This window comes from Cydia amplana, chromosome 10 (assembly GCF_948474715.1).
Source record: "Cydia amplana chromosome 10, ilCydAmpl1.1, whole genome shotgun sequence".
Taxonomy (NCBI): Eukaryota; Metazoa; Arthropoda; class Insecta; order Lepidoptera; family Tortricidae; genus Cydia; species Cydia amplana.
In genome coordinates this window covers 15,709,138-15,770,922 of record NC_086078.1, presented here as the reverse complement: position 1 = coordinate 15,770,922, position 61,785 = coordinate 15,709,138, and the positions used below count along the sequence as shown (strand labels likewise).

General features: G+C 38.4%; 1 protein-coding gene and 1 non-coding gene across 2 annotated transcripts; both read right to left on the bottom strand.

Annotated features, from left to right (window-relative positions):
* Positions 1-5,392: 5,392 nt before the first annotated feature.
* On the bottom strand, positions 5,393-40,477 carry LOC134651861 (sodium-dependent transporter bedraggled). The gene is made up of 14 exons (XM_063506982.1): positions 40,242-40,477; positions 38,617-39,643; positions 32,928-33,100; positions 30,377-30,616; positions 27,843-28,033; positions 25,661-25,798; positions 23,593-23,827; positions 22,396-22,616; positions 16,068-16,262; positions 13,870-14,094; positions 12,181-12,248; positions 10,768-10,894; positions 6,986-7,173; positions 5,393-5,790 (listed from the first exon to the last, which is right to left on the bottom strand). Exons 1-14 carry the CDS (start codon positions 40,276-40,278, stop codon positions 5,418-5,420), a joined length of 3,438 nt encoding a protein of 1,145 aa, XP_063363052.1. The 5' UTR covers positions 40,279-40,477; the 3' UTR covers positions 5,393-5,417.
* On the bottom strand, positions 16,800-16,879 carry Trnal-uag (transfer RNA leucine (anticodon UAG)). Its single transcript has one exon. It is a non-coding gene; the product is annotated as a tRNA-Leu (tRNA).
* Positions 40,478-61,785: the final 21,308 nt, after the last annotated feature.

The window sequence follows — 61,785 nt, the reverse complement described above, 5'->3', positions numbered from 1 at the left end:
TGTAAAATGGATATCTTTAAAATAACTACGTGGTCCATTAAAAAACAATCGTACTACATTTTGACACTATCATTGACACTAAAACTTTTCACTAATCATACAGTCAGGACAAATAACCTTAATAAAAACAATACTGTTCAATTCATAACTTATCAATCATATAATTTAGAATTCGATTACCAAAGATTCTATCACTTCAGATCTTACAATCAACTATCTATTCATTCGTTATACATTTCGTTAGGACACTTTAGTTTATTCTAATGCCTCTTTAGACCTAATTCGCTAATCCATACTAATACACTGGGCAGTCTATCGATCCTAAGCGCCCATCTAACCAACATCAAACCTTGGTCCTGACTACGCTAAAATCACGCTTATCTATATGTTGTCACACATATGTAGGTATACAATTCTCAACCTTAATTCATTAAAATAAGGTATAAAGAGTATATTTATGACCTTTACTTTACTTTACAATGCACGGTTCAGAAGTATGAATGTGTCTTTGACGTCAACTCTACACCGTTGCCATATTACTAATTATTTGTGAAGTTTCATGCAAAAGTTGCTGTTATTGATGAGAATTCCCAAGTAATATTTACGGCAGACACCTATAATTTATGATCAACATAATTTATCTTTTGTTTGAGAATTTCAACTTTTGCAAATGAAGATTTCGAGTCGGGCACAGCCAAAGTTATCTTTGCTATTCGATATAATGTGTTCTACCTTTTAAAGCATGTTCTTAGTTGTCAAGTTCACTTTGTCGATTGCTATTTGAGATTAAAGAGAGGTTATTTCTTCTCACAACAGAAATGTTCTTAACTTATATGGATGAGTATGAATCAATTACTCATTCCGAAAGTTCATTGGGCGTTTTGGTAATTAACCATAATTTTTTGCCTATACATACAGGGTGGCCAACTTAGAGGTATACAACTTTTTTTTGCCGCCATTTTATTTTGGCGGTAAATATGACAGTTATTGCATGAAAATTAGTTTGTGTAGATACGGCAAATTTATTATGGAGCGTTTTACGACGGAACAACGTGTTTTAATCATTAAAAACAATATAAACATTAAAAATAACGTTTCCCGGTCGATTAATTTCGAGAAACGGTGACATTGACTGGCCCCCAAGATCGCCTGATTTAACAGCTCCTGACTTTTTTCTGTGGAGCTATCTACAGGGACGTGTCTATGCTAATAGGCCAACGAACCTTCAGCAACTAAAACAAAATATTCGAAACACTGTCGCTGAGATAACGCCAGAAATGTGTGAAAAAGTGATGAAAAACGCGATGAAAAGGGTTCGCATCTGCCATGCTGCTAGAGGTGGACATTTGTCTGACATTATTTTCCATGTGTAATTGCTGACCCTACATATTATATTTAACAAGGAATACTTAATATTTTTTATGTTTTATAGAATAAAATTTCAAAAATAAAGTGTATACCTCTTATTTGGCCACCCTGTATAACAGAAGCCAAACTTTATATATTTTATATATATTGGTCATGTCGATTTTATCATAAATTGTATTAATTACCAGTTTGCTGGAACTTGAGGCATTTTAAGTTACATAGACATACGTGTGTTTTTATATAACGGGTCATTCCAGGTGATTTCAACAAATCGAGTGTGCCGTATGATTTTTGATTTGAATAAAAAAAAATTGAGGATATACTTCATGGTGGCAGAAGTGCTGAACCACCACCAGTTTTTTTTTTATCTTTTAATTTCCAAGTTTTGCCCGTTCGAAGTTAACAGTGGGGTTAAATTCCTGCTTGTACAAAATCAGACCTAACTTTTTTTCTATAAAAGGTAACGAAATAATTATTACTTTTTTTGATTAGGTAAGAAATGTGGATATTATACTGTATGACAAAATTTATCTGAATTAACTACAAAAAAAATGGTGACCACCCGAAGTGTATACCTAATTGGTCAATTATTGCAATTTTAAATTGGTTCTTGTGCCAACCCTGGTGCATATCAAATATTACTTTTTTCTGAAATATAAAGTACTTGCCGTGTTCATCTTGTAAAATAAATATAATTGTGTTAGATCAATTACTTCTAATAGAAAAATATAAGTTTAAATTGAGAAATTCGAAAAATGCTCATGTTTGACTCTAAAAAAATCCATGTGGAAGATAAAATAAAAAATTGATTTTAGTCAGCAAATATAGCTGATATCTTCGTTAATTAGATTTAGAAAAAAAAAATTTGTTATTTTGCCTATTTTTTGAAATATGATTTTTTAAACTGCTCATCTCATACATTTTCGCTCTTGTTGTATTTATGCAGATTAAAATACATATGACCTTAAACTTATAAATATGAATGAATTCGATGGAAAAATATAAATAAAATCCGGACGATTGAAATTTACTTTATATATTTATACAAAAAAAAATCATTTGCAAACCTTTGCTACTTCAAAATTTTCTGAAGTTGAATAACGTCGCACTTTTAATTCATTTTGAAAAATGGGAACGAAGCTATGATAAGAACGTGTATTTTTTATGGTCCTTATATTTTTAAATCGCTCTGATAGATATACCTCAGCTTCTTCGACATCTGATTATGAGATGAAAAAGAACTTGATCCCATGAATTTTATTCACACAAAACTCGTACATAGCTTCAGGTGATAAAATGTTATCACTACCTGTGATGCGTTGCAGACTAGCTTTTCTAATCAACCGCTTAATCGTGCCGCCAGCACCATCACAGGGGGATTTGCCGTGAGAGGTGGCAAAAAAGTTCCACCCTGCTTTTAGTCCGAAGTCATCGTAATGATGACACAAGTTTACAAAATTCTTTTTGTTCTTATATTGTGCAGCTGCACCATCACTAAAATAATGTATCATTTCCAATTTGTCATATTCTTGTTTTAGGCATTCAAGCAAAACCTTTTGGAAAGCGAAAAATGATACGGTGTTGTGAGTTAAACAACAAGTTCCACCATGCTTTTAGTCCGAAGTCATCGTAATGATGACACAAGTTTACAAAATTCTTTTTGTTCTTATATTGTGCAGCTGCACCATCACTAAAATAATGTATCATTTCCAATTTGTCATATTCTTGTTTTAGGCATTCAAGCAAAACCTTTTGGAAAGCGAAAAATGATACGGTGTTGTGAGTTAAACAATCGCTGATAATACGATTTCCTATAGAACTTCGATAAGGATTATTGGGCCGTTTACTTATGTTCGTAATTTAGCCATGTAACATGCAAATAAAGCTTGTGAACAAGTCAGGAGGCGTCGGTTATTCACTACACGGCTAAATTAAGAAACATTCGCAAGTGATTCACAATCCTTGTCAGGTAACAGTGCATTGTCGAATTTCTACCCTCATTAAATTTACAAATGAAATTATTGCCATGTCAAAAAAATGATTTGAACATAAAAAACGTAAATAATATCCGTATGACCAATTACCGTCCCATTTTTATTAATTTATAACATAAAACATTTTGTATCGATAGTTGTAAAAAGTAGCATGTTAAAAAAATCATATTTCAAAAAATAGGCAAAATAACAAAACTTTTTTTTCTAAATCTAATTAACGAAGATATCAGCTATATTTGCTGACTAAAATCAAATTTTTATTTTATCTTCCACATGGATTTTTTTAGAGTCAAACATGAGCATTTTTCGAATTTCTCAATGTTCACTTATATTTTTCTATTAGAAGTAATTGATCTAACACAATTATATTTATTTTACAAGATGAACACGGCAAGTACTTTATATTTCAGAAAAAAGTAATATTTGATATGCACCAGGGTTGGCACAAGAACCAATTTAAAATTGCAATAATTGACCAATTAGGTATACACTTCGGGTGGTCACCATTGTTTTTGTAGTTAATTCAGATAAATTTTGTCATACAGTATAATATCCACATTTCTTACCTAATCAAAAAAAGTAATAATTATTTCGTTACCTTTTATAGAAAAAAAGTTAGGTCTGATTTTGTACAAGCAAGAATTTAACCCCACTGCTAACTTCGAATGGGCAAAACTTGGAAATTAAAAGATAAAAAAAAAACTGGTGGTGGTTCAGCACTTCTGCCACCATGAAATATATCCTCAATTTTTTTTATGCAAATCAAAAATCATGCGGCGCACTTTTTAATTCAAATTTGTTGAAATCACATGGAATGACCCTAACAGGTTAAACTGCGCGTAACATTCGGCGGATCGTCGGCCTCCAACATGGCGGACATAGCCACAGTAGATATCGGCTCCGCGTCACTTACCAAATGCTCATGACTCGTCGATTTCATTATAAATTGTATTAATTACCAGTTTGCTAGAACTTGAGGCATTGTAACATACATTGACATACGTGTTCTTATATAACAGAAGCCAAACTGCGCGTAACATTCGGCGGATCGTCTGCCTCCAACATGGCGGACATAGCCACAGTAGATATCGGCTCCGAGTCACTTACCAAATGCTCATGACTCGTCGATTTCATCATAAATTGTATTAGTTACCAGTTAGAACTTGAGCTATTTTAACATACATAGACATACGTGTGTTTTTATATAACAGGTTAAACTGCGCGTAACATTCGGCGGATCGTCGGCCTCCAACATGGCGAACAAAGCCATAGTATTAGATATAGGCTCCGTATCTCTTACCAAATGCTCATGACTCGTCGATTTCATCATAAATTGTATTAATTACCAGTTTGCTAGAACTTGAGGCATTGTAACATACATTGACATACGTGTTCTTATATAACAGAAGCCAAACTGCGCGTAACATTCGGCGGATCGTCTGCCTCCAACATGGCGGACATAGCCACAGTATTAGATATTGGCTCCGTATCTCTCACCAAATGCTCATGACTCGTTGAATTCATCATAAATTGTATTAATTACCAGTTGCTCCGTATCTCTTACCAAATGCTCATGACTCGTCGATTTCATCATAAATTGTATTAGTTACCAGTTTGTTAGAACTTGAGCTATTTTAACATACATAGACATACGTGTGTTTTTATATAACAGGTTAAACTGCGCGTAACATTCGGCGGATCGTCGGCCTCCAACATGGCGAACATAGCCATAGTATTAGATATCGGCTCCGTATCTCTTATCAAATGCTCATGACTCGTCGATTTCATTATAAATTGTATTAATTACCAGTTTGTTAGAACTTGAGCTATTTTAACATACATAGACATACGTGTTCTTATATAACAGAAGCCAAACTGCGCGTAACATTCGGCGGATCGTCTGTCTCCAACATGGCGGACATAGCCACAGTATTAGATATAGGCTCCGTATCTCTTACCAAATGCTCATGACTCGTCGATTTCATCATAAATTGTATTAATTACCAGTTTGCTAGAACTTGAGGCATTTTAAGTTACATAGACATACGCGTGTTTTTATATAACAGAAGCCAAACTGCGCGTAACATTAGGCGGATCGTCTGCCTCCAACATGGCGGACATAGCCACAGTATTAGATATAGGCTCCGCATCCCTTACCAAATGTTCATGACTCGTCGTCAATCCGCCGCCATACTTGAAACTCCTTCTTAAACTCGATCGTATACTTTTGGCTGAATCACTTTTACGTACGAAGGATCGTCGGAGGTAGTCTCTGGTTAGAGAGAGCGAGGTAGACGAGTGGGCTTCGTGTGAGACGGAGATGGTAGGCGGGGTGTAGTGCGGGGGGGAGGCGCGGTCGACCGTCTCGCTCAGCGTGATGGGGGCGCTCGCGTCGTGCGAGGGGGATGGCGCGCGGGCGGACGTTATTCTGTAACAAATAGAAAGGTTTACTCAGTTCGTTCCTATCGGATAAGGTTTTCGGAAAATATTTAGTATAGCCTGACCAGTAATATATGATAATTGTCAAGAGGGCGCTGTTATTCTCATGTATAGGGTGACAATTCAGTGTAGTATGAAAAAATTAGTTCCAGTGAAATTCCGCAACATGGCGCACCCTCAATAGATCCTGGTTCACCTATATCTCAGATGTAAGTTTTTAAATGCAACCAATTTGATAATTAATAAAATTAATCTTTGAAAAAAGTTAAATAAAATAAAAATAAAAATCATTTATTTCAGACCACAAAAAATCCATAATATGTTAGTCGAACATGTACATATGCAGGAGCTTGTAAATTAGACTATGTTAGTACTTAAAATTTAAAAGTTAAACCGACTTCAAAAAGGATAAAATAAAATATTGTCTCGTTTTATATGCGCTAGCAACTGAAACGTTTGAAGCCGGGGTCGAGTCAATAGTTACAATACTGGTTGTAATATAAACTAGGTTTTTCTTTCTTATAAAGCTACAGGTCGGCATTCAATTTGACGGAGTGTCGACGTTTTTAAAATTTGGCTGGGCACCGACTTCAAACGTTTCAGGTGCCAGGGCATATAAAACGGGATAATTTTGGGGTCAGTTAAAAATAAGTCGTTTAATATAATAAAGATTCCAGAGACAGTTACGTCATAGAGAAAAAAATACATAGATTGCTCACTCCATACGTCAATTTTAGTATCAAAAAAACTATTAGCATGTAGCGTCGAGTAGCGGAACTATCAGTACTGTTCTATTGTCAAGTAGCAGTACCGATAGTTCCGCTGCCCGATGCTAGATGTAGACACTGAAATTAATAGTTTGGATGATGCATGGAGTGAGCACTCTCGTCTTACTATATTTCTCTATGGTTATACGTATTGTTTTGTTTGTCATTCATCGTTACTTCTGTTTTGTTTTATTCGTTTCCTCAAAGGTTAACTGGAAGAGATCCCATACAGGGATAAGTTCGCCTTTGTTGTATTTAATTTACTCTGTAACTATGTTTCTCGTGTTTTTATTTCTATGTGCAATAAAAAAAAAAATATGACTACGTATTAACAGTATTTAGGGTCTCGGCATATGTACATAGCCGTAAACTTGTTTGTTTAAATAAAGAATAATGATCGGGAGTACATGTTTATACCTTCGGAGCGTGCGGAAACTGCGTCGTATGGTGTTGAGCAACCTCGCGCCAGTGGCTGTAGAATACGATGGCGGCGGCGTGTACTTGGGGGGCGGGTCGGGGGCGGGGGCGGGGGCGCGGGGCGGGGGCGGCGGGGAGGGGGAGACCCCGCCCCCGCCCAGCGCCGGACGGTACAGGTTCTGGATACGCTGCGGAAACAATACATACTCGATAAGACCATACCACTTGCACCTCAGATCATAGAAGGTACTAGATATCTGACGGAGGCGTGGCGCGTGTCGCCGCAACATGGTCAGGCGGACCATTTTTCTTTCCGCCGTAAGACCGGTAAGACAGTCGCAATTTAGCTGTCGTAGAAAAATGTGCTCGTCAATTTACGTAAAATGCCGGTTTGTAGCGTTGTTTCGTGTAGAAATAGGAGTGCTAGCAAAAACTATAGGGATCATGGAGTTACATACCACATGTGAGTACATTTTTTTTACGTATTAGTCAATAAAACAACACATTTTAACAAATAAATCCAGTGACGTATGATTTTACTCAGTCGGACCATTTTGCCAAACAAACGCGTGGCAATTTGAATATGCATTCTACATTGACGGCTTAGCATGGAAAACTATTTGTAGTGTGCTAGGCAACGGCGCAATGCATTAAGCCGCTAACGATATCCACAACGGCATTATTGTTTCTTGGTACGGCCGCTAGCCGGTTCCCTTCTTTCCGCAAGGAACTAGAGTGGCGCTCGTGCATAATTGAGGTTTAAGCGTTATCGATAAAAATATCTGGATATAGTGTGTATGGAAGTAATTATGTTTCAATTAAAATTTTACTATTATTTTGTAGTAGTATACCTATTAATTGTTAATAAAAATTCAGTAGGTAGGTACGTCAAAGAAAAAAACTGTTTTAAATATTATTTATTACATTGTAGTTTATACCTATAAGTAGGGTTTGCAATCCGGATCCGAAATGTAAGTATGAAATTATCCGGATCTGGATCCCGATCCGCAGATCTTCTCATACATATCGGATCCGTCGTGAAAATCCTACTCGCGTCTAACGACAATCCCAAAGTAAACAATATTAAACAAACAGTAAATAAAATCGTTACTAAATTTTATACCAATTATGTTAGGTACGTTTTGATAAACATATAACAAGCTTTCGAATCATTGCTATTTTTTTATTAAAAGCTTCAGTAGAAACCTTTGTGACAGAACTTTATGGATTGAATAATATAGGTACTTACCTTAATCGTACCTTAAAAATCTTAGCTCGCAAATAAGGTCAAATGTTTAAAGGTAGGTATATAAATTAAGTCAATGGCAATTATTACTTACTTAAAACATTTTAATGCCAAAACAATAAAGTCATGTTTAGAACATAATACAAAATATCGATAGCTGTTGTAAATTTATCGACTTGTCCTACTCTCTAGCGTCGCCGCTCTTGTCCTTTACCCCGCGCGGTTCGGCCAATCACAGCGCGTGAGTTGGTTGTCTGGCCACGCCCTCAGTGATGTGGTGGGGCACAGTTGGAGACACCGAGTCTCGTTGAAATTATGCTTCGTTATAAATCTCCTTACTTCTATGATCTGAGACTTGCACCAAACACTTGCACTTGCTTGGAAGCGCTGGTGGCCTAGAGGTAAGAGCATGCGACTTGCAATCCGGAGGTCGCGGGTTCGAACCCCGGCTCGTACTAATGAGTTTTTCGGAACTTATGTACGAAATATCATTTGATATTTACCAGTCGCTTTTCGGTGAAGGAAAACATCGTGAGGAAACCGGACTAATCCCAATACGGGCCTAGTTTACCCTCTGGGTTGGAAGGTCAGATGGCAGTCGCTTTCGTAAAAACTAGTGCCCACGCCAATTACTGGGATTAGTTGCCAAGCGGACCCCAGGCTCCCATGAGCCGTGGCAAAATGCCGGGACAACGCGAAGAAGATGATGAAGACCCACTTGCACCTTGCACCATTCCCACTAACCCGCGGTTAAGTGGTTAAACCGTTAACCTAGTGTCAAATTGTACTGGTAAACATAGTAACTCCAAGTTTAACGGTTAACCCCGGGTTAGTGGAACGGTGCAAGTGGGCTTAAGAGTCTAAATACACAACAAAACTTGACGAAATTGCAAAGGTTTCGTTTTTGGCTGCGAAACCCTAAAAAACCAGAAACGCTCCTGCACTAAACCATGTTAAACAAATTGAGCACAATAAACGGTGTCGAATCTCGACCCTGCAACCGTACACAAAAGCGCACCATTCTTAAACGCCTGAACCTCCAATCGTATCCACGACCCGACTTTTAACTTTTGACCACGATCGAACAGTTATTTTCTCAATCCTACGCCCAGCGTAGCTTTCAGGCTTCACGATTTCACTACAATAACATTCGATTCGATTATAAATTGTATAAATTTCTGTATATATAAACATTAGCAATAGAGATATCCTTACCAACTCCTCCAAACATTCACTATTCGCACTCCTATACTCTTCATATTCCTAGCAGCATGAAATCGAATTATAGTTGGTCAAGCAAATCTTGTCAGTAGAAAAAGGCGCGAAATTCATATTTTCTATGGGACGATATCCCTTCGCGCCTACATTTTTCAAATTTGCCGCCTTTTTCTACTGACAAAATCTGCTTGACAAAATATACTTATTCGTTTTAGTAACCCTTTAAACAACTTAACACTATAAATATAAATTAATTGTTTACACAATCCACAAAATCGTTTCACTTACAAACGCTAACAAAACTTTCTAATACTTCTGAAAAGATACGTAGCCAATTTAGGAGCTATTTAATAACATTCTACGTCGAATGATGGCTGAAACCAAAACTCGGCTTTTTAGCATTATTAAATAAGTCAAAGGAATAGCGTTCATAAACGACACTAGTAGGAAACTTCTACAACAAAATACATATACGAATTCTAACCATATTTCCCACATTCTTTCATTATCAGTGTTTTTAAGGTACAAGTTATTTTCATAATATATTGACAATACATAAGAGTGTAGAGTGATTTCTAAGGGTTCGACAACATGCACAATTGCATATCACACCTCTAGAAGCTCTAGCCTCGTGCCGCCCAATGTACACTAGGATGTACACTCAGTTTCGATGGAATGTCAACCTTAATTAATAACAAAGAAGGTAGCATTTCATTTGTCTCGTAAAATTTTCGAACAAATGAAATCCAACCCAATTGAAAATACAACAAGGTTCAAACTTCCTTGGCTTTAATTATGTATGGTGGGCGGCACGAGGCTAGAGTTACAGGCGTCCAACGGCTGTGGTGACCGCCTTCTATCAAGCTGGTTTAGGATTGTTTGCCACCAATGTGGTACATAATTAATTCATACCCCGGCCGGCGAGAGCAAAAATGCGTCTGCTCCTAGTGCTTAATTAAATATCGACTATTCTATCGACATATGGATGTCGATAGAATAGTCGACTTTTAATTAAGCACAATTTTTTTTTTTTTTTAACTGAGCCATTAGTATTTGTTATTTATTTCAACTTGATACCTCCACGCGATTCTAAGAATAACCCTAAAACAATTTTAAACTGAATAAATACAAACACTTGGTTTTAATTTTGTTTACAACAATAATTAATACTTCTGCATATCATAACGGTGGTCCAGTACATCGTGTTGTTTTTATCGACATCGACCAAAGTGTGTGTCCTCGCACTATTAAGCTGTCAACGCATTTTTGCTCTCGCCGGCCGGGGTATATACATAAAAAAGTAAGTAAAAACGCTTACGTCTAAAATATCGGGCGGTCCTTTGCTCATGTATCGCCACGTTTGTACGAAGGCAGCGGCAGGAACACAGAGTAACGCGCCTTGCTGTAACGCTACCGCCGTCTGGCGCGCCCACACTGGCCAGTACCTGTACACACACAAAACTGTTTTAGAACTAGGACATATTTAAAAAAAAAAAAAAAAAAAATATCATTTATTTCAAGCTATTTGGCTCATATTTTTACATTATTTACTTTTTGATAATTAAGAATGACATTTAAATATATTCTAATAAAATTAACATTACAATTTAAAATTTACAAATAATATACAGGGTGCCCAGCAACCAGTGGACAACCTTCCAACCACCGACAGAGCACCCCAGGCTGGTCCAGAAAATGCACCTATAGGTCCAGTAAAAGTTTAAGAATCGAGGCGATCTATGGTCTCTCTGTGGTCGCTCTCTCATGAATGAGATTCGTAGTCATCGGTAAGTAAGTAAGTATTTATTTGCAAAGAATAAGTAGGTACAATAGTGTCTTAGGTGGTAAGTGACAATTGGTTGCTTATTCTGCTATTTGTACTATACAGGTTGTACTAGCATGCAAAAATCTTAAAACGACTACAAAGCTGGCTGTATAATATCTTCAGAGAGGAAATCGTTTACACTGTAATAGCTTTTATCAGTCAATAGCTTCATCAATTTATTTCTAAATCTATGTACAGGTAGTTCTCTTATAGATTTTGGCAGTTTGTTAAAAAGTTTCATACACATAACAAAACAGTGATTGGAATACAGTGCTGTCCTGGGAACACAATTATGAACCAGCCTTCCAGGATCCCGTTGATTTCTAGTAGAGGCGCTTTCAGCTGTTGTAAATAAATACATATGCCTCTTTACAAACGTGCAGATTTCCAAAATGTATAAACATGGCAGCGGTAAGATCCCAAGTTTTTTGAAAGATGGTTTGCATGTCTTGCGGGGGGCTATATTACAAATAGCACGTATACATTTTTTCTGTGCTACGAATGGAATATTAAAATTCGTACAATTTCCCCACAAAATAAGCCCATATCTTAACACTGAACTAATATATCCATGATACGCAGCTAACGCGGTGGATGTGGATACTCCACAACTGGTTTTTGTGATCTGCCTCCATCGGTGCCTATTCATCGCGTCTCTGACGACCGAGCAAAAGTTGGTTGTGGATGGGTCCCTTTTACTTGATCGCTCCATCTGGTTGGAGACCGTCCCTGGCCTCGTTTGCCCTTCGTGTTTCAACAATGATCAGCTTTTCAAGGCTTTCATCTCTCCTCATAATGTGTTATTTGTTTTACAAGGGAGCAAAGTTGACTTTTATTCTCGAGACTATAATTGAAACCTGAGCAAACGAGATCTGTACATATATTAATAAAAAATTGCATGCTTACCCCGCGGGTTTTCTCCAGCTATAGAGCTGCCGCTGTTGCCCACACCTGAAGTCCATGACACTGATAGCCTGAAAACAAATACAGTTTATTACATATTTACTTTTGTTATTTAAATCTCTAATACAGACAGTTCTAGTAGCATATCACGGACTAGTAGTATCAAAAATTAGATACGGCATCATCTTTTGGGGAAACTCTATAAATCGCGAGGCCGCTTTTATAGCCCAAAAGAGATGCATAAGAGCCATCTGCGGTGTAGATATAAGAGATAGTTGTATTCCCTTATTCAAATCACTAAAACTTCTAACACTCCCTTCATTATATATACTTGAAGTAGCTCTATTCGTAAAACGAAATCTGGATTTGTTTACAAGTGTATCAGAGACACGTAATTAGCCAATACGCCCTCAATATGAGGGACAGTTATACATTCAGCCTATGAAAACGGCATTAATGCGAAATAGCTTCTTCGGAATGGCACCAAGAATATTTAATAAAATACCGATACATATGAGAAATCTCCCGGTTCATCGATTTAAGGAGCTGTTCACTACCTATTTGACCGATGAATGTTTTTACTCAATAAAAGAGTTCCTAGAAGCTCCTTGACAATTTAAACTAGGCTTGAATATTATTTTTATTTGACGTAGAACTAATTATTTGACAACCTGAATTATTAATCATTTGTATACTTTTATTGAATGATGTTATTGTTTACTTGTGACTCCTATGACTAATATGATGTTACTTATAATTTAATGTAAAATTTAATGTACATAATCATTACTTGCATCCAGTTTAGGTAAAACTCACTATTTCTATGCCTGTTCGGGCAGGATGTGCTGAACAAAATTGTGTTATTACATCTTTACTAATGTACCACATTCAAAGAAATAAATAAATGATTGATTGATTGATTGAATAACGACTCAAATAAGTCCACGTGGAGTCAATCTCGTATACTTTTGTCATTAGATGGTTTTTAAGAACGGTAACGCGCATTACGTGACTCTCCTAGGAGAAGCAAGCGTCCATAGACTACGATAATCGCTTACCATTAGGTTCACTTAACTGTGTACCATTAACGACCTGTTAGTAATCGTCCTAAAACTGGCTGTCAACGTCAAACAAAAGCAACGTCTACATCACATGGCGACCCTGCCCATGTAGTCAACGAAGTGCGATTTAACGTATGGTTTACTTACACAAAGAAGCACTTAACTGTGTACCATTAACGACCTGTTAGTAATCATCCCAAAACTGACGGTCAACGTCAAACAAAAGCAACGTCTACATCACATGGCGACCCTGCCTATGTAGTCAACCAAGTGCGATTTAACGTATGGTTTACTTACACATAGAAGCACTTAAATGTGTACCATTAACGACCTGTTAGTAATCGTCCCAAAACTGGCGGTCAATGTCAAACAAAAGCTACAGTCTACATCACATGGCGACCCTGCCCATGTAGTCAACGAAGTGCGATTTAATGTATGGTTTACTTACACAAAGAAGCACTTAACTGTGTACCATTAATGACCTGTTAGTAATCGTCAAAACTGACGGTCAACGTCAAACAAAAGCAAAGTCTACATCACATGGCGACCCTGCCCATGTAGACCAACCAAGTGCGAATGTTAATGTATGAAAATGCGAATGAAAATGTTGGTTAATGTATGGTTTACTTACACAAAGAAGAACAGGCAAAGCCACGGTCCAGGTGAAGCTTAGTAACGTGGCCAGAGCAGTTTCAGTGGTTGTCCTCGCCGAGTAGAGCGCGGTGACCACCTTGTCGGCGGAGTATGGTCGCCCGCGGACCACGAACACGCCCACCGTCAGGGCCACCTGCACGGCGCACGTCACCCACGACCCGACCCACACGTAGTCTATGAAGTGGACCAGACGGACCCCCGCCTGAAATAAAGCATATATCAGGTCAAGCAGATCTTGACAGTAGAAAAAGGCGGCAAATTTGAAAAATGTAGACGCGAAGGGATATCGTCCCATAGAAAATTTTGATTTCGCGTCTTTTTTTAAGATTTGCTTGACCAGCTATACTTACCGTTAGGGGGCTTCGTAGGAAAATAGTGAAAATTAAAAATACTCAAAAACGCCTAAGTCCTTAAGGGGCCCACTGATTAACAGTCCGCATGTCAGTTAGGACAAAAAGTTGACAGTTCCCAACAACTGACAGGCAGGCCACGGCGATATCGTCCGGCGGACTGTTAATCAGTGGGCCCCTTAAAAGGACCCTTACTAAACAACGTGAACGATTCGTGAATTGTGCATTCGCCAGATGTGGACGGAAATGACAATGGTTCGGTGGTCCCATCAGAGTGCGAGTTTTACTGTATATGACACGCACGTATGGCTCTACCAATTTACCATGACAGTGACTCTCTATACACACAATTGTTTTGGCTCTACTAATTAGATTGTGAAATATTTTGCATGTTTAGTTATGCTAGATAATAGGGTATTTTCCTACTAGTCAAATCAGTTTCTTTTTTAGAACTGTCAAAACGATTTGCTAATATGGAATTTATACGAAACATTACATCGTGACGTCACGGTCAACTCACCTACTTTTTATATTTCTATACAATTTATTAAATAAGACTTGTGCTTAAAAATAACTGCTATCAATGTTTTTCTAATAATTATCTGGTGCTTTATTTCATGTATTCTATATTAAAGAAATGAAGCTTAGTAAAGCTTCATATAATAATTAATAATATTTATTTATAAGCTCGGAAAACGCAATTAAAACCTTTTGTAAATAAGGCATTTACTAGTGTTTTATTATAAATAATAAAAACTTCAGAGCATGCAACCAAATGACCTTGACATTTCATTCAGCCAACAGAGCATAAAAACCACAGCGAGTGCACTATGCTCAATTTGCTATTTCTCGCTACAATTGATTTATGTAACTACTAAATTGGATCATATTATTCAAGGTCATTGCCATTTGTGTATAACGCGTTGACTAATTATAGCAGTGCTGTTAAAACAATAAAAAATAATACATAACTGTAAAATTAGTCTAATGATTTCTGTCGTTTGTTAATGAGATTTTTTATGATTGGTTACTTCCGTTACTTTGAGGTTTTAGATTGATTCACGTCATTAGACTATCGATTTAGTGGTGTACAGTGACGTCAGAAGCAATTAAGAAGTGTGACCTAAAAATGAATCACTATCTGTGCAATGCAATTTAATAATCAAAATCACATCAGAATGGACTCCGAATCTCGAACAATTTTTAATGAAATTAAATGATTTGTGATTTGCCATTTCTTTCCGTATTTTGTGCGTAATTCTCAATTTATGTCTAGACTTACGTCTGTAGTAAACACAAGTCCCACGCCAAGTCCGACCACGCAGCTAAGGAATGTGATAGTGGTCTCCCAAACTTTTAAAGCCGATGCGTTGATAGCCATGATGCCGGTTATCACGCAGTGCCATATGTAGGGTTGCCAGATCGAAAGGCGCTATTATCAGGAAAAAATATAAATTTTTCGGGATTTTGGGCCTTAAGTCGGGAAAAAAACTATTCAAATTAAATTAATTGTATTAAAAACAACGATATTTTACATTATTGGCACTACGTCAGCTGCTCTGCCCAATCTCGCCACGCGCGCCAGGGCGCGCACGCTGACGGGCTCGGAGTGGGTCGCTGGCTCGCTCGTCGACAGTTCGAAACTTGAAATTATTGTTTTATAACGTGAAGCTGTTTTTCGGGACAATTTTCACTTGGTCGGGAATCGGGAACACATGCTTAAAATCGGGAGAATCCCGCCGAATCCCGACCATCTGGCAACCCTAGCCATATGGCTAGTTGTTGCGCTATGCCGAACATGATACAATATAGTTTATAAACTTACGTCGGTAGTAAACACAAGTCCAACGCCAAGTCCGACCACGCAGCTAAGGAATGTGATGGTAGTCTCCCAGACTTTTAAAGCCGATGCGTTGATAGCCATGATGCCGGTTATCACGCAGTGCCATATGGCTAGTTGTTGCGCTATGCCGAACATGATGAGGATGAAGTAGAAGATGACCGCCCAGGCTGGTGAGAGCTGGAAATAATAAAGGCCGTTTAAAAAGTTTACAGGTTTTCTTTGGTATTTTACGATCTACGTGTAATACGTTTGAAATTGATGTCCAGAAAGGCTTCTAAATTATACAGTCAAGTGTAAAAATATGGCCGCATTATACCTAACTTACTCAAAAATATGTCCCATAAGTAGTTAATAATCTTCTCTTTGTGAAACGTCAAAAAAAATTGTTGCTATGGAACAAATTGTTGCTACAGTATGACTTCTGTGACGTCACAATGAATCAAACTTGTTTTAATTTGTTTCTGACTTGTTGATTTTAAAATAAATGGAAACCTAAAAAAAACATGATATTCTTTTTTTAGCCTAGGTATTTATTTTATTTGATTTTGTGAGCGCTCCGAAACAAATTAATTTATCTAAGTATGTGAGAAATCAGTACTATTGTATTTTTTTTAGTAGATGTCATAATAAAAGCATTAATGTTGACGCGGTTACTATATTTCTCTAAATAAAATTGAATCATAGATTTGACAAATTTAAAAATCCCAAAATATTTGACAGCGGTGGGATTCGAACCCACGCCCTTTCGGACTGGTGCCTAAAACCAGCGCCTTAGACCACTCGGCCACGCTGCCTCTTATCACCTCGTGCGAAATAGGTCATCTATTACCTACTTAGCAACTGTGGATGGATAGTACATATGAGGAGTGTCTTTTCAAAAGGGTTTATTTTTTTCTGGGAATCTATTTCTAAATTGGACCTTAAGTTTTCTTGAGCTAGAAGTACCGCTAAGAAAAAATAAACCCTTTTGAAAAGACACTCCTCATATACATTAGATGTGCAAAATGCCTCGAAACTTTCTAGAAAATTTTAGAACAAATAAAGAAAGTTAAATTTTTGAGATGGAAAATATCGTTGTCCATACATAAGAAGTTTCTTATATTTTTTCATGTTGTAAAATTTCGTAATTTTGAAACGTTTTCGTCGGCACACCGATATAAGACGTCAAATATGCGGCGGGATTGAGTTGTTTAATATTTTCAAGACTAACATAAAAATGTATTGACATGTACCTAATAAATAGTTCAATTGTTTCAATTAAGTTTTTTTTCGTCGATATCGGTATATATCGGAAGATTCGGAAGTATCGGAACAGTACTAAATACCAGTACTACTAGTAAAACTTTTTAAATTAAGTTGATCTGCATTATACTTATTAAAAGGTTATTGTGTAGCATCAAAGTTGCATAAGACAGAAAGATTTCGATGCACATTGTGTTGGCCTTTCTCATGGTTACAACAGCTACTGATAGCGATCTCTGAGAAAAAGTATTCCGACATTGTTGCATTATATTTGCTAGCATTAGCATAAAATGGAGATAGTGATACGTTTTATGCGAAGCCTATACTATAATTTACAACTTTTCGCAACGCAAAGCCCTCCCGAAGCACAAAATAACTAATAGTACTACCGTACAGAAAATTCACTCCTTCACAAAAGTCAGGTTTAGGTATAAAAATACACCTATATCGCCGCCTGCAAGCAAAATTGAAACTTATAACCGCGCACGAACCGTGAATCTCCTTTGCGCGCCGCAGTTTTATGACCGAGCTGTGAGTGTCGGCACGGGGTTATCACTTGACAAGTTTTTATACCTATACCCACTGATTTATTGTTTTTAAGATAAATATGTAGGAATTACAAACGTTGATTATGTAAACATACATTTTTTATCCGGAGATAGCATGTCTGATTCTCGCGGAAGTAAGTTTCGAAGCCATTGTGTATTTTCAATTTTGCGCGAGCGCCACGTGACACGACTATCGTGCGCGCCGAGCGGCAGCCCACTCCCACTGCTATACGCCTGTAGGATGGGCGCGCCGGCCAAATGTACCTAAACTGCGGAGTGACACCCCCCTGCCTGAAGTCCCAACTCCCGCTCCACGCTTCAGCTGTGGAATGAGCTCCCTGCCAAGGTTTTTTCGAGGGGCATTAGGGGTTCTGTTCTTCAAAGAGTGTACAGGTTTTAAAGGGTCGGCCACGCGCATGTAACCTGTGGAGTTGAAGGCGTCCATAGGCTACGGCGACCGTTTATGCCGAGGGGGCCGTATGCATGTATGCCACCGACGTGGTATTAAAAAACACCTCCCTTCCCTTGGGCGGCTTGGGCCCTAGTTTCAAATTCACACATCTACAACGTTATATTGTATTTATGGCTCATTTTGAAACTGAAGCGTCTTTGGATTTATCTGGATTAATAACTTTAATTAAAGTGGACCCGAGAACAAGATGCATGTAACTGCGTCGAAATATCGGGAGCTCGAAAACAATACTTTAGGTAATCACGGTCATATCCCGGTCGATATAAGTCTAGTGAAACTAGCCGTGAATCATTCAAAACTGTTTGACTGAATTCTTTAATACGTGAAATTCGGAATCCATTTACGGATACTAATTTAGTATACATTGTGTAATTTAATTATGAAAGTGATTTTTATGTATTGTGGAACTGTCTAGTCAAGTTTCTACTGTTTAGGTTTTGATTTCTTTAGAAATTGGTTTCTTCACTACAGTGTATGTTCTATGGAAAAGAACGGGTGGGAATCACCCATACTTGTGTCTAAGTGACGTATAATATGGATAAAACATAATTATACACGTGTCTACGACTAAAAACAATTGTTCAAACATAATTAATGAGGCGATTTATTGATTTACTAGCTCAGTCATGAAAGGAAACTATTTTATTAAATATGAATGGCGCGATTTCATTTCCAATGTCAAATAGATTAAAATATATCACAATTCTTCACCCGACAAAAAGGATAAATTATTTTTACAGTTTATGTAATACGTACTAAATATGTGTGTATGCATGGGGGTATTTCTGTGTCATGTGTGTGTGTCATCGTCATCAAAAGTAGGTCCTAAATCGATTTTGGTTAATTTGTTAGTTTTTTACCTATATCATTTTAGGTATTATACCTTTTGTGGCAATAAATACATCTTCTACTTCTTTCTTCTATGATAATGTTATGTAAATAAGAAAATGAACCGAAAATAAATAAATAATCCGTGTCGAAAATCGGCGACGCGTATGAAACAAATTGAACACCGGCAGCTGCCATCAGAATTAACCCAGTTTCCATTGTAAGACTAATGATGAGATTGGAAACACTTTCGGCGTTATTCATAAACGTCTGCCAAGTTAATCAGCTGATGATCGTCGTTTGTCCCTCTCTATGGCATAACGAGAGATAGAGACAAACGACGATCGTCAACTGATCAAGTTAGCAGCCGTTTATGAATAACGCCGTTTAAATCTCCGTAAGTAGGGTTACAAACCCGACATAGGTATGTTTTTCATCACACTTGCTCGAAAAAGGCCTGTATTGTTGCCGCGGGAGTTATGGATTGTGATAATAAAGCTATAACTCCATAGGTCGTTATAAAATCCCTAATCCCTTTGATTTTGTTTATAATGTGAACAACTATTCCAATTTGCAAATTTTAGGCACATAAAATATTACATGTGTTTTCGGTTTTCGGCCTCAAAGAGCAAAATATTGTCAAGTATTTAGAATTAGAATTCGCCGCGGATTTTACAAGCATATGACTCTATAAATCGCATGCTTAATACGTAAGTACATTGCATAAACAGGTCTACATTATTCCTACATATTTGTATTGCAAAGGCGACGGGCCGTGGAGAATGCATTTAACTGTTAGCCGAAAGAGAAATGAACTAAGATCATATTAAAGTCATATGATATTACTACTTTTATGATTCCGTGAATATATGGATGAAATTAATAAGTTGTTTTTTGAAATGCCAATGTAAATATTTTACATTGTACGTTTTGTATCACGAGTTATGTACAGTACGATATACATAGTTGTTTTAGTGCCATATTGCTCTGTATTTAATTGAGCTAAAAGTTACATACATATTGGTATTTGTTTTAGAGAATTACGACATATTGTTAGGAATACAGTTTGAGTTATTTTGCATTGTTCAAGACTAAAAGATGCAAGTCTTACTGAACGCCGCATAAAATATTTGAAACTATAAACTTGCCGTAAAAATAATATTGTAAGCCAGTAGTGTTTTGTATTTTGTACTTCTTTTTTAGTACAGTCACCTGCAATTATATGTTACACAACGTAGACCGCAAAAATATCTGACACGATATAAACCATAGATATATAGAGCCATAAGAGCGTGTCACATATTTTTGCGGCCTTCAGAGTATCATATTATTGCAGGTGACTGTACTGATAAAAACACGAAGTGATGAGTCAAGTATGTAGTTTTTATTTTTGTTTATTTGGATTGCGCATCACATTTAATGTATTAAAAGATAAACTAGTTTTTGCATTGGAATAGCCAGAACTTAGTAAAAGATTACGTATTTACAAAGTCGCATTTTTGATAATAACTCATTCATTATGAATTAAGTAAAATAGTAATGACTCGAAAAAACTACGGAAATATAATTCATAAGATAACTGGAATTTAACAAAGAGTTTTAATCAGCTGTGTTAAAAGATGCCAAAACAATACGAGTACAATCCTTAATTAAAGTAAAGTAAAGTAAACAATACAGGTAATCTAATACATTCCGCTATAATAACAGCTTATCATTATTTATACCTCGTGTACAAAGACGTCATCAGTCTACGTCATTTTCGCACGAAATAAGCACTGATTAATGACACACCCACTACTTACAATGACGATACAAACGTACGTGTTTTACATTACATCCTTATACTTATACACAAAACTAAACCGCTATAAGTGTTACAAGCGATTTTTATACGAGGCGAGGTGTTCAAAATGATCTTGACACGACTTTATTGTTAAGGGAATAAGGGTCGGTTGCACCAAACTGTTTGTCATCGTTAAAGAGTTCGCTAAATTTTATTGTATGGAAAGTGTCATAGTAAACCGCCGCGGCGCGCCGGGTGACGTTGATCAGTCTGTTAAGTGCGGATGGTGCAACTGGCACTAAGAGCGCGTCAAGGTAATTTTGAACACCTCGCCCATTTAACAACTTCTGCTGCTGACTTTACTATAATTATAAGGTATTGTCAATTTCCTGAAGAAACATACAAAGGAAAGGAATGTTTCCTTCTGTCTAGGAAAAGGTATTATCTTCCTATTCCGGACGTGAGTCACTAAATCATTAATAACACTATTAGCCTGTATAGCGACATAAAGAAATCAGCCGCTATTGCATTGAGGGTTAGCGAAAGCGCCTTCTAATCCAGTTTATCTTATCGGTTAATGGCCTGTTTATTTTCATTCAATGCGGGCTTTTTTTATTGTAGGTACTCACATAAATTTGTAGCGGAAAATTGTATTTTTTCTATGGAATAATTATTAGCATTTTTTAAAGGTTACCACGTACCTACTTAAAATTTGTGTGGCTTACTGCAATGGCTGCCAAACACTGAGCGTCAGCTTTGCTGTATTATCTTTCATACAAGACTGACATAGTTGCGCTGGCTGACGGGACCTTACCAAAGATTTTACAAATATGTTTGTTAAAGACTTACCACATTCGCCGGTAAGACAGCAAGAGTAGCAGGTACAATTTGCGTGGCTAACTGCAGCGGCTGCCAACCGCTAAGCGTCAGCTTTGCTGTGTTGTCCGTCTTCCATACAGTAACTCCAACTAGACTGACATAGTTACGGTTGCTGACGGGACCTTACCAACGGCGTTTATATATGTTTGTTAAAGACTTACCACATTCGCCGGTAAGACAGCTAAAGTCGCAGGTACAATTTGCGTGGCTAACTGCAGCGGCTGCCAACTGCTAAGCGTCAGCTTCGCTGTGTTATCAGTCTTCCATACAGTAACTCCAACTAGACTGACATAGTTACGGTTGCTGACGGGACCTTACCAAAGATTTTACAAATACATATGTTTGTTAAAGACTTACCACATTTGCAGGTAAGACCGCAAGAGTAGCAGGTACAATTTGCGTGGCCAACTGCAGAGGCTGCCAACCGCTGAGCGTCAGCTTCGCTGTGTTGTCCGTTTTCCATACAGTAACTCCGACTAGACTGACATAGTTACGGTTGCTGACGGGACCTTACCAACGGCATATATATATATATATATATGTTTGTTAAAGACTTACCACATTCGCAGGTAAGACAGCAAGAGTAGCAGGTACAATTTGCGTGGCTAACTGCAGCGGCTGCCAACCGCTAAGCGTCAGCTTCGCTGTGTTATCAGTCTTCCATACAGTAACTCCGACAAGACTGGCGTAGTGACCACGGTTGCGGACGGGTAAGGATACGACCTTGCCGGGCAGGGGCTCGGATGTGGGCCAGAGGAATTGGGTGGACTCTACGGTTTCTGAAACAAAGGCAGACGTTTATAGTCTCAGAGACCCCAGGCGTCTTTTGAGCGTCAGCGCACGTCTAGTCAGCACACGTCTAGTCAGCACTATAGAAAATGGCGTCGCTGTGCAGTTGCGCCAACGCTGCGTCGAGCAGCAGCCATAGAGTTGCCTAGACGCGAACGCTCGGGTGACGCTTGTGTAGGGTGGCCCTTTTTGTTACCAAATGTCGGGACAAAAACTGTTCATACTAGTTATTCTGTTAAGCCATGATGATTTGTTTCACAAATTAATGATTTTTCGGAAAAGTTATTATGTACTTATGATATGAAGTGAATATGAGTCAATGTCAATTCCGACTTTATCAGTTTGTTGGAAAAATACTTTACTAGACTCTCCTAATGTCGTAAAATTATTGAGAATATTGTTAGTGTATTTGTTGTATTGTATGCATTGACATGACAGCAAAAATGGCGTGTATTTATACGTACTCTCCAAAGAGTTAGTGATTGATTAAAGACTAATAGCCGTGATTATACTACTCTTTGCTAAATACTCTCTTTGGAAATGACAAATCGTTCGGAAATAAATATTCCAAGCAATCGTAAGCAAAGGTTTCTTTTAAAACATGAATTATTCTGACTCTTATAATTTTAGAACATAACGCCAAAATTGACAATTTACTTTTATACATTTAGAAAGCAAATTTTTGGTCTGTCATTGTTAAAATTGCGACAATCAGTCCAGTGTTGTTTGTAGGGCGTCCGCTAGCTGGCGCGGGTGCACGGACGGCGTGGGTCACTCACGTTACCATATGGTCACTCACGTTACAATATGGTCACTCACGTTACCACATGGTCACTCGCGTTACCATATGGTCACTCACGTTCCCACATGGTCACTCACGTTCCCACATGGTCACTCACGTTCCCATATGGTCACTCACGTTCCCATAGGGTCACTCACGTTTCCTAAAGTCCACAGTAAACTCACCATAGCTCCCCGGTATATACGCGTATCCATAGTTCTTCAGTATCTGCACGCACGTATTAGCCAGGAACGAAGCTAGTAGCAGCACAGCGAATGTAAAGGCCACTATACACGCGCTCTCCTTCTGCAGCACTTTGCTGCTTTTGGTCTTGGCGTTCTTGTGGGAGGTTAGCTGCATCACGCACGCGCCGAGGAGGCCCCAGGTTAGGAAGGTTTCTTGGGCGGCTGCGGTCCAACTCTGTTGAAAAAAGGATATAGGTATCTACATATAAATAATAATAATTCAGCCTTTATACGTCCCACTGCTGGGCACAGGCCTCCTCTCATGCGCGAGAGGGCTCGGGCTATAGTCCCCACGCTAGCCCAATGCGGATTGGGGACTTCACATACACCTTTGAATTTCTTCGCAGATGTATGCAGGTTTCCTCACGATGTTTTCCTTCACCGAAAAGCTAGTGGTAAATATCAAATGATATTTCGTACATAAGTTCCGAAAAACTCATTGGTACGAGCCAGGATTTGAACCCGCGACCTCCGGATTGAAAGTCGGGCGTCATATCCACTCGGTCACCACCGCTTCTACATATATGTGGCGAAATCTATAAGTGGGAATCGATAGCGGCTGTTTTAAAGATCTCTGCTAGGGTCGCTAGGGAGCAAATGATTTCGCGGAACATTGAAAAAAAAAACGATATGTAACTCGATAAATAATTATAACGGAAAGGGGTATAATGTTTGTTATTCAATGTAAATAACTACTACCATATTGGATATTACATAGAGACTAAAACAATGGAGACTATTTAACAACAATTACAGTATTGTTCAAAGAAAGTAAAAATCCATCTGTTTCGTTTCCTTGACAATAATACACATCTATTATAAACTAGACCATACAAAATACATATTTCTATTATGTCACAAATGTACATACAAGGCCCAGCGATGCTAATGTTCAATTACCATAATTCTTCAATACTCTAGAATTTAGGTATTTTAAAACAAGGCTTTGTTTCATTTAGAGTCTAAATAAAGCCTTGTTTTAAAATACCGCTAAAAGTAGCTATTATAGACTTAATGAATATGATGTTAAGGTAGAAAATAAAATGTATTGAAACTATAGTTTACTACGAGTAATTGTATGTATAACAGTTATGTCACACCCATGAACTATTTAGTCAGACAATGAACAGAAATAATAGAATAGACTAAGGGTCGGTTGCACCAAACTTTGGTCATCGTTAAAGAGTAGCGAAATTATATTGTATCGAAAGTTTCATAGTAAAGCGCCGGGGCGCGCCGGCTGACGTTGATCAATCTGTCAATCCTGAAAGCAGGATTTGTATTTTTCTGACCTATGTTCCTGTAAAATTTCATGAGAATTGAACCAAGAATACTGAATATATTATCTAAAAACCGACTTCAAAAAGGATGAAATAAAATATTATCCTTTTTGTAGTCTATGCGTTACCAACTGATATGTTTGAAGTCGGTGCCAAGCCAAGTAGTAACAATACCAGTCAAAATGGTTATATAGCCATAAAGCTGATTATTTTTGACTGGTACTGTTACTACTTGGCTTGGCACCGACTTCAAACATATCAGTTGGTAACGCATAGATTACAAAAAGGATAATATTTTATTTCATCCTTTTTGAAGTCGGTTTTATTTTTTTTGTAAAAAGTTTTTATTTTTCCCTTTTTAGTTTTAACGCATTGTTAAGAGCGCGACACATGAATGAAAAAAAATCGGACTACTCTGTAAAAAATTATGCGTGGTCATACGTTACAATCGGTGAGTGAAAAATCAATCATCCCCTATTTTCCTACCCTTAAAGTTGGATTTTTTTTTCCAAATTTATATGGGACCAACTTCGGGGATACCCTTTCCAATAAAAAAAGAATTATCAAAATCGAACTACTCTGTAAAAAGTTATGCGTGGTCATACATAAAAAAAAATATACGCGTCGACTTGAGAACCTCCTCCGTTTTTTTCGTCGGTTAAAAAACAGTTGCACCACTTCTAGTGGACTTTAAGACCTCGCTTCACTCGATCTAACGATGTACTTACATGGCCGTTTTTGAAAAATTCACTCCAGTCGGTCTCCGAGAAGATATTGGTAACAGAGTCGTAGGGTATGAGCGTCAGTAGCTTCGTGCAGAGCACCAGCGTGCCGCACATCGGTAGGAATATTAACATGTACACTGCCTGCAATAGAAATCACTACATAGTATAAAACAAAGTCACTTCCCGTTGTCTGTCTGTATGCTTAGATCTTTAAAACTGGGTTATTCCCACTAGTTACCACCAAGTTGTTACCAGTGGTAACTATTGGGATTTTTTTTCCCACCTTTTACCACTGGTAACTACTGGGAATAAAAATTCCCAGTAGTTACCACCAAAATATTTGTTAGAGTTAAATACTAATGAAAACAGTATAAATAGTATAATATAAATATAGAGTGATTGAATAAATAATTATTAAGTCGATTAGTGTTTACGTAAACTGCCTTTAAAGCGCCCAAAAATATTGAAACAGCTTAACCGGTACTAGTACAAAAACTATAAAATATGTAAGGAAAAATTTAATAATCCATTTAGATTATTTTTCAAGTGATTTTATTAGGTAATTCAAAATCACTCTATATTTATACTATACTATTTTATACTGTTTTTATTAGTATTTAACTCTAACAAAATTTTAGTGGTAACTACTGGGAATTTTTATTCCCAGTAGTTACCACCAAACCGAGTTAGTGGTAACTACTGGGAATTATTTTTCCCAGTAGTTACCAGTGGTAACAGGTGGGAAAAAAATTCCCAGTAGTTACCACTGGTAACAACTTGGTGGTAACTAGTGGGAATAACCCTTAAAACTACGCAACGGATTTTGATGCGGTTTTTTTTAATAGATAGAGTGATTCAAGAGGAAGGTTTTTGTATAATTTGTTAACCCGTGCGAAGCCGGGGCGGGTCGCTAGTACTAGTATAAAACAAAAAACAAATGGTTAGTGCTTAGGCACAGATGTGTCAGACATACGGGGATATGGATAACTGGCTCGTCAGAAAACCAGCGCCGTTGAAACCGCTGAATCGTGCCAACTGCATTGCTGAGTGGAGACCATTTCAGTCTCACATTTATATTTGTTTGTTTTGCATTCTTCTTCTTTCACATTTCCGTTAACAAGGCTCGGAACCGGTTTTATAAATAGCGGTAAATACCGGTTTATTTCGATTTTACTTCGAACTTTCATAAGAACGCAAACGTTTTAAGAACTTTATTGTAACATAAATAAACCGGTTTATTCGACGAGCGACGAGACGGCCGGCCGGCCCGTCCGGGTGGTGTGCCGCGGAAACAAAGACACCGACATGGTCTAATAAAACATGGTCTTCTCTTCCCAGAGTGTCACTTGCCTACGTCACAATAACATTGCCACTTTATTTCAACATAACATGTTACATGGGTACATTATATCTATGGTTAATAAGTTAAAATATTTCTTTATAATTTTATAATTTTCATTTATATGTATTTTATCTTAAATTTTACAATAACACGTCATTTTTAATTATTCGTTAGCAATATCTTCCGATTCACGAAATAAATTTCAGACGTTCGGGTAATTCTGTTTACACTACTGGCAACACAGGATAGCGCTGTCACATTTGACAATCCGCCATGTTGTCCCTGACCGTCATCCTTGTCGAACGCGTGTTAATTGTTATTTCCTTCTCGCTCAGTGTCAGCAGTCGCAGTGTTTTCCAAACTTTTCACGTCGTAAGCTTGGTAATTAATGTTTTGTTACGAAAATGGTTGGCTGTTCTATTCGGAACTGTAAGAGTAGGAGTGAAAAGGGCAGTATAGATTTGTTTTATTTTACTATGTTTCTACATGAATAACTTAAAATTAATGCCGTTAAAATAATTTTCACCGTTGGTTAAAATTCTCCCACATTTTAAAGTTTGAGAACCTGTAAACAGCATGATGACGTAGGCAAGTGACAGTTAGGTCATTCGCGAATCTCGGAAGAGAGTACCAGGCGGAGTATATTATTATACCATGGACACCGACATAGAAAAAAAACCGGTTTTACTGTTCGAAACCGGTTAATCTGACATGAAAACCAGTTTAAGAATAACTGTTTTACGAACAAAACCGAAATTAAAAAGTTTTACGCTAATTACATGATAACGGTTTGGAAATTTAACCGGTTTCCGAGCCTTGTTTGTAGCCTTTGTAGGCCGTTACCTTGCCATAAGACCGCAGCCCTTTGCTAAGCGCCACAAATACGATCATCCACACGACAGCCAGATTAAACGCCACTTGGAACTTTATCGTCCCAAGACCGCTAGACCCTTGGTTCTTTTGTAAAACCTCTCCGTGAAAGTATTGCGGTAGCGTGTCTTGGATTTTGAAGCTTGCGTTTTTACCTCCCGAATCTGAAAGAAGGTTGTTTTTAGCAGGGTTCGAAAGGATATCACGATATTATCAATGGTAGTTATCTTGATAATTATCGTGAGGCCGTAAAGGCCCCAATCATTATTTTTTACTGTCAAAGAATTCGAAGAACATAAATATAGCACCACCCATACCTGGGATAATTACCAGATAATTGTCGTGATGATTATCAAAGACTATACTAATTATCTGGATAATTTCGAACCCTGGTTTTTAGTGACTGTCCATCGGTGGACTTTATTACAAAAGGCATAAGGTCCATATATGAACAGTTAACAGTGTGGGCGATACATACACGGGCAGCCCATGGGACACGTGAGCAGCGGGCTCAGCACGGTTCCATTTTTATCGACTATCACTATGCCTGTCACTTTCGCACTTACATACTTGTTAGAACGTGACAGGCATGGTGACAAACGATAAAAATGCGACCGTGCTACTAGGGCAGAGGGTGTTTTTAGGGGGCAAAAACGTACCAGTGCTAACGATTTCGATAGCAAGCAATTTCTAAATCATTATAACAAATGTTATTTTCATCAACAGGCAACTAATACTGATCGAGGCAATTCTAGCAAAATCAAACACAATTAGGTGTCTATCATTAGATCATTTCGATGGTACCATAATATCGCATTGTCACCCAACTTACATATATGTCTGTGAAGTTAATGGGAAGTGGGTCTAATTTAGCTTGAAAAAATTGACCAAAAATAGCAAGTTAATAAAAGTTCGTAAAAGAAGAATGAATGCATCTTTCTATAGTACATAATAGAATTAGAATGACTAATAGTCATGTTGACTATCATTGTCTACGACCTACGTAAATTGAATGCACTAGAAAAAAATCAATTGAGTGAAATTGACTGCCGCCTGGCCGACCTTCGAATGTTTCCTGTTTCAGCCAACGTTAGGCAGAAGCCTTAACCTTTTCGACGCCGTGTCAAACACAAAAGCTGTCACGCTGACGCCACGTCACCGATTGTCGAAACTTAAATAGGCTACATGACTAATTTTTTTTTATGGTATCAATCGATCGGGTTTGTTTTTAGGATCAAATGTCTATATGGGACCCGTTGCATTAAAGTAACACAAAAGTCAGAAATTGTAGTCAAAGGCCGACAGTCGCACTTCACTCGCGAAACGCCCTATACAAAACGGCCAAGGGCCGTGACGTCATCGCCCACGTTGTAGTATGGACAAAACAAGAAAATTGCGTTTCTGTCGGTGAAATATTGCGTTTATGTATATAGTTGCTATACAATATTTTATTGCATGAAATGTAAAGAATCGAATGGTACCCTTACTTTTATCGTTTTTGGAAGTTAAAAAAAACTTAAATTTTGAAACTTCCTCCTCTTCCTTTTGAAAGGTCCTGTATTTTTGTAATTTTTCAATATTTTATTTTAATATCCACATTATTGTGATAAATTGCTCGTTTGCTATCTATTTTACTAGATTTTGTTATAAAATTCAACTAGTGTCATCATCCCTATTGAACTTTATGCATATGCACGTAGGTCTATGTTGCTCTGTGGTCTGTGACCGATTATCGGTCTTTGGCGTTGAACCTACGGTGCGGATATATCGGTCATTGGCGTCCAAAAGGTTAAAAATTGGAAACATTAAGAAAACAATGAGATGAGAGCAATGCCGTGGTATTATTAATATTAGTAGTCACTGTCAGATATATCGGAGAGGCCAAATTGCGAGTCGGACTCGCCCACCGAGGGTTCCGTACTTTTTAGTATTTGTTGTTATAGCGGCAACAGAAATACATCATCTGTGACATTTTCAACTGTCTAGCTGTCACGGTTCATGAGATGCAGCCTGGTGACAGACAGACGGACAAAGGAGTCTTAGTAATAAGGTCCCGTTTTTACCCTTTAGGTACGGACCCTTAAAAACAGTCGTTCCATAGAAAACATCGACATCTTTTAGCTTTTTTTAGGGTTCCGTACCCAAAGGGTAAAAACGGGACCCTATTACTAAGACTCCGCTGTCCGTCCGTCCGTCCGTCCGTCTGTATCTCACGAACCGTGATAGCTAGACAGTTGAAATTTTCACAGATGATGTATTTCTGTTGCCGCTATAACAACAAATACTAAAAACAGAATAAAACAAAGATTTAAGTGGGGCTCCCATACAACAAACGTGATTTTTGACCGAAGTTAAGCAACGTCGGGCGGGGTCAGTACTTGGATGGGTGACCGTTTTTTTGCTTGTTTTGCTCTATTTTTTGTTGATGGTGCGGAACCCTCCGTGCGCGAGTCCGACTCGCACTTGGCCGGTTTTTTTTTACTTTACAAAGAAATATGTCAACTCACCTTCAAAATTAAACTCGTGCGGCAACGCCCACTTGTATTTGTCATTCGACGTTATAAATGAGTCCCTGAAGTACACGAAAATCCAGGACAATCCTATAATACTGTATACGCCCGTGACTGTCTGCATTATGAGCATGGACACCCCGACTCCTTGGAATATGGGTGATATCTTCCACATGTCCACGGGGCCTGACTCCAGGACTTGGCCGAGGCAGAGGTGGAGAGTGAATAGTGGTATACCTGAAAATTTAGAGGCTATTAAATAAATAAAGTTTTTCGGACCCCTGGGTAACAAAGCCTCTGTAAGAGGGTCGTGGTGGCCCCTAAAGCCTTAGTTAAAAAGCGGCCAAGTGCGAGTCGGACTCGCCCATGAAGGGTTCCGTATTTAGGCGATTTATGACGTATTAAAAAAAACTACTTACTAGATCTCGTTCAAACCAATTTTCGGTGGAAGTTTACACGGTAATGTACATCATATATTTTTTTTAGTTTTATCATTCTGTTATTTTAGAAGTTACAGGGGGGGGGGGACACACATTTTACCACTTTGGAAGTGTCTCTCGCGCAAACTATTCAGTTTAGAAAAAAATGATATTAGAAACCTCAATATCATTTTTGAAGACCTATCCATAGATACCCCACACGTGTAGGTTTATTGAAAAAAAAAAATTGAGTTTCAGTTCTAAGTATAGGGAACCCCAAAAATTTATTGTTTTTTTTTTTCTATTTTTGTGTGAAAATCTTAATGCGGTTCACAGAATACATCTACTTACCAAGTTTCAACAGTATAGTTCTTATAGTTTCGGAGAAAAGTGACTGTGACATACACAGACAGACGGACAGACAGACAGACAGACATGACGAATCTATAAGGGTTCCGTTTTTTGCCATTTGGCTACGGAACCCTAAAAAGGGGAACGAGAACAGATTCGCTTTCCAAGGGTCGCATCATCAAAAACACTGAATTAAGGTAAAGGGGGAAAAGTTTAGTTACTATATAAATATAAACTACGAACTGAAATAAAATCAATATACTTAATACAATATATCAACAATGACAACCAATACCGACAAAAAAAATTGTTTTTATTTGGCTCCTGATGACCCCTCGAACCGCGGCTCTTTTATTACTTTACCGACCAAAAGTGGCAGTATTAGCAACTGTATGATGAAGTTAGCGCCGAAGTGGACGATATATCTGGGGGCACGGCAGTGCCCCCGCCAAGTCGAGCGCGAAGCAAACACTGCCGTACCATCCTTTACTGGAACAATTTCGCCGCATTTTCAGGCCCCTATTTGAGAACCTCTGGATAAGACCAGAACGCAGAAATTTTCGTCATCCAGTGAGCTATAATCACATACTTAAAATCCAAAATTTCAAGTCTGTAGGTCATTTAGTTCCGAAGTTAAGCGAAAGCAAAGTTTCGCATTTATGACACTCACTCACTCACTCATGATCATCAGAATAGAACTAGTACTTCCCATAAACTCAGAGAGCTGAAATTTGGTACAGAGTTAGGGTTTAATGGCCACATTAAGGGAAAACCTAAAAATATTGCAATATCAGTCACGTTTTAAAGATCTAAGAACTGCATAAGTAAGTTTGTAATCCCATATAAATATATGATATTACAAAGTTACTGTTGCAGTTCCTACAAATAGTAGGTAAAGTAAAGGTACACTACGATGTACGATGTGAGTATGAATGAAGATATGTTTAGTTATGATATGTGTATACATAGTATGGGTATGAGTACCCGAAAAGAAGGACTGCCTACAAAAAGAGATGAGATCCCATCAAAAACATTACATGTAAAAAGGTGCAAGTCTCGCAACGCTTTTACTAGAAAAAAGTTTTAAGATGTAATGTGAAACCAAGTCGGTTATTTTAATCAGTGCCAGGGGGTGTTAAAACCGTATCAATAAGATATCTTTAATTTGTAATACATATAATGACTTGGCAATCGCACATAATGCTTTACTCGTACCGTACACGTAAATATGTATTGTGTAATGCTCAAACTGCAATTAGCGCTAGCGTTATGTTCAATTAGAATTATTTTTAATAGGTGACGATGATCCTTTTGTCATTATGCAGCCGTGCGATGGCCAAGTAAGTATATTGGTGGGAGATATTGAATATTCCCACAGTGCAGCTCACACATGCTAACACGTAAACAGCAGCTCTTTAGTTACTTACCAATCATTACTTACCGATCAAAAGTGACAGTATCAGAAACTGTATGAAGTTGGCTCCAAAGTGAACGCTGAATATGGCGAAGCGGGAGATATTGAATATGCCGACGGTGCAGCTCAGACATGCTAACATGGCGCTCATGCGGTGTGGCCACACGCCGAACGGCGGCTCTTTAGTTACTTACCGATCAAAAGTGACAGTATCAGAAACTGTATAATGAAGTTAGCTCCAAAGTGAACGCTGAATATGGCGAAGCGGGAGATATTGAATATGCCGACGGTGCAGCTCAGGCAAGCTGACATGGCGCTCATGCGGTGTGGCCACACGCCGAACAACGGCTCTTTAGTTTCTTACCGATCAAAAGTGACAGTATCAGAAACTGTATGATGAAGTTGGCTCCAAAGTGAACGCTGAATATTGCGAAGCGGGAGATGTTGAATATGCCGACGGTGCAGCTCAGGCAAGCTAACATGGCGCTCATGCGGTGTGGCCACACGCCGAACGGCGGCTCTTCAGTCTCTTCGTTTCTGGAACAAGATGAGCTTTTATAATTCCACGGGTTAACAAATTATACATAAACCTTCCTCTTGAATCACTCTATATATTTAAAAAAAACGCATCAAAATCCCTTGCGTAGTTTTAAACATCTAAGCATACATACAGACAGACAGACAGACAGCGGGAAGCGACGTTGTTTTATACTATGTATGTAGTGATTTAAGTAAGTGACCTTTATGACAAACTGATATATAAATTTTAATATTCTTTGTTTTCTTTTAACGATTTCACACGATTATTAGCTAACTTATACGGGATTTAATCACGTATAAAAATATACTGTACCGACCTCCAAATAGAGGCTATTTTTTTACGGCTCCAAAATAACCCCATTTTACGGTATTCAAAATTATTTTGAAAAATACTGTTTGTTATTGACAAATCTAACTCCTACTGTGATAACTATCTAAAGTTATTAAGTAACAATATGTATCTGAGAGATTTTGAGGAAAAATATAGTAAATCTAATCTAATACCTTTAAACGAGCAATTCTTGCTTATTTATTTATATATATGTCGGAGCGAGACACCAGAAAGACGTATTGCAGCATTACAGTTCATAGTTAGACGCCTGTATAAAATCGATTAGCAATGTTTGGCGTATTGTTGAACTAAAATGACAGGTAGAAGGCTTTGGAACGTCAAGATGTGTACCTATCTTGAGTGAACGTAGGCACGGGCAGGCATTTTTGTCGTTATGTTGGTAGACTGGTCAGGCAGGTTTACCAACTTGAATTGGAGGCGGGAGCGGTTGGCTCCGCCGCTGGAACTGGCTTCCTTCTTCTTGATCGGACCGCGCTAGAGATCGGACGTTAGCCAAGCTCGTGCCTAATTCGCTACGTTCCTGAAGGCTTACACCTAAGGGTTATTCTGAAAGCTTATAGATTCTCACGTTGTTTAACCGTTTAGCTAAGTGTTTTATTCCAAGTGTTATTTTGATTTCTTATGTGCCATTAGAAGCTTACTTTTGTAAAATAAAGAAACTATGTGTTGTTTTGAAAAGATGTGTCCCGCCGAGTTTGTTGCCGGGTTAAATCTTCTCGGGTCAGAGGTGTAGGGTTGGAACCGGTTTAGTTTGACTGAAATAAAGATTTGAACGATTTCATGTGATCTTTTTATTTGCAATTTAACCAGTCAACATTCTAATAGCAATTAGTTCTTTTCATCATTTAGTACTGAAATATAGTAGGCACTAGTATGGTTAATGAGTCCGAATATTTATTTCATGCGTTGGTAGCATACCTACTATTTTGGCTGTGAAGTAATACATCTAGGTACTACCCCCACGCGCCCACCGCCATCGGGACCATCCGTCGCCGACATCAGAAGTGGGATAGATGCGGAGTTTCATGTATTGCTTACACAGCCACGTGGGAGCGCAGGTGTATTTCCGGTTTGTATTTCTAGTGACCTACATTCCATAATCTGGACACGTGGTAAGGTAAGCTCACGTGTCTAACCTTGATTGAATGGTGAGTGTTATTCATTGTTATTTGGTGAGAATTATTGTGAAATGGTGAATTATGATTGGGGCTATCGAACAGAGTGGTCGTGACGTGACGTCATCTCTGGTATCGCCACGATTCTTTATAATTAATTTTTGTAATCCATTTAAATCGAAGCGATCTTGAGTTATTTTGATTTGAAATCCATACGGTTAATTAAAACCAAGTATTGGCTATCACGACGTGATATTATTTCATCGCTCACTTGTGAATCTACCCTCAATAATTGATTTTTCATGAAAATACAATTAATTTTTAAAATCCATTTAAATCTAAGTGATCTTAAGTTATTTTGATGTGAAATCCATATTGTTAATTAAAATCAAATATTGGCTGTCGCGACGTGATATTATTTCATTGCTCACTTGTGCATCTACCCTCAAAAAATATTTTTTTTTCATGAAAATACAATGCACCGTTAGAAATTGATCCTGCTGATTTGCCAATGCATAGGATTATGTAATCTTTACCCTGTAACGTTTAGTAATTAATAAAATTGCGACAAATTATTGCTCGTAATGCCGTGATAGATCACAAATAGTGCATACTATGGAAACATGAGCTACGCATATGAAAATTAATGTTACAGTGTCCTGCAGCCGGAGCCGAGCGAGCTTGCGGACGCCATTGCGCCCGTGATACAGAGGCGGCTGTGCAGTATCTTCTGTGCTGGAGATTTGGAAATAAAAGGACAGGTTTCGTTCTAATTGTTTATTAGTGAATTTTATTTTGAGTGTAATGGCGAAGCATAACAGTCGAACGTAACTAATAAGCTGTCGCTTTTCGTATTGGCCCATTTTACCGTGTTACTTATTTTTGGAACACGTGTTTGTTTGTTCATGGAATTAAATAAAACGCACTCATTGAAGTTTAGATTTTATTCTGAGATTTTTGAAGTCCCGTATACATTGGAAACATGTTTTTTTGTGTCTGGTACCTTGCATTTCATAAACCTTTTGAGTTTAGCCTGCATACATGATAAACCTGATACCGTGCAAATGATGATTTCAGTAACAGCCAGCTATGTTGAACCACATCGTGTCTCTCGCAATCTGCCGCAGCAACGGCAACGGCAAGCGGAAAGGATCAGCCTCCGTGCTTGGGTTGGACCTCACCACCACCACCTTTGACTTGGTCGCGTGCATCATACTTTATTAAGCTGGTGAGCAGTTCCCATTTCGTTGGGATTATTTTGAGATGTTTTACTTCTGCATGGAAGTCTTTGAGCGAGTTTCTGTTGTTAAAGCTAAAGAAGAAAGCTATCTTTAGTGATTTTGATCAGTAATGTTCAGTTTCAGTTGATCAGTTGACGCTGATAGTGCCAATGGTTCTGAGTAGCATGCGTTAAAGACCTGTTTTTAATTTCTTTTTTTTTGGAATTCACTGTTAACATTGTTTTGCTTTCGACGGATTGAAAGCTTGTACTTTTGTAGGACTGAAATTACGCCCGATGGACTGGGCACTACTGTTTTGCTTTCGATAGACTGAAGGCACGTCCGATGGACTGGGCAATACTGTCATGCTTTCGATGGACTGAAGGCACGCCCGATGGACTGGGCAATACTGGTTTGCTTTCGATGGACTGAAAGTATGCCCGATGGACTGGGTATTGTTTAGTGACCGCATCAGAAGTGCCGGAGCATGTAAGAGGTGCACGTGGTCTGCTTTTTATGTGCAGAATGCTCTTTGCGAGGAGTAGCACTTACGCGGCTGAGATGGTTACTTCTGACGAGGGTCTGGTATCTGCCGAAGGACTGGCAATGCACCGAAGGACTGGTGTTGTTTTGTTAAAAATGAATTCCTGTTTATGTACTGTGTTCATATGAGTAAAATTGGAACTATCAATTCAGAATGTTATTTATTTTAAGATGTCTTACAAATATTTAGATCACATATGACCAATTTTTTTTTTTTAATGCCTGATAATTTCCCCGTAAATTGATATTGACGACAATAGTGATACTGTCGAGCAATGAATTAGAGCTGTTGTGATTTGTGTTTTTTGATGTTTGGGATTGTTTTGTTTTCACATAAATTTGAGAGTATCCGCCAGATGGAGGCGATGATTATTGGAGTGTATCCGTTAGATAGCGGCGATGATTACTGATGATTATTTTTATTTAGTCGTTGCTCGATGGACTATTTTTGACTTGAGAATTGAGGATTGTTAAAGTAATTTTGAACAATTATTTTTTCTGGTTTGATTGATAACAAAGTTTGATTTTAATAGTAATTTGAGTGAGACCCAAATTGTTGGTCAGGAATGACCGAGCGATGAGATACTGTGCTGTATATTTTGTTACAGAATCAAATGCATACATCCACACACGAGGACGTGTGTAGCGCAGGACGGCCGTGTCGGAGCGAGACACCAGAAAGACGTATTGCAGCATTACAGTTCATAGTTAGACGCCTGTATAAAATCGATTAGCAATGTTTGGCGTATTGTTGAACTAAAATGACAGGTAGAAGGCTTTGGAACGTCAAGATGTGTACCTATCTTGAGTGAACGTAGGCACGGGCAGGCATTTTTGTCGTTATGTTGGTAGACTGGTCAGGCAGGTTTACCAACTTGAATTGGAGGCGGGAGCGGTTGGCTCCGCCGCTGGAACTGGCTTCCTTCTTCTTGATCGGACCGCGCTAGAGATCGGACGTTAGCCAAGCTCGTGCCTAATTCGCTACGTTCCTGAAGGCTTACACCTGAAGGATTATTCTGAAAGCTTATAGATTCTCACGTTGTTTAACCGTTTAGCTAAGTGTTTTATTCCAAGTGTTATTTTGATTTCTTATGTGCCATTAGAAGCTTACTTTTGTAAAATAAAGAAACTATGTGTTGTTTTGAAAAGATGTGTCCCGCCGAGTTTGTTGCCGGGTTAAATCTTCTCGGGTCAGAGGTGTAGGGTTGGAACCGGTTTAGTTTGACTGAAATAAAGATTTGAACGATTTCATGTGATCTTTTTATTTGCAATTTAACCAGTCAACATTCTAATAGCAATTAGTTCTTTTCATCATTTAGTACTGAAATATAGTAGGCACTAGTATGGTTAATGAGTCCGAATATTTATTTCATGCGTTGGTAGCATACCTACTATTTTGGCTGTGAAGTAATACATCTAGGTACTACCCCCACGCGCCCACCGCCATCGGGACCATCCGTCGCCGACATATATATATTTCGGGGATCTCGGAAACGGCTCTAACGATTTCGATGAAATTTGCTATATGGGGGTTTTTGGGGGCGAAAAATCGATGTAGCTAGGTCTTATCTCTAGGAAAACGCGTATTTTCGAGTTTTTTTATGTTTTCAGAGCGAAGCTCGGTCACCCAGATATTTATATATAAAGTACCGTTTGAAAAACCAAGAGAGAAATGGTTAAATAATATGGATTACGTAGGACGATTAAATCATAATAACGTTTGGTCACCGTCATGACAATAAATGGATTCCACAGAAGGCCATCATGAGATGAGATAACAGATAGAGGGACGTAATTTGTTAGTCGTTTAAAGCCCCGTCTCCATATCGCGCGGCAAACCATCGAACATTGGCTCGCGCGGCAGCCGCGCGCAATGGATACCGCGAGCCAACTCGCTGGCCAACCCGGTATCCATTGCGCGCGGCTGCCGCGCGAGCCAATGTTCGATGGTTTGCCGCGCAATATGGAGACGAGGCTTAATGTTACTCTGAATAAGAATAATATAATGATGGAAAAAACCGGCCAACTGCGAGTCGGACTCGCGTTCCACGGGTTCCATACATTAAGTCCGACTCACGCTTGACTGCACATTTCTAATAGGTCTTCCTGTCATCTACAGGTAAAGAACTATTAAATATAGAATATTAAAGAACAGATAAAGGGGGGGGATTGTCGGACCCAGATAAAGGGGGGGGGGGGATTGTCGGACAGACAGACAGACAGACGCACGATAGATCCTATAAGGGTTCCGTTTATTATAGGTTTTGGTAAAATTAAGCTTACCTCTCTTCAGTGGCACCAATAGCAGTTTGTTCCGCAGCAGTGACCCCAGTCAAGCTCTCACTAGAGTCACTCGACGAGCTCGAGCTTCTCGCCGTGCTCCTCGCGCTCCGCCCCGTCCAGTCCCCAGTAACATCACTATCCCCCGGAGACGGCAGACTCAAAGCCCGGTTCATAAGCAAAGCCCTACGACCAACTATCAAAGGCCCTGAAGCCCCGTCACTACTCAAATTAGCCGCTGTCACTTGTAACTGTATGGGAGCACTGGTCGGCCTCAAATTCACATGATGCTCCAAAAATAAGATCACAGGTAATGTTAACGGTTCATTGGATTCCTGAGTCGATATTGCTGGCAGTACTATTGGGTCGAGACGACGCATTGAACTTCTTAAGTTGTCATTTGTCGTGCCTGCACGTTCTAATGGGACTTCTCTATGAATCCCAGACAGTTCTGTAAAGCTTTTAGAGCGAGCAAGCACAATAGGTCTTACAGGAATATTAGTAAGAACTTCATGGTTAGGTATACTTGCAGTTACTACTTGAGCATTATCATCAATGGAGCAGTGTGCATCGTCGGAATGGCCAGCATCCCCAATGCACTCTTTAATCTTACAAATAAGGTCTCCTTCGTCGCTATCATAATTCTTAGCCCCATCGTCAAGGCATGCAAGCAGAGATTTATCTAAAACTTCATCTAAGTCATTCAAAATATCCATAAATTGACATAGCGCTGTAGCTTGGAACTCTTCGTCATTTGTGATGTCTTTAGATTGTGATGTGAAGTTTGAGTCAGACTTGTAGCATTCTCGAATGGTTTTCTGTAGATCTTCTCTCAAGTCTTCTTCATCCGACTTGTCCAAGTCATCGCTGGATTGTTCACTGCTGTAGTTGCTTTCGGTAATGCTGGAACTGTTGGAGCCGCTGCTACTTGGTAAAAGGTCTCTTTGCTCATAGCGGCCCTCATCTATGTTGATCACTTCCATCTTTATAGCATGGCCTAAGTCATAACCAGCTCGTCTTGGTGTTAACCCTGAAACAAAGAGCTGGTTCACTAGAAGAAGTAATATTTAAGTATATGCTTCTGCAATCATTCTGTTTTGCAAAGTTTATGATGCAGTTTCTTTTCATGTGTACTTTGGAGTCAAGCATGGAACAGTGAAGTCCAGATAACAAAGTCAAGACAATACACAAAAAGACTAAGAGCCACTGTACCTTAAATAAGGTTTGTTTTGTGGGTACTTAGACAAACATACTAAATGTACCCATCATATAAATGAAAGGCCTTTGATGAATGAGGTACATATTCTGACCCACTCAACTTTGGATACCAAACTTTATGTTGAACTCCCAAGGGACTCGCAAGGGAGTCAGTAATCTCAGTGATGTACACTAACTAATGAGGCAAGCAATGCCAAGATAAAGGGAGGATTTGAACCCAGGCATTGTCATCATAGACAAAATCACAAGCAACTAGACTAGAAATTGTATGGCAATAATAACTTTCAATTCCACACTAGAACTTGTAACTGGAAAGCACTAATAGCAGAAGCACATAACTTTTAACACACAACCTTCACACAATCCTACACAGAACCTTCACACTACACAAATCTCAAATAAGTACGCACAGTATTTAGTCGAGACAATCTTCCACAGTTTGTACATGTTGAAGTGTTTGCATTGGAAACATATCTACATATGAATTAAGCTTCTAATAGGTACAATTAGTGCCCTGGGGGGAGTGGTGGTTATTAGCATAGCCATGGCAGTTTAAGATATGTAGCTCTGTATGTATGTAGTGATGAGGGAATAGATAATTACAAAGACACCTAATGTACAGACAAAATAGATAATATATGATATAAGTTGTATATTCTTTGACAAAAGGTGTATTTGGGTAATTTCGCACAACATAGGAACGTCAGGTAATTTCCGAAAACAAAATTTAATAAATTGTGAAGAAAATGTACATCTACATCTTGTAAAGTTGTGTTTGTGACATCCTTTATACATTACGACTACAGCCCTATAGGAATTATAGGACATATATTTAAATTGATGGTTGTGTGTGGAACTACTTTGTTCAGACATTAGCAGTCTCTATTATTCATCCATCTCCATCTGTGAGTCACAATCGCCATGTCATAATCTGTTGTTGATAAAGTCTTGTTGGACATTATAGCATAGCCCTGATTACGTATCTTGTTTATCACTGACAATATGAATAATGGCTATTATTGTAGGTATCTAATTTTAAATGACTGAGTGACTATATCACTGACCAATATTTTCACATGTCTATCTTGACTGAATGTATAATGATTACCATACAAATTATGAACTAACCTAAGTACCCTCATATTTAGATTCAAATGTTAACTAAACTGTAATTTTAAACTGCTCAATAATATTCCATTGTTTAATGTGTTTGGGAAAATTCCAAATAAATCTCAGTCTGTTTGGCACCACTCAACTCTCACTGTTGCATTGCAATTCACACAAATTTCATACAAAATATAATTGCACATGAAATATGGCTGGGAACTAGAGGTTTATCACATGTCGAAGTGTGGAGTAAATATTTTAACTTACGGGAGTGACTTAATGAGTATAATTGGTAATTTTATGTTTACAAAAAGTATAAGAAAGTATAAGTGTACTAAGAAAAAAATATAGCTGTAATACAATCCAGCCATGTTAAGCATGTATCTACGAACAGAATTAAAAACTTAATGAACTTTGTTCTGAACAGATGTTCAAAATAAATTTAAAAAATGTTAGTAACAGTAAAACTATTATAGTTACTAAATAAAAAATAAGTTACTGCGCGACTAAAATTTCAATTGCACATAACAGTGAAGTAACAATAAGATAACAGTTTCGTAACTAATCATTACTGCAAGAAACAAAAGATAAGCTACCCATGCGTTAAAAGAAAATAACTTCACAACAACATTATCTATTTATTGTCGTCGTCTACGAGAATATGTTTAATTACTTGTTTAGATTAGCAGTAACCTAATTTCCTTTCAAATATACAGTAACTTAAGGCATTAAAACAATAGGGAATGGTGAATTGGTTACGATCTTACAAAACTGTCTCGTCAAAATTTTTCCGTTAGGCCATAGTAACGACAGCAAGTAGTTCCTTATTGACCTTATTTAAAAATATACGAAATTTATTTACCAGAATATCCTTTTTAGCACTTGTTTCTTAATGTTTAACGACATTTACCCACGAAGCAGTATTTTTTATTTATAACACAACACTTCATAAATTCGAATGCTTTTGAAATTCTTATAGCAATAAATTGTGATCTTATTTGTTTAGAAGTTTTGTGATGATTTAACACCTTTTTATTAACGAAGAAGCATTCAATTAAATAAAATTAAAGCACAGTGTCACATTTTACTTCGACATTTTCTCCTGACTGAGAGCAAAGAGAATATAATCACTACGTTTTAAGAGACGGAACTTCATACATTTGTGCGAAAAAATGAATAGTACGAGATTTATTTCGTAATGCTACCAACATAAGGAAATTGAGTGTTACCATCACTAAACGTCACTGACACATGACAGATGTCAACGACAGTGATGTGAAAATTCGATAATAGTGATGTCCATAACTTAAAATGCTTGTAATCGATATCGATGAAATTATTGCACGGCCGCGTAGCCTTCGTTAATTCAGGATTTCAGGTTTTAGGAGTTCGATAACTAAGTGAGAGCTGACCTGTACCTAATACCTTACCTGTTGATTTCGTATATGAGTGACATGTCATTACATTATATTGTACCCAATAAATAAAAAATTATACAAGTCATTAAAACAGACACGATTACATGTACCTTGACCTCTCGCTTATTTATCCACATTTATGAAATAATAGAACACTTTTTCTTTAATACTTTCATCTTTAATCGTTTACATTGATTATTTTTTCCAAAAATAATAGTTATAGGGGTAAAAAAACATTCAATTCGAAAATTAGCCAGATACAAATAAAAAGGGGTGAATATAATAATTTAAACTAATGCAAAACTCTGCTCAGTTTCCTCATGCTCAAAAGGACGTTTATAAATGAAAAATATTCAACAACTGTATGTCTTCCACTTTTAAATACACCTTTTTATGACTATACTTCAGCGGAATTTGTTTTTGAGTTTATAAAACATTATATTCTATTATAAAATTGCTAGGTACATTACATATTTAAAATTGCTACATTCCAACTTGCATTAAATATGGAGCGGTTTGTTTTAATGTGACAAAATGCTTTTGTCAAAGCCCTGAAGTGAAAAACCATGCATGTTGCTTATGTAGACAAGAAAAAAATCGAAGTGGAAACAATTTGTCAATGGGCATTTCCATTCTTTCAGCTTGTGTTCAATTTCGCTATTAGATTTTCATTGTTATTAGTAAAACAGTTGATGTTACAACAAAAATACCAATACACATAACTTAAAAACTTTAAGTCCTAACAACATACTTTGTAAAAATGTTTTGTTTACTGGTAGGTAGGTAGTTTTGTTGTTTTTTCTATCGTTTTTCTAAAAACATCGAAAAACTACAAAATGGTGAACAAAACTGGAATAGGGAGGGTAACACCCACTTAACAAGATGTTTCCACTTTTTTTCTCTACATAAGCTACATGCATACCCAGTTTCATGTTTTGAAATTTATAAAAGAAATGAACCGAACCATTACAAAATGCAAATTGCACCCAAACAGTTGATTGCACATACACGTGGAGTCTCAATTAAAGACAGCCGAGTATTTTTATCATATTTAACACGTTATTTTTCTAATTCACGCTTCCTAGCAGTTCTGACCCTAGCTAGCACGACTTGCTCGATTTTTTAGCTTAGTGGGCTGCTAGGTGATTGGTAATATTGGCTGTTAGTAATAAAGTTACGTTATGTAGGTAGTTGAGTTTGGGAATAAAAAATCCATAAAAAAATATTATAAATCCTTAATCACTGCCTGTCTGTCTGTTAATAGCTGACCCGATTTAAAAGAAATGTTTATGAATAGTTTAAGTCAAGGGAAATCATCATTGAAGCTCTTCAATGAATTTCCGCTGTAGTGGAATTTACTATGGAATGGTATATTGAAATACTAATTCTACGCAAACGAAGTCGCGGAACGAAGCTAGAACTTTATATACCGGGTGCTTCCTGTAACAGGAGCAATAAATTAAACTAAAGAAACATTTGTTCAGCAACTTTTAAAATGTATGAATCCTTTAGACTTCCTCTTTTTCATACAAAATAAATATTGCCTTCAATGTACGCTGACATCAGTGTGTTTGACGTTGCTTGTCACGCTTTAAACATTACAAAATTTGCAATACATTGCGTCTTAGAATAAACTTTAAAGAAGCACTCTGTATAACATCTTTAATTACTTATACAAATTATTCTGTAACATCCTACCAACCACCTCAGTTAAACGGCAGACCAATAAATCTACATAATATGTTTATATACATAAAATTGCATCTACTTAGCAATGCCTTGTTGCTGTGCCATTTTAACTTTGTCTGCAATTTCTTCTTCTTGTGCTGATATTTTTTGGTTTATTCTTTGACATTGCCTACGTACTAAAAGAACAGCCAGGCGGGAGGACATATCTTGAATCATTTTGTTGCGATGCAATTCGCATTTTATGAATGTCGAGTCCGTAGTTGCCATATATATGGTTATTATTGACTGTGTAATATTATCGCGGTGAAGCACAGGCATGATGTCTTTTTCAAAAATATTTACACACTTTTGGACGAAGTTGCACAGTGAAATACTGGGATAGGTCAGTGAGGTCTTGTCTGCCCACCATTCTCGTAATTTTATGTAACAAAATACATCGTTATTTTCTGGATTTTCTTCTATTAAATTCTTCTTACACTCATTACATGCTTGTAATTTTGACTTCAATACCCGCATAGCCAACCACCCACTAATGTAAACAATGGGTTGACCTTCAATGTTTACAAGGTTCGTTTCCACTTCGTCTGCCTCATCTTCGGGTATACTCAGCATCACACCGACCTCAGCATCCAAATTTTCATTGTTTTTATTTTCAACGGATTCTTTTTCGTTTTCGCTTGCTTCCGTTTCCTCCTCTTGACCAAAAACAAATTTTTGGAGGTCCGTGAGTAGCACGCCGGTATCCTGTTCACAGTTGAACCCTCTGCTGTGTGGAGCGCTCATTCCCGTTATTATCGTCGACTTCACGGCAGCCATAAAAGATGAAACGGTGGGATTTCTGTTGGTTGGGCTATGCTGCCGTATGACCCCGAAGAAGTTTTCCAAGGCGTCTTGGTTAAGTTGCCTCAGGTTTAAATAGTTAAACCCGAGGCGTTTCATCTCCTCCCATAAATCCCTAAGGGAGCAAAGGGTAGTGAGGAATCCCTGAACACACCTTACATTTTTCGCGCGCGTGCCGTTTGGTTTGAAAAATGTAAGTGTTTCAATTTTTTTTCTGTACTCGGTCCACACTTTTAAGTGCTCTGTTTTCAGGGATACATTTTCCCTCTGACCTTTTATTATGTCCTTAGGTCCAGAAGGGCCATTCGTGAAATCAAAGAGGCGATCCAGATCGTGGATGACCTCTCCACTCTCAGTCAGCTGTTGTTGTTGTTCTTTCGTGTATTCCGAACACCGCCCCATGAGCTTGAGTACAGACGAAACTGTGTTGCTTAAGGCCTGAGCAGCATATTTTACTTTCATTTTTGCTCTATATTTCGGTTGTGTAACGTCGCACTCTCAGTGTACGCGTTAACATAATCTTTAATACGGAACCACGGTATTTACTTAAAGCGCTTAAGGTTTTAATCGCCGCGCGCCGCGGTACGCGGACAAGAGCGGATCCCTAACACTAACGAGCATCTCCGAAGATGCGCGAGCGCCGCCGGCTAGCGGCATTCGGTTTTCTCTGCCTTCACACCGCTCCGAGCCATCGAACGGGGAGCGCGTGTTACTTTTTATCAAAATTCCGTTATTCGACACGTCGCTTGTCGTGTCGTGCATAATATTAATATCATTAGTTTTAGTGTCGAGTGTTTCCCGCTGGGGTGAGTTCACATTATGTAGCTTCTGTGCTTAATTGTATATTAGGGCTGTGCTAAATACTGTTATAAGCTTTTAAAGTTGCCGGTTGAGCTAGGTAATTGCGCTTCCCTTCAATCCTTAACACTGGACCTTGACCGGCACAAACAGATGACATGGCCTGCACCCTAACGCTTATCTCTGGGACTTCCAGGATCATTTACTCGACGCCTAAGTACCGGCGTAAGGGCTGGAGTTGCCGTACTACAAGCGGTCACGGAACTCACTGGAGCCACGCCTAGCTGACGTGGAGCTGCCTAGTCCCTACAACATCCACCTTGGAGTCTCCGCTACCGGACCCTAGTCAGGCCAGTGTTATTTTCAGTGCGCTCATCTACCCAGTGCTGTTAGGAACGGACAATATAGTTATTTTTAAAAACAATATAGTTATTTTTAAGTAACCTGAGGTTTCATTGACCCGCGACCCTACCATAGCGTGACCTAGCGTTACAGTGGCGCCTATTCGTGGTTGTCTTGTTCCAATGGTACTGGGTGGCATCAGGTCTATCTATCTAGTTCTCAACCTGGCTGACGCAACATTGTGAACGAGGAGGTTCTACGGCAGCAAACTGGTACGTTCTACCCACTTTGTTTTTTATTCATGCTTATGTAAGTACTTAATCAACTAATTTTAATCAATTATTGTGAACTGTTGCGTATAAATGCCAAATTTAAGAAATTAGGTGGTGTATAGATAATTGGCAAACCAGTGTATTGTGAAATTGAGAGTAATCGGACAGTTTAACGAATACCTATTTAATTTAACTGAGTAATTATTGTAAGGGTAAGCTTACGTAACAGTTTGCATTTGAATATCTTTTGATTTTGCATGCTAATTATTCATTCCTTAGCGTAGTTCATAAAACCGAATCGTAATTTAACTCAATTGTTTCTCGTGTAAATCTTATATAGCACAGTATAATATTATTGTAACTCCATTCATTTTTAGTTGGTATAAACCATCGTTGTAATTTACCCTCTTCTATTAGTGTAAAAGTAGTGTGTATTGGGATTAGTTCTGCTTCTCTATTTAATAATCTGCTCTTAATTGTGAAACAAAATGGAAACTCACCCCATCAAATATTTCATGCTAAATAAGAACGAATTAACTTATGAAGTGCTCATTAGGGGCGGTGAGCCAGCATTAAACGTGTTAGGATTGCGAAAACAGATAACTAAACTGGTTTTGTTAGTTCCAAACGATGACGTTCTCGATTCTGGTATTGAGGCTAAGGAGGACTGTGATGGCGTGCGTATATCCTTGAATGAGCTTGCTTCAAAAATTACCTCGCTTGAGGATAAATTTGATAATAATTTATTTCAACGTACAACTGCATTACATAACCATATTTATCATCGTTTGAGACGAATAGATGACACTGACACTTCTCAAGCTTTGGTGATTAAAGCGATACAAAAGGAATTTAACACATTATCTAAGAAAATTAACCAATTTAAAATTAGTCAAACTGCTCAAAGTGCTACATCTGAGCACACCAACTGTGCTCAACAATCGACTTCACTAGAAGGACCGTCTGTGGTCACAGTACAATGCGACCACACGAAGTTTAGCGATTTTAAAATTAAATACGATGGTAGAAGTTGCGTCCATGCATTTGTACAAAGAATAAACGAGTACAAAACCGCAAGGAATCTATCCTCTGAGAAATTGTTGATGTACGCTTCAGAAATATTTACAGGTAATGCCCTGCACTGGTACCGCGGCATGCGTGATTCCGTCACGAGTTGGGATGACTTAATTGTACAACTCGTTTCGGACTTTAGCCCTTTCGATTACGACTATAGACTTATGACGGAAATTCGTAGCAGAACGCAAGGGGAACACGAGAATATCACTATTTACTTAGCGATTATGTCTGAATTATTCTCGCGGTTGACAACGCCGATTACGGAACAAGAAAAATTACATATTTTGCTACACAACATAAGACCGTGCTATTCCCCGGTGTTGGCAGCTTATATAAACGGTATCGATTCTATTGCAACACTTCGCAAAATGTGTCTTAATTTTGAAAAAATCCAATGCCTTTCATCTCAATTTCGCGAGCCACCTAGATCTACCAACACTACTTTGGCTCCAGACCTGGCCTACACTAGGTTTGAGTCAAAAGCACCATATTTTAAAAATAACTACGGCCCTTCTGAGCGTAAAAATTTCCACAATTCTTATGACCGCGAGTATAAATCTAACAGCAACTTTACACCGGTGGCGGCTATCGAGTCAAGACCAGGCACTTCAACTGCAAAGGCTCGATTTTGTCCCCGCTGTCGCAGTGCTGAGCACTCGCTGAAGGACTGTAAACAGGAGCGTTATCCGATATGTTTCAAATGTGGTCTAAAAGATTATACGTTCCCTAACTGTCCTAACTGCCAATCTACTAAAGCTCCAAAAAACTAGAGGCGGAAGGTTGTTGCAATAATATTGCCAAATTCGATTACGAGGACTGGCAAGAGTGGTTAAAAACTATCAAAATTTATTTCTCGAGCTATTCCATTGCAACAATCTTCGATAAAAAGCCATCAGGTGATGTGCGCCCTTATGCAACTGTGAAAGTGGGGGATCAGTCCTTATGTGGATTATTAGATTCGGGTTCGTGGATCACGGTACTTGGAAATAACTCACACTTAGACTTGGCCGCTTCTACTGGCCTGGCTTTCTGTGATACCAACGATTCTAAGTCGTTTGTATCTGCCGGCAATCACAAGTTGGATACTGTAGGTTACATAAACCTTCCAGTGACATTTGAAGGCCAATTTCACATTATTAAAGCGTATGCTATACCTACGGTCACTAGTCCTCTGTTACTAGGGGCGGATTTTTGGACTAAGTTCAACCTCCTTCCAAAATACTGTAAATCGATTTCTTTGTCACCAAATGACCAGCAAATTTCGGCAATTGCGGAGAATCCTGTCATGTTACACTCGTTAAATGAATTAAATGACTCTGAGCTAGCTACCGCGACAGATATTATCAAACAGTTCGAATCTATATCAACCGAAGTAGCGGGGTTAGGCCGTACGCACTTGGTTAATCATCGGATTGATACTGGGGACTCGCCGCCTATACGACAACGATATTACAGGCTACCACCTGAAAAGATGCGTATAATCTGTGAGGAACTAGATGACATGATTAAACTTGGTGTCGTAGAACCATGTGAGAGCCCGTGGTCATCGCCAGTCTTGCTCACACCAAAGAAAGACGGGAAGTTACGATTTTGTTTGGACAGTCGGAAACTCAACTCAGTTACACGTAAAGATGCTTATAAACTACCCTACGTAGCAGAAATTCTAGACAATTTGAAAAACGCTAAATATTTAAGTAGTATCGATTTATCTAAAGCCTTCTGGCAAATTCCCATAGCGGATGAAGATCGTGATAAAACTTCTTTCTATGTCGCGTCTCGTGGAACCTTCCGCTTTGTTACTATGCCTTTCGGGTTGACTAATGCGCCTGCAACTATGCAGAGACTTGTAGATCACCTATTTTATGGCCCAGAATTCGAGAATTCAGTGTTTGTATTTTTGGATGATATTATTCTGGTCTCATCTGACTTCCAAGGTCATATAAACCTTCTTCAAAAGGTTCATAATAAACTTCGGTCGGCAAATTTAACTATAAATTTTGCGAAGTCTGTCTTTTTTCGTAACGAATTAAAGTACTTGGGATACATTGTCAACTCTAAAGGACTTCATGTAGATCCAGGGAAGGTCGAGGCTATCCTCAACTTTCCTACCCCAACGAATAAAAAAGAAGTGCAAAGGTTCTTGGGTACGGCCTCCTGGTACCGTAGATTCGTACCAAGTTTTAGCTCTATTGCAGGTCCGTTAAATCAATTAACTTCTGCGAGTAAGAAGGCTCCCCCCTTTGTTTGGTCAAAGGAAGCGGACGAAGCTTTTAATAAATTGAAGGAGTGCCTCATATCTGCCCCTATTCTGACCTGCCCTAACTATGATATGGCCTTTGAGGTCCACACAGATGCGAGTGACTACGGCGTCGGAGGCCTGCTCACTCAAACGGTTGACGGTGTGAAACGACCTGTGGCATACATGAGCAAAGCGCTCTCTCCAGCTGAACGAAATTATAGCATTACAGAGAGAGAAGCCCTGGCTGTCTTGATTGCCATTGAGCACTGGCGTTGTTATCTAGACAATGGTAAAAAATTCGTGGTTTATACGGACCACTCTGCACTGAAATGGTTTTTGAATCTGAATAATCCTACTGGCCGCCTTGCACGTTGGGGTGTGCGACTTTCAGCTTTTAACTTCGAAATCAAGCATCGTCGGGGATCCGAAAATGTAATTCCTGATGCCCTGTCGCGAGCCTGCCCTATCTCTGCAATTGAGGACAATACCAACGCTGCTCAGTCGACTGATCAGTGGTACTTAAATATCTACAACGGTTGTCAAAATTCTCCTACTTCTTTTCCAAACTATATAGTGAGGGATCAGAAGCTTTTTAGGCTAATGAAAAGCAACTGTCCCTTGCGCGTGGAATTTGATTGGAAGGAAGTTGTACCGAGCGAACTACGACGCTCTGTACTGGAGGAGAATCATTCACAGCCAATTGCTGGCCACTTAGGTATTTTTAAAACCTATAAGCGGCTCGCACTGAGATACTATTGGCCGGGTATGCATGGCGATACAGTGAAATTCGTAAACTCATGCGACGCTTGTATTGCTCATAAACATCAAAACCACCCTCCGCTGGGAGAGATGGGTCGGCCGAAGGTATGCGCTAGGCCCTTCCAATCTATAAGCATAGACCTAGTAGGACCGCTACCGGTGTCCAAAAGACAAAATTCATTTCTATTCGTAGTTACTTGCTGTTTTAGTAAATATTGCCTTCTGTTCCCTATTCGACGCGCTACTGCTGCCATAATCACTAAAATTTTGGAGGAAAACGTGTTCCTAGTGCATGGCATTCCTGCAACTGTTATTCTCGATAATGGAAAACAATTTATAAGTGCAACATTGAAAAATATGCTTGATAAATATAAAGTACCTAACGTGCATTTCACTCCTAAATATTCCCCCCATGTAAATACAGTCGAAAGATATAATAAAACAATTATGACTGCAATTTCGACATTCATAGATAAGGATCACCGTACTTGGGACCAACAAATACCCCAGATTCAATTTGCTATCAACAACTCTTTTAATGAAGTTACGCGTTATTCTTCTTCATTCCTTGTGCATGGTCGAGAGTTGGTTACGTGTGGTTCGCACTATATAGATGCAAAATGTGACAGTGTTATCTATCAGCCCCGGGATGCTTATGCTGAAAATCTAGGTGTCCTTTCCAGCATTTTTGATAAAGTACAAGCGGCGTTGATACAAGCTCATTCAAGGAACTGCCAAACGTATAACTTACGAAGGAAACCTGCGGAGTTTAATGTAGGAGACTTAGTCTGGAAGAGAACATTTTATCAAAGTGACAAGGACAAAAGGTTTAGCAAAAAACTAGCACCTAAATTCGTGCCCTGCAGGATCATTGCTAAAAAATCACCTTTAGTATACGAGCTGAGTGACGAGTCTGGTCAGTCGATCGGTTGCTGGCATATAAAAGATCTAAAGTTAACTAACTATGCAGATTAGGAAGACGGATTTCCGTTGATAGTCGCAAATCCTTCCGTTTGCCGCGGGGTACTGTAACGTCGCACTCTCAGTGTACGCGTTAACATAATCTTTAATACGGAACCACGGTATTTACTTAAAGCGCTTAAGGTTTTAATCGCCGCGCGCCGCGGTACGCGGACAAGAGCGGATCCCTAACACTAACGAGCATCTCCGAAGATGCGCGAGCGCCGCCGGCTAGCGGCATTCGGTTTTCTCTGCCTTCACACCGCTCCGAGCCATCGAACGGGGAGCGCGTGTTACTTTTTATCAAAATTCCGTTATTCGACACGTCGCTTGTCGTGTCGTGCATAATATTAATATCATTAGTTTTAGTGTCGAGTGTTTCCCGCTGGGGTGAGTTCACATTATGTAGCTTCTGTGCTTAATTGTATATTAGGGCTGTGCTAAATACTGTTATAAGCTTTTAAAGTTGCCGGTTGAGCTAGGTAATTGCGCTTCCCTTCAATCCTTAACACTGGACCTTGACCGGCACAAACAGATGACATGGCCTGCACCCTAACGCTTATCTCTGGGACTTCCAGGATCATTTACTCGACGCCTAAGTACCGGCGTAAGGGCTGGAGTTGCCGTACTACAAGCGGTCACGGAACTCACTGGAGCCACGCCTAGCTGACGTGGAGCTGCCTAGTCCCTACAACATCCACCTTGGAGTCTCCGCTACCGGACCCTAGTCAGGCCAGTGTTATTTTCAGTGCGCTCATCTACCCAGTGCTGTTAGGAACGGACAATATAGTTATTTTTAAAAACAATATAGTTATTTTTAAGTAACCTGAGGTTTCATTGACCCGCGACCCTACCATAGCGTGACCTAGCGTTACAGTTGGACATGATTCTCAGTCACTCTGCTCAGGTACACCAAGCTCTTGTTGTGTTGGTGTACCTGCATTAAGTGTTCCCATTTAGCCCTTTTTCCGCCGAAACAAATGATCCCATTATTAAGGAAATTATTCCTGATGGACTTAAATAAATGTGGGACATCAAATAATATAAATATTTTTCGTCCGTCTACGACAAAATCGTTTTTTATTTGGGGGCCGTGTTCGGTAGGCGATGCGTCTTTTAATATTTTCAGAGCGCCCACATTTGTTGGACCTTGATCACAAACCGTAGCAATCACTTTGAACCCTGTTTTATTTACAGCTGTGATAATTTCTTTTATGATTGTTGCCAATTTGGCAGAAGAAACGGTACCCTTTACAAAATAAAAAGCCAACGGCTGTTTAAATTTTTTTCTTATGCCTTGCAGCATAAAAACTAGGGCATGATTTGCCAACTCGGGTGTTCTTTGATTAGTGCCCATGTCAACATATCCCTCTACTTGATCACTGCCGACACTGTAATTTAATCTGGGCTTTATTGCCATCTCGTCGAACAGTAGACAGCAATATCTGTCGCCGCCGTATGATGGTGCTATTTTCTTCAAATGATGTAACACTTTTTGATTGATTCCGGTGTCCATGGGAACCTTTCTCAAAATATTTTGCAGAGTTTTAACACTCGGTAGCGGCACCAAGTGCCGCAAATAACCGTAGGCCTTGGGTGATCTCTTTAATATCGATAGACACGCTATCTTGTATTTCTTCGTCCAGCGACGACCTTTGGGTTTACGTTTTTGATTTTTTAACGCCAATTCCACAATTTCCTTGACCATTGGCGATTCGAGGCGGTCTATAAGGTTTGCACTGCGTTTCAGAGACCTAACGGTAGATTTAACTTTTTGCAGTTGTCGAATCAATTTTTCTTTAGACTTATCCCAATCTGCAACAAAGAAAAATATCATATTTATAAAACGGAACGAAGTTATAATAAGATATAGCTGAACTAGTCCAGTACGGATATCATGGTCGCATTTTTATCACCTGTCATGTCATGCGTCACTTTCGCACTTTCATACTTGTTAGAACGTTACAGGCATGGTGGCACTGGCAGATGATAATAAGGTGATAGCCCTACTGGGACGGAAAACTTTTCATAATTGCAGTTTTGCATATTGCAGTATTTGCAGTATTAAGGTTGCAAAACCGTTTCATCTAAAAACCTTATCGTGATGCTGATGATTCATTAAACTGAAAATTCCACGTTAATGTTAATTAGGTATCCTGACCCTTCCCATATTAAGAGGAAATGGGACGGCCGCTTCTTCATACAAACGTAGTCCTCATTTTCCTGTCTGGATATTCATATTATGGAAAATACTTATATCATTTGAACCATAGCTATGCCCTTACGTTTGACTTTTTAGATTTTTTGATTATTGTATAAATGAGGTGCGACAAAGAGATTTCATACAATTTTTTAAGACGCGCAAAGACTGAAGGCCGAGCTACGCGTAGAGCTGAAAGCTCGGAGCGTCCGACGGATTCGCGCTTCCCATAACTTCCGCAAGTGTTTTAAAAGCGAAGGTCGAAAAGAGATAATACCTATAGTGCTTAAACACTTAACAATAGTACAAGTACCTAATCAATCAATAGTACAAGTTTTTGTCTTCAGACCGACTCACGCTTGAACCTAAAGGCACGCCCTTCGGGACGCTTCGGGCCTTCGGCTTTATGCGGATATCGGCCTAGGGCCTTCGCAATAGCTGTTTACACAACGTTTCACTTAAACCAGCGGTCGGCAACCTTTTAGCAGCCAAGGGCCACATAGTAGTTAACGAAGTAGTCGCGGGACGCACTTTGTTAATATTTATGACTTTATCAGACATTGACGTTTGTCAATATTACATACAAACAAAATAGCCAGGGAGGCTCACGGGCCGCGAGTGAGAGGTTCGCGCCGCATGTTGCCGACCGCTGACTTAAACCACAGATTATATAATAGTGCCGCTCCCCGCACCGCGCGCACCGGCACTACGCTAGGGTTACTGACGCTTAGAAATGAATGATAAATAAATACCTTCTTAAACAGCGGAGTGAAATAAAAGGAAATCTAAATATTGAATTATACCTAATAATCCGTTTATGCGTCAGTGTTTGCGAAATACTCATTTTAAAAGGTCATATGTCTCTGAAGTAAACGCAGTGTTTACGCCGTTTTATAAACCGCACAACAATCCCAGCAATAATTAGTTTTAAAACTTCGTGTAGTTTAAAACCACATTAATGTTATACAATTAAGAAAAATAATAGAGAACCCATGAATACAGGTAAAAGGTGAATTATAAGTTAACCAGAACAAAGTTAACTTACGGTCGTTTAAATAAACATTTACCAAAATAAATTAAAAAATTGCTACCTATTTCAAATAGATATCTAACTATACATTTGTCGTAATAAACACTACATGTTTAATTAAAGAAATTCAATAGTACCTACGTAGCTTGTAACTATCGTAAAAATAGACAGTGCGGCGCGCGGTGACGTGCGTGCGTAAGCTCGTGTGGCAACCAACTGGTTTGCTTTTCTACCGTGAAAGGTAACAGATTCGTAGGTATCCCAGCTCGTGCGGAGAGTTCCATAGGCCTGCCATTGCGGCTATTCAATTAATTAATTCAATGTTCTATGTCCCGAAAAAAGCCTTACAGCATTTTTGTTCTTAAATGCGACTCACGCTTGACTGTAGATTTCTAATAGGTTTTCCTGTCATCTTTCGGTAAAGAACTATTTTGTGTATTTTTTCAAAATTTTAATCCCAGTAGTTTTGGAGATAGAGGGGGGGGGGGGGGAATGGTCATTTTTTGACAATTTTCTCGAATACTTCAAAATTGTTTATCCTAAAATTAAAAAAAAAAAAAATTCTCATTTACCCCCCAAGAATAGCCCCACTGTTTCAAGTTTATTTGTTGACGTTACATTACCTTACGTTACGTCTTTGGGTCACAGACTTACATATGTGTAGCAAATTTCAACTTAATTGCTCCAGTAGTTTTGGAGCATTTGCTGTGACAGACGGACCAGTGATCCTATAAGGGTTCCGTTTTTTCCTTTTGAGTTACGGAACCCTAACAAACGTCGGGACGTACAAACGTATTTTTAGTATTTGCCACCTTTTTAGGGATCCAATAGCGAGTATTACTGCAATGTTCTGCCGCCAGAGTGCAGCACTAATTTGTTTAGTAAACCATAGATAGAGTAGGTAACTTATACACACTAGGACTTATAGTCTGACAAAAAAGAGTAGAAATTAAAAAGTGGCAATATTACTCTAGTGTAGTCCCTTTCAAATCAATCTAAGGAAACGGGACGACACTACAGTATTGCCACTTTTTAATTTCTACTCTTTTTTGTCAGACTATAAACAGTTTTTTGAAAAGTTTTCACTTTGGTTTTCACTATGACATTGATGCACCAAGGCGGTTTGTTTACAGGTGGTCTACCGCGAAACGCGAAAATCGAAATTTCTTTATCTGCCTCTCTATCGATCGAATAAGCAAGAGTGATAGAGAGGCAGAAATCGAACTTTCGACTGTCATGTTTCACGGTACGCCATGTAATTGACCTAGTGACGCATGACGTGTCATTGATAATGTCAAGTTTACTGTATGTGCTAATGGTGCCACCTACCCAAGAGCTTTGCCTAATATTCCCTATTAAGTTGAAATTTGGTACATATATGTAAATTCGTGACTCACAGACGGACGTCTTACGTAAACGAATGAATTTTAAACATGGAGGCCACTTTTGGGGGTAAATGAGATAATTAAAATAATGTTTTTTAAACTATATCGTGTTACATATCAAATGAAAGAGCTCATTTTGAGAATCTCAATTTCTTTTTGGAATTTTAAAATAAATAGTTTAGAAGTTATTTAAGAAAATAGCTAAATAATGACCATGGGCCCCCTTTATCTCCGAAACTACTGGGTCTAAAATTTGGAAAAAAATATACAAAATATTTAATTCCCTATAGATGACAGGAAAACCTATTAGAAAATGCAATCAAGCGTGAGTCGGACTAATTACTTAGTTTTTAATCCAACCTCTACGGGTTTTTTAAAGGTAATTCACTCGCGATTCACATATAAAAAAATACATTGTTAAAATTGGGTAATGTACAGAACCCTTAGAATCTGAACGCGAGTCCGACTCGCACTTGGCCGGTTTTTCTACTTGGCTTTAGTAGAGTAGGTATAGTTCTTACCCATTATTGTTTGCGTGGTGGTTGACGCAGAATCTGACGCAGACACATTGGTCTGTTTTTTCTTCATCGGATTGGGCGACGGAGCTGAAATTGAGAAATTACAGTATAATATTTAATTATAATTTGGTTTAGTTTGAAAGGAAAGAGAATGAGGAGAATACTACAAATAATGTAAGCATGAACCTTTAGTTTAGTTTAGTTTGGCAAAAAAATCTCTATATTGGTACAAGCTTTTATCGCTGTTTGTACCACAGAATAAGTAATAGTACTACAGTAATACAGAAAATTCACTCCTTCACAAAAGTCAGATTTAGGTATAAAAGCCGCCGCCTGCAAGCAAAATTGAAACTTATATATACCTACGTAACCGCGCACGAATCGTGAATCTTCTTTGCGCGCCGCAGTTTTATGACCGAGCTGTGAGTGTCGGCACGGGGTTGTCACTTGACAAGTTTTTGTATCTACTGATTTATTATTTTTAAGATAAATATGTAGGAAACACAAACGTTGATTCTGTAAACATAATTTTTTTTTCCGGAGATAGTATGTCTGATTCTCACGGAAGTAGATATGCCACAGCCGTATTCCTTTGAAAATAACGGCGCGATTCGGGAAATGAATTAGAAATTCACTAGATATGAAATATCTATCATCATGTCTAGTGAATCTCTAATTCATTTCCCGAATCACGCCGTATGTCGGTCAGTTCCTAATATTGTTTCTGGGCAACCAATACTCTAATAAGATTTGTTAGCTGTACGTCCAATACGCAGTTCGTCCAAATGATATTTCAATTCGCATTTCGTCCAACACGTATTTGGTCCAACATGCATTTCGTCCAACGCGTATTACGTCAACACGTATTTCGGCCAACATGTATTGTTTCAGAATCAAGTCTTAGGACTCACAGGCTTCTTAGGATATCGAACCGGAGATCATATACAAGGCAAAATTACTTACATATTATAATTTACAGATACGTAGGTATCTGTAGGTCGTATTTCATGCACATGAATTGATACACTTTTGCAGGTTGAGTTTAGTATGATGTGGTATACTTACTTATGACAATCTCAATTTTCTCATCTTTTTACGAGCTTTTATTGATTTAACTTGTCCTGTTAGTATGTATGTATGTTAGTTATTGTGGGTCAAATCTAGGAAGCTAAGTTTGACCAACTTTCCCATTACTGATTGAGCTGAAATTTTGCATAGATATATTATGTAAAATTAATGGAATGACATGGAGCTGATTTGATAATGGAGAGGAGACAGGAGGTGGCCATGGGAATTCTGTGATAAAACAACGCTAACTAATTGGCTTTGAGGTTGTTAAAATTGTCTTGGTGAGTATTAGTTGCTCGTGGAAAGAAAAGTACAGACAGAGGGGTGTCACTACGCAGTTTAGGTACATTTGGCCGGTGTGCCTCCCGGGTAGGCGCATGGCAGTGGGCTGCCACTCGGATAAAATGCGTGTTGGACTAAATCCATGTTGGACGACATGCTGTTGGCCGAAATACGTGTTGACGTAATACGCGTTGGACGAAATGCTGTTGGACGAAATGCATGTTGGACCAAATACGTGTTGGACGAAATGCGAATTGAAATATCATTTGGACGGACTGCGTATTGGACGTACAGCTAACAAATCATCCAAATAAGCCCTATTTTCATTGTGAAAGGTCGATAGCAGAAGCTTTCGTTAAAATTCGTGCCTGCGCCAATTTTTGGAATTAAAATGCATTTGTAATGTAACACACTAAGATGATGAAGATTAGTAGTCTAGTATAGGTAGACAAGACACATCTTCTTCTTGAAAAAAAAATGCAAATACTTACCAATTACATTTTGCTTTGTGGATGTCGCAAGAGGCGTTTTGCTACCTGAAGGTAGTACTGGCGCCACTTCCTCTATGCGGCTTGGCGCTGAAGCTGAAATACATCAAAACAAGCATTTAAAAAATATATTATTACTCGAAGTACATACTCAGATATTTGTTCTCGAGTTATGGATATTTTTCTAGATCATCTGTGAAAATTTCAACTGTCTAGCTATCACGGTTCGTGAGATACAGCCTGGTGACAGACGGACGGACGGACAGCGGAGTCTTAGTAATAGGGTCCGGTTTTTACCCTTTTGGTACGGAACCCTAAAAAACAGGCTACGGTGACTGCTTATCATCTGGCGGGCATATGCTTGTTTGCCACCGACTTGGTATAAAAAAACATAGGCTTCAACTTCAACTTCAACTTCAACATTTATTCAGCAAATAGGCCACAAGGGCACTTTTACACGTCAACATTGAATTTACATAAGCAAAATAATAATAATTATACATCAACAATTATTAAATACAACTACAACTACCAGATCAAACTAACGTAATACAATTACTTAGAGATGTATAAGGTCTCTTAATGTCGAATTACATAAAAAAACTATAATAATAATATTAAAATAAAAACAAAACAGATACATGGAAAAAAATATAAACTTATTTAGAGGTGTAAATGTCTCTAATTGCAGTCTCACTGCAATTAAATTAAAAAATAAAGTTACTAAATATATTCGTGTTAGCTTAAACAGACCCGTCTCCACAAACAGCACCCGTTCACGAGTACGACGCGTATCTCAGCCATCGCCTCCCTCAACCTTCATTCGGGAAAGTGGCGACCCGATCAACGACGCCACCGTAAGCAAAGACTTTTAAGCGAGCATGACATGTTCAAGCTACCGGCCTATATTAATATTAAAATAGTGATAACACTTAGCTGTGAGACACAGCATTTTGGGCTACGGTGACTTCTTATTAACAGGCAGGCCATATGCTTGTCACCGACGTTATCACCGACGTGATATTAAAAAATATTGGCTACGGTGACTGATTACCAACAGGCGGATCGTATGCTTGTTTGCCACCGACGTAGTATTTGTAAAAGTACACTATTTATTTATTTTGTAATTTTTGCATATACCCATTATCAATATGTATAAAATTTTAATTCTGATTTTAATGTTTGTGTTGTTAGTTAGATACTTTTCTCTTGTTTATTTTTTGTTTATTTGTACTAGCTGATCTCGCGTGGGATATGATCCGTGCCGTTTTCTCAGTTATCTACTTATCTGTCTCGTTAAATACGTTCCAACATACTGATACCTATATGAGTGCCGAATTTGGTAGATAATTAAAATGTGCATGCACATATGTATCCTTTCCCTTCCGTCACACTATTGGGCGAATTTTTCAAAAAAATGGGTGTAACGGTTACCGTGAAAACGTAATACACAGAAGGATAGAGGTACTTTCGCAAGTTTCGCTTTAGCTAGTATGGGTAAAATATATACAAGTAGTAGCTCATTTTGAGCAATATTCTATCAAGTAATTACCTTCGACATCGACTATTGCCAGCGGCGTTGTGCTACACGCAGGTAGCACAGGTGCAGCAGGGACCTCTTCTTCCATGGGAATTGGGTCTGAAGCTGAATGATTATAAAAACATGAAATACGGTACACTTAATAGTTCAAGCAAAGACAATTTTTATTTTGGATATTGAACGTCATTGCAGAAAAATACTGGCCTATTTATTATTCTTGCATTACAATTTGATAAAATCTATGTACTTTTTTTCATATTTTATATTGCTTACAAGCTTTACAAACTAGATGTATGTACTTAAGACTTCTATGAGTTGTATGGAGTCCTACCTTGAAATGAAGATTATCATGTCATAAGTAAACAATGAAAACCATTACAAACTTCCACTACTTCTGAAATATTGATAATAAATAGTGCCAGCGCTAGGCAAAATATGTCCTTCTTTCGTCTCCATCTGGCAGCATTTAAAAAAACCGGACAAACTAATTTTTACAGATCTATAGCTTTTAGATTTTTCCCTGTACTTGTAGTAAAAGACGATGTTCTAATAGTTCTAGATCAGCGGTCGGCAACAAGCGGCCCGCGAATCTCTCACTTGCGGCCCGGGAGCCCCCTGGCTATTTTGTATGTAATAATGTCAAACAACAATGTCTGATAAAGTCACTCATATTAACAAAAGTGCGGCCCGCGTCATCTTCCTTAACTACTATGTGGCCCTTGGCTGCTAAAAGGTTGCCGACCGCTGTTCTAGACCAACGGAGAGTACCCTTTAAATTTTGATTCCCTTAAGCGTGACGAAATATTAATTGTTTGTTTGTGTGGCATAAACAGCCATACCTTTTTTGTACGTTAACTTAGAAGTTTGATTTTTTTCATAGCTTTAAGGGACTGTAGACCTGAGTATATGGTTTTTACTTCAACTAAAGGGTCTTGACAGACAGACAGATGGACAGACGGACGACCTGTTGCCTCCTATATATGGGTGATCCTAAGGGTTCCGTTTTTTCCATTTGAGGTACGGAACCCTAAAAATGTGAGGCCACCAGAGGCACAAGACCGTAAGTAGGTGCTAATGTCTACCTCAATATATTTATTTCAAAATGATCAACTTACTCATTATATTTTGGGTTGTGGCCGCCATATTCTGCATTTTGGATGATGATGCAATTGCAGCTGTTGCAATTCTGTCATCCATGGGTGTAGGAGCCAAAGCTGAAATATTTATAAAAAGATTACAATGAATACTTTTCAATAAATTCATTTAAGAAAAAACAGGCACAAAAAGTAAAAGTTAAAACAAGCTTTTGCTCTCTAATCAAGGTTAGATTTAAAAGGATGATTAGTTAAATTCTTACACCTTTAAATGAGCAATTCTTGTATATTTATTTATTTATTTCGGGGATCTCGGAAATGGCTCTAACGATTTTGATGAAATTTGCTATATGGGGGATTTCGGGGGCGAATAATCGATCTAGCTAGGTCTTATCTCTGGGAAAACGCGCATTTTTGTAGTTTTTGTATGTCTCCCAGATATTATTTATTCATTATAAAAAAAGTTTTTTTAACTGACTGATTAGTGATTACACATACCTTTGCTTGCAACATGTTGAGGAAAATCTTTTAGTTGATGGTCACTCAATGGTTGTGCAGAGAGGTGCAACTTAGGGTAAGCCCTTTTTTTCAGGCGATTGCCTTTTTTGTTGAAGTCTTTTGCTTTGAAGTGATCTCCACAAACAAAACGTACTTGGTGAAGCTTTTCAATTGGTATATGCACTAGATCTTCTTTACCAACAATTTGAACCCAAGTTCTACACCTGCAAAAGTCACAATTCTAATTATTATATCAAGTCAAGCCCTAAATTGTTACAAAGTTAATGGTCTCTAAAGACTATGATTTCAAACTGAATTAGATAGATAATAGGGGCATTTCACGTCAAGCG

What these genes read in the sequence shown, in the direction of transcription:
- LOC134651861 (XM_063506982.1), bottom strand. Translation starts at nt 40,278, where the DNA reads ATGTACAAACTGTGGAAGATTGTCTCGACTAAATACT. An exon ending in GTATATACCGGGGAGCTATG is followed by an intron (nt 22,617 to 23,592) that starts GTGAGTTTACTG and finishes CCTTTGTTTCAG; the next exon opens with AAACCGTAGAGTCCACCCAA. An exon ending in AGTTTCCGCACGCTCCGAAG is followed by an intron (nt 5,791 to 6,985) that starts GTATAAACATGT and finishes TATTTGTTACAG; the next exon opens with AATAACGTCCGCCCGCGCGC.